This window comes from Lagopus leucura, unplaced genomic scaffold (assembly GCF_019238085.1).
Source record: "Lagopus leucura isolate 7727_CA_CO unplaced genomic scaffold, USGS_WTPT01 Super-Scaffold_100001, whole genome shotgun sequence".
Taxonomy (NCBI): Eukaryota; Metazoa; Chordata; class Aves; order Galliformes; family Phasianidae; genus Lagopus; species Lagopus leucura.
Window position 1 is genome coordinate 69,307,813 of NW_024962262.1, and position 60,948 is coordinate 69,368,760.

The 60,948-nt window shown below is 40.5% G+C and overlaps 2 protein-coding genes across 2 annotated transcripts; both read right to left on the reverse strand.

The window, feature by feature from the left end:
* Nucleotides 1-33,133: 33,133 nt before the first annotated feature.
* GATD3 (glutamine amidotransferase class 1 domain containing 3) lies at nt 33,134-39,926 on the reverse strand. The gene is made up of 7 exons (XM_042867899.1): nt 39,798-39,926; nt 37,396-37,448; nt 36,510-36,623; nt 36,081-36,200; nt 35,245-35,337; nt 34,760-34,916; nt 33,134-34,130 (listed from the first exon to the last, which is right to left on the reverse strand). The coding sequence occupies exons 1-7, from the start codon at nt 39,909-39,911 to the stop codon at nt 34,002-34,004; spliced, it is 780 nt and encodes a 259-aa protein (XP_042723833.1). The 5' UTR covers nt 39,912-39,926; the 3' UTR covers nt 33,134-34,001.
* Nucleotides 39,927-41,730: 1,804 nt separating this feature from the next.
* On the reverse strand, nt 41,731-60,549 carry PWP2 (PWP2 small subunit processome component). Its single transcript, XM_042868102.1, has 21 exons — nt 60,467-60,549; nt 60,278-60,390; nt 59,344-59,438; nt 58,933-59,032; nt 57,929-58,072; nt 57,318-57,453; nt 56,414-56,631; nt 55,148-55,291; nt 53,847-53,917; nt 52,886-53,022; nt 51,708-51,856; nt 50,916-51,063; nt 49,218-49,368; nt 48,690-48,870; nt 47,620-47,767; nt 46,410-46,518; nt 45,917-45,982; nt 45,363-45,581; nt 43,929-44,079; nt 42,907-42,981; nt 41,731-42,735 (listed from the first exon to the last, which is right to left on the reverse strand). The coding sequence occupies exons 1-21, from the start codon at nt 60,482-60,484 to the stop codon at nt 42,576-42,578; spliced, it is 2,733 nt and encodes a 910-aa protein (XP_042724036.1). The 5' UTR covers nt 60,485-60,549; the 3' UTR covers nt 41,731-42,575.
* Between the last annotated feature and the right edge of the window lie 399 nt (nt 60,550-60,948).

A 60,948-nucleotide genomic window follows, 5' to 3' on the forward strand; every position in this document is an offset into this window, starting at 1 on the left:
GTAAGTATAGACTCTTGCTTGACAAAAGACTGCTACATCCAGTTGAGAGGACTGGAATGAGAGCCCCTTGAGGTACCCATGTTATGCGCATCTCTTCTTTTCCCAGTGTCCTGCTGGGAGGGAGAAAAAGAATAATTTTGAAGGTAAAAGGATTCTCTGAAAGAGTCTCATCTGCAAGACTCTCATCTGTATTATAGCTGTGTCAAGCTAGTGAGCAGGAGGTCAACATTTCTTCAAATTATTAAAACCTCTTACCCATTTTACTACTATCTTTCCTATTTATTCCCTCCTCACTGGGGAAAAAAAAAAAAAGCACATTGATTTTCAGTGGAACATTGTCATCCACTCAGTAAGCATGCTGCAGGGAAACTTAATTCCATAAAAACTCTTTGGCCCACAATGCAGACATATTAAGACCAAGAAGTGCAACAATGCCTTGGTAAACAGTCAGTAAACCGACACCAGAATCTGGCTGAACCACACCCTGAATGAAAGCCCAATCTTCTCAAATTAAAACTACCTAATTAAAGAGCTAACAGTGTTTCGTGGCTCGTTGGCCTGGGGGATTCCAATTTCCTCAAAGAAAAAAAAAATATATTTTTGCCCCTCAAAAAAATCACCCTCCATACAATTCATTTCACCCTTTGGAGACTTCAGTACAGCTACATGTTTCATGGTAGTCATGGTATGACATCATCACATCAATTTAAATGCATCTTCTGGATGGTTTCACAGCTATAGCTGAACATTTTGATTCAGATTCAGAAGTGACATACAGTTCTACTGGCCCTACTTCATCCCAGCTACACATCTGTTTCACATGCCAGAAGGCAGAGAAGGATTCAAGTTAGGATAGCCTTGATCAAGTTTTAGTTTTATCATCATTTGCCCTCACCCTTGCTTCTTTTCCATGTCAAGAGGAATAAAGCAGATTCTACCCACAAATTCCTTCCGTCAAGAGTTATCTCTGATGGATGTTACCATACTACTTCAGTTCCAGCCCCCCTTGCATTTGCAGCCTGAAGTACAGGAGAGTTTAGGAGGAACAGCTTTAAGGGCTGAAGCAATACAAGCCATAGCCAAGCCCACCATCAGCTCACTTACCCCATTTAGACCAGGGCCAGATGGTGGTGTCTTAGACCAGGCTCTGGCATCAGAGAGGTTGCAAATGGTGTACTCAGACATTTTGCCTGCCCTGAACTACTGTTTACAAGCAAGGTTTCTTCAGTTCCTAGGAGCTCTGCCTTCCACTTTTAGAGTGGCTCTAAAGAGCCCACAGTCCTTGTCCAGCTGCCACTTCAATTTAATCTCCTAAATAACTGTTTACAGCTCGAATTAAGGGTTAATGAAAGACCAACACATAGCATTCTTAGTCCAGCCCCCTAAATAAACAGTCACAGATGCACCAAGATCAGCTCTGAGGACCTCATAAATCTGGAGACTGTAAGACATATGAGCAACAAATTGAGATTCTTCAAATCCTAACCAGTGGAAAGACAGGGACCCAAGAGCTTCGATACGGAAGCATGAGATCAGTATTAAACTTCTGAAGATTTTCATAAGTGCTCAGAGGAAGTCTTCAGAACTAAGCCATCTGAAATTTACATAGTTTTACTGCTTTCTATGAGTAATTTTTCTTATTTAAACTCATAAGCATGCACTCAGTTTAAACAGAGAGCACAGTACCAATCAGATCCAATCATTGCTAGCTTGCTTTCACTGGCATGTAGTAAAGACAGGGGAAAAGGAACTTGTTTCATAACAATCTCAGAGATAACAGACATTTGTGTCTACAAAAAGGGCAGCAATGATGTTTAATGATATTTAAAAAGGTGCTCAAGGATGAAATACTTCATTTGCATCTGTAGAGATGGCAGCTGCCAGTGAAGTCAGTACAATGCCATAACAATGTAAACTTTGTACTTTCGTGTCCAAGGCCATCACAACCTTTTTCCTGTGAGAGGTAGGAATGCAGTAGGCAACATCTGCCAGAGTTCTGTCAACAATTCTCACTTTCCCACCTGAAATTACAAGACACAGCTTGGTTAAGCAGTAGGCAATCTCCCTATCCTCATCATCACAAATTCATCAACTTAGGTTCATAGAATCATTAAGGTTGGAAAAGACCCCTAGGATCACCTAGACCACCCATTCACCTGCCATCAATGTCACCCACTGTACCATACCCCTAAGTACTACATCTATTCCCTTTCCTTAAAAACCTCCAAGAACAGCAACTCCACCATCTGCCAGGATGGAGCGGTGAGTCACTGGAACAGGCTGAGAAGAAATTTGTCCTGATATCCGACTTGAAGTTCTTACTGAATGCATTGTCTCTTTTTACTATGATGCAAATACAAATGGGAGGAATCCTGCCTTTCCAGATCAATTTCTGTGAAGTTCAGACTACAAGTTCAGACATTTCAGTGAGTCTTCAACTTGTGTCTTACATTACAACAAATACCCAGAACTTAAGTTTTGGCCACCTTCAGAAGATGGGTATTCACTAACCATCACTGGTTAGAGAGGACATGGATTCAAGTAGCACAGCTGTGGCAGGCAGTAGTCCAGGGGACATCCAGGGCACACATCTCTTGCCAGCAGCAGGAGGAAGCTCAGCACTAAACCAAGTGGTCTACTAAAATAACAAAAGCACACCTGGATACAGCTTTGTTAGTCATCACCATAGAAGTCCCTAAAATCTCCCTAAAATCTGATGGCAAAACAGAGAAGCAAGCATTTACTTTAGTTCTAACAGCTGTAGGTTGAATTCTGTTTTCAGAGGATTTGACTTTATCCATAAAACACTCAAAAGCACTTGGAGATGTTCGAGACAAGACAAGCTTTCAATCCTAACAAAGTAACTAGTGCACACTACAAAGTGTCAGAGACCCTCTCCAGATACAGGCTACCTTTATGCTCCGCGTTTTGTGCGTGGATAAACACAACTTAAAAGGTTTTGGCCAATGATTTTAAATGAATCTTTCACAAGGACTGAATTAAGGAAATTAATCTGTTTCAAAAGAGTACTGGGAGTTTTTTAGTTAGAGAAACCTGAATAAACCACAGAATTCTCTCTAAAGAACACAAAAATAACACAAGCACTTATCCCTTCAAATAGCATGCTACTTGTCTTGCACTCGCTTACAGAAAGCAGGGCTGTTTGCTGACGTTTGCAGTCCTCAGAATGCATATGATTAACAGAGACAAGGTGTTATAACATGCTCACTTGATTTGGGTAAAATACACTTTAGGAAATCACTGAAGTAGACACAGTCAGAAGATAGGATTGTGCACAGTTTAAGAAATACCACAGCTGGGATGCCCAACATCTTTTTAAGTCACGGCTTTAGGATATTTAGACAGAAACATTTGAGAAGGCTGGCCCTTAAACTACAAAATCAACCTGGATTTTGGGTGGCCTCCCGAATGATGTATATTTGCTGACAGTATCAGAGAAGATATTCAAGGATGCAGAGTTACACCATGACATAATCAGAGATGAGAGGGGCTCAGCCACTCTTGCTGCCATGAAGCAAAGAGGAAGAAGGGCTGGGAAGGGGTAGGAAGGGGTAAAGAAACTATGGAGAAGCTGCCTCCAGCTCCCAGAACAGCAGCTGCCAATCCTCACAACTTAGTGGCTCCTTCCTTAGACTCCAGCTGCTTCTCAAAGAGTGCTCTAGGTGCCTGCCTCCTGTGCAGGATGGAAGCTGCAGTTGGCAGAACTGTAGAAGCATACAAACTGTATCCCTTAAACATTTGAGGTGATTTTGCTTTAAAATCAACTCACTGATTACAAATGTATTTGACAGCACCTGAAATTCCCACCTGCTATGGATGATAATCTCATTTAACCACAGAATTTACCTAATGGAGAAAGGTGAGGCCTAGAGAGCAAACAATAGGTCATGTTACATACTGTCAAAACTGCAAGCCTTATTTAGGATGCAGTTTCCAGATCCTCAACTTTCAGTTTATGGCTGGTTGGAAATACAAAGTAAAGTTAAGTTTACCCAACTTTCACGGGGGATTTCCTATAATGAAAGTGAAGAACCACAGAGAGGTCAGGTTGGCCTTTCACAGCACGAAAACTGGTGACTTGGTGCAAACGGCTCCTCTTTCTTTTCAAGTCACTATTTACCTTCACATTTAAAACAGCAAAGTTTTAAAACTTAACACGAAAACTTAACATAAACTTAAAGTTTTTTTCAGCATCTCTGACATCAAGAAGGGCTAAGTTTGATGGATAAGAGAGAGACTGCAACAACTACCTATGCACTGCTCTACTGATATGTGTCAGATTTTAATACCTCACCAGCAAGCTGCATTTATAGCAGAATTGTACAGTGTTGATCCAGTGACTCATTACTAAGGCATTTTGGGCCCAGAGCCACATCTGAAGTAGTCTCTGCTAAAATGCTCAGGATGACCCCCTGGTCTGCTACTAGATCATCGGATGCCACTGCAACACGAGACATCTGGGTAGCATTCATACACTTGACAACACGCTTTCACCTATGGCCTACTTTCAGATGACAAATATCATGCTCTGTTGTGTTAAACATGGTAATTGGTGAAAGGATTTTGTCATCACAAATGAAGCAAGCCTCTCTTGAGGAAATGAAACAGTTTACTAACAGAGCTCCCTTATCACTGAGGTATATTATCATAGAAGAGCAAGCCAAAGACCACTTTAAGACTGCTCCCCGCCTTGTCAGCAACTTTCAGGACTTAAATCCCCCCCCACATAGTTCTTGGGACCCTCATTTTGCATATTGGGTTCCCAACTTCTATATAATACATTCAAAAAACTAGCTAATCTTTTCTCTCACAGCCCAGAGACATAAGTACCAACTAATAGTTCAAAGATGCAACTCGTGTTTTACAGCCCGTTTTAGGTTTTTTGTTTGTTTTGTTTGTTTGGGAAAAATGAAGGTTTTGTGATTAACTAGAGCACCATTCTAAACTCCACCTCCTCCTCCCCAGCATCTGTTGTAACCCTTAGAAGTGCATTTCAAAAAATTAGGAAAATAAAATAGAGGAGATAGTTTGCACCACTTTCAGGGTGATGGAAAACACAAAACCAGAACAATCCTATGAATTTAACTCATACAAGAGTCCAAAAAAATTTTACAAGAGAGAGTTCACTAAAGTCACAGTAGCAGAACAAAATAAAATAGCATACAACTTCCCCTTGTATGGTTACATGGCTATCCCGTGTAGTTTTGTGCAGTTTTCTCATAGAAGTTCCAGAGCAAAAATTTATCTTTGGAAATAGATGGCACTGGATGTTGTATTCCTAACTTGACTGCTCGTAACTGTTCCTTGGGCAACTTCTGTAACATAACCTGTACTGCTGTTGTAGTAACATCAGCTTTATTTCCTTAGCCTCTCTGTCCTAGTTATCTTTCCTTGTATATAATATGAATTGCATCCTGCAGCTCTTGCCAAGCAAGACAAGATTTGCTGGATCAGACAAGTCTAGCCTAGTACTTCAACTCAGCAAGAGGAAACATTACAGAGCAATAGCACAGATATCTCGCATATCAGTCAGGCTTATATTGTGCTTGTGCTCCACCACAAAATAAAGTCGACTTTTACTGCTTATGTGTGCTAATCAGTCGCAAAGCCAGAGCAAGAGCCACTACAAATGCCACCCAAAATGGGAAACAGCATTTGCTAACCTTTAGGATCAGTAGTGTGAAGAGTAGAATATAGTAGAAGAGTAGTAAATAAGCCTGTGTTTCAGAATCACTCCCCATCACTAGGTTTCAGATCTTTTCTAGCACTAGGTTGCCATTTCAGTCAAGCCCAGATCATCCTCAGAGACAACTTAGATGCTTCTTGAGTTCTTTGTCCTGCTGTATCTCTCCATCAACGCATCATATTGCTAAACCACACCATCATCTGTGTCTTTTCAGTCAACTCCATGCTACCAGGGAGAGAAGAAATTATACAGCTAAGTTCAACAGTTGAGCAATTCTTCTACAGAGCTTCATAGTCTCTTGGGGGTCATTCTTGCTAGCTTTTAATAACTCTAAGTTCATCTGAGGCATCACCATTGCCTCAAAGCACACCAGAAGTTATTACTTCAAAACAAAAAAATGGATCTGGCAGATATTTTTGGGACCTCCCCCCCCCCCCCCCCCAAAAAAAAAAAAAAAAAACACTAAGCTTGCTATCTCACTTCTTTGCTGTGGCAGAGTTAAGAATCACTGTTGATACATACATAAAAATCCAACCTGTTATCGATTGCTACACAACAACCAGATGACTCACGGAGCAGACAATTAAGTGAGAAGAAAAAAAAAAACAATAATAACAATAAAAACCATAACCAAGAAGCACAAGATGACCAATTGTGCCCTGTGAAGATCAGGGCATGAAAGGTTGCCAGGGCTGGTTTGTAATCTGAAAATGGAGTTGCAGAAAAGCATAGAAGTACTGCAGAAGGAGACAGGATAACATAATTGTAGTTTCAATCTCTCCCTGTTCCTCTCCTTTTCTCTGAATGAAGAGGCCCTTCTACTGCAAAGGATCCATTGGAGGGGGAAGAGGGAGGGCTGTTACTATTTGTTTTCCTGGTTTAGTACTTTTAGTACTGTTTTCTTTACCTCTAAAAAAATAAAATCTCTATCCAAGAAGCAGGTTACCTCCCAATTCTGGAAAAGCAGCACTCCAGGCAGCTAACAGTCCTCACCTAAAAGTAATTCCCAAGAAACACTGCTGAAGTACTACACAGTCCCCAACATGAATGTCAAGACACCAAATGACCACAGAAAAGGGAAAGCAAAGCCTTCATACATCAAGATGCACACTTGGAGTAGATTTCCCACATTACCTATGGAAGAGGCCAGGCAATATGTGAAAATTAATGGTACTCTAATAATGGAATAGGATTCCATTATTAGAAAAAGGCAAGGAGGATGAAAGAGGTAACATAGATCTGAATAGAATCTTCTACAGGAAATAAACCTAAGTAGTCTTTCACAGTACTTTGAGAGAAAGGAGCTTTTCTTTTCCCTTTCAAACCCCAATCTTGCTTCTTTGAAAAGAATCCAGCAACTTCTTGTATCATCATGACTAGATATAGGAAAAAAGTAATATTACTGATAACAGACACAGGCACTTCAGGGACAGAAAAGAGGCAGTATCTGATCATGTTCACAATACTCAAAAGATGGTTGTAAAATAATACAGTTGAACTGGATCTGAACTAACCATTAACAACTAAGTCTTAAAGCTTTAAGAAAACTGAGAATCAATCCAGAGTAGAGGGCCTACAGAAAGTGCTTATGACTAGGAAAAAAATAGGAAAAAAATGCTTCTGTTTTACATAACTGTTGAGTTGGAAGAGACCCTTAAAGATCATCTGGTCCAACTTCTCTGCAATGAACAGGGACACCCTACAGCTACACCAAGCTGCTCAGAGCTCCCTTCAGCCTGATCTGAGTTTCACCAGGGACAGGACATCCACCACTCCTCTGGACAACCTGTGCCAATGCATCAACATTCTAATTGTAAAAATAAATAAGAAGTCTTACATCCAAACTCCAAGTCTTCCCTCTCTTAGTTTGAAGTCATTTCCCTTTGTCTTATTACAACAGATCCTGCTAAAGCATCTGTCTCTTCCTCTTCTGTAGCCCCCCTTTAGATACCAATATTGTATGTTGAATTAATGGGATGTGCATAAGTTTCATCTCCACTTAGAATGATTATTTACAGCTTAGAAAAATGAGCACAAGTGTTCTCAAGCATTGCTAGACAGCCCTGTTTGAAATGGTTTGTGATTTTTTTTTTTTGTCCATCTCTGGTGGAATGGAGTTAAATCAGACATCAGAATTCTTATGTTTGTAACTGAGCCATACCCAAAGAGAAACATTCAGTTTCCATACCAAAGAAAGCATAGAAGGCTGTAGACTTCACCCTTGTAAATACTGTCTAGGCACTGGGTAGGCAACTGTTTTATTTTCTAGGACCATAGTATTTGGCAACTGCCAGCTTTATTTTTGTCACTAGTTCAAGAGCCCTTGAACCATTAGGTCTTCATGATTTTACTAGAATGAAGTTTACACTTCACAAGTACTCTGCACATTTTATTGGGTAACTAAGAAGAAGACCAGTAGTGATTCCTGCAAAAGAGAAAAAGTCCCCTCTTCGTTAGTTACTTGCATTCAGTGCACTCAATTGTCTTCTGGGGCAAGAAAGTTGCCTTTAGAGCCTGTAGGAATATCCTCTGTCAGGACAAAGGTGTACATGATGTGAATTACTCTTGGGGAATCTGTTCTGTAAACACCTTCTCCCTCCCCAGAAGAGTTCACATGTGAACTGCAGCAACAATTAAAAAAATAAACTGAAGAATCATCAAATGAAACCCATAGAACTTCAGTTTCTTTAGCAGACAAGACAACAACTCAGGCAGACACTAGGTCCTTTAGGATTTAGTGACAGACATGAATGAGTTAATACCTTCAGTTGATCTCCAGATTTGTTCTGGCACTATAAAAAAATTTACAATGAACAGTTGGTTTGAAATACGTTCAATGAGTTGCATTATATAGCTTAGGAAAATAAACCAGGATGTGATTCAGTGGTTCCTCTCACTTGGAAGAGCTATTACCACGGAGTTAATTCTCTGTATATTCAAGGCCTCCAAGAGATGCCCAGCACTGAGCTTGGCCAGTTCAGTCAAACCAATGCTATGTTCCTGGGAAGAGCCACAACATGCTATGCCAACCTAGGCTAACCTCAGTTTATTTCCTCTCATCCTGGTATTCTGAGCTTTCGTTTTCATAGTTGCTATTCTCAGCATCTACATGCTCAACATAGGAAACACAATGGCAACCAATTTGTCTCTTTTACCTCTAAAGCTCACAGCTTCGCTGTAAATATCTACTGAACTTCATCTGCCCTACAGCTTCCCTCCTGATCTCAGCTATTGGGAAGTATAGATCCAATAGACTGTAGGGTCACAGTTTGGGAAGGAAACACGTACTCTAGGAACAGGTCTGACATGAAAGAGAAAGCTAACTAGTATACCTACGTGAAATTGTGTGCATATCACTAATAACATCAGCATGTCTTGAAGAAAGGTAGTTTCTACAATATGTGAATTAAAGTCAGAGAGAAGAGTCATGCCCAGAAAAGCAATGGGCAGCCTCTACAATCCCATGAGCCTGTTGTTAGCAACAGTTGCCAGAAAAAAAAAAAAAAAAAAGTATCTAAAGGGCAGGATTTTCCAAAGCTATTTCAGTGCCAAAGCAGACAGCAGCTTTGGAGAATGGAAATTCTCTGGAGATACCGCATTGCACTTCCTCCTACCCAAGGCATCAAACAAAAACAAAGACAGTTTATTGACTAAACTATTCACTCAAAGCAACCTTCTGAGCCTGAAACAGTTTCCCTTCTGCTTCCTAAGAAAGTCCCACAGAATCTCCCTTTCTCCCTATCACTTGTGACTGGGCTTTACACTCCACTCTACAGATCTGAAAGTTCAAAAGGGAGGGATTTTTCCTCTTTCCTTCTTCAGACCGATGACATTTCTTAAGGGTTTTTTTCTATTTCTTATTTTTTATTTTTTTTAAATAATCCCACCTTAGTGTGAGAGAGAACTGCTGACTGAAGAGGAATAGAAACCCTTGTAAATAGATGATAAGTTGAACAAGACACAGCTAAGACTATCACCCCAAACTTGTAAAAAAAATTTGTTATTTCCTGCTTTGGTGCTTTACAGTATGAAAAGCTCAGTTTGGTCCTTCCTTCAGGTTCAGCAGATCAGTTCTTGTTATATCCCTTTAAGATCTGTGTCCATCCCGTTGTGCTCTGCCAAGACACCACACAGGTGAGATGGAGAACAAAGATAATGCTCATAAACACAGACTTTCTTGCCAGGCTTATCAGCTGTGAGCAGGTGATAAAACCAAGGCCTGGTAGGACAAACCTGAGGTCAGACCATATCCCTGCGTCAGCAGACAGCAGGCCCAGCTCAAGGTGTGAGCTTTGCTCACACCTGTAAAATAAATTATACCAACAGTGGGAGGGAAATGCCACACAAGAGTGATATCAAAGACCAAGGAAAAATACCCGAAAGCCACACCCATTAAGTTCAAGAACCTCCCCCACATTTCAATCCATCTCAGTTATTCTTGACCACATCCATTTAATGAGAAACTACATAGAAGAATTCATATCATTTGACATACTGCCTAAAGGGAAAAAAAAGTAATTTAAGTACCTGGGAGGAAAGGCAGTGAGAAAACCTCATTTCCCTCTTTTTTTCAACCCCCAACACAGCCTGCAGACCTTCCTCTTCTGCTTATGACCAGCAAAAACATGGAACTCATACACATTCTCAGGCAGTAAGAGAGTTGACTAAACTGTAAAATATAATAAGAAAAAAAGATAATGGCAATAACTAGGCACCCATGAAGAGTCACCTTTGTAGAAGTTGAGCTCTTTGCTCTTAACAGGTAGCAATAACGCAGCTCAGATCATCTCTCTTCAAAACCAAGTCTCATCTTCCTCAAAAAAGCTTCAGACCACCCAGCATAGTACTATTATTGTCTGTCAGCGTGAGTCCAACAGTTTTACTGACTTAAGTTAGTTTAATACCTTCAGGACTCCTCATGCAGATGTGCCTCAGCATTAGCTGAGCTGTTTGCCATTGAACAGAGTGCTCCAGAATCAAATAACGATTCCACCATCAGTTTAAGCAAATGTCAGAAGGAAAAAAAGAATTAAAAAAAAAAAAATCAAGTGAAGAATCAAAAATGGAGATCCTTGTTCCGTGTTAACACTTTACTTCAGAATACCTCTATCTTCAAAGTTTATACAGCAGTAAAACAAGATGTCAGGCAGAGAGCACTGGAACCATTTATTCAGACAGTAATTACCTTTGCAGACAAAAAAAAAAAGGAAGAAAAATACACAATGCTGAATCCTTTCACTTCTTTCTGCATCAATTCTTTAAAGCTTGCGTTTTCTAGAACAAAATGTAGAATCACATCTGCCTGTGTCATGTAACTGCAATCTCTTGGAAGAGCAGTTCTTTATTCTTCTTAAGAAGAATGTATTCATCAAAAGAGAAGCATTTTGTTGGGATGGCCAAAGAGCAGTGGAAACTCTCAGAAGAGGACAAAAAACTGGGAGAAAGAGGAACTTGCGGTGTCTCTCTCGCAGCTCTCTCACAAAAAGGAACAGCAACTTCTTGGTTTGTCTTCGTAAGTTTCATAAAAGGGCACGAGACCACCACCACATCACCAGTCACAGAATAAGCCTCACCCAGCAAATGCAAAGCAGACAAAAATCAGGACACACAAGGTACTGCTTGGGTTATGCTTTCTGAGCTTCCAACCAAAGAGATTCGAATCCACAACATTCAGAAACACAACAGAACATAGGATGTGCAAGATGGGGATCAGTGGGGCTGAGAAGATTTCTTCAGGATTAAGAGCATAGAAGTGGCTCCCTAAATCAAGCCTTCGCCCTCAGATGCAAAACAAATGACAGGCACTGCCCTGACATTCTGTAGGGCAGCTGTATTGTCTTGCAAACGTCATTGCTAAATCTAGCACAAAAGTCACAATACTTAAAGGACAAAATGTGCTTCAAGAGAATGGAATACATTCACACTATTAAACATTACTGGCAGTTGATTTGTCTGTCTGACAAACCCCACAGGCAGCAGCCTAAAATATCTCCAAGATCTCCAGACATCCTCCTAGTCCTTGTATTGGTCCTTGCAGTCCCTGCATTGGCCCTTCAGCTAAGGGAACCATTGAAATTTCTCTCAATTGAGGGCTAGAAACACGGATCACAGGGATCTCAGTTGCCTGAGAATTCACTCAGACACAACATAAAATGAAACTGCCCAATAACCACAAGATAAGAGCAATATTTGATCAGTGTTGAGATCTACTGACTTGCATATTGAGAACATGCTTCCTTCCTTCTGAAACTTGAAATGAAACGTGCCACATTTAGCATCAGTCCCACTAGGCCACCCAAACTGTTCCATTTTGCAAAGCCAAGAACAACTTCAGCCTGAGAGCTATTAGGTTATTCTGAAATCAAGATTTATGTCTAGAAACCAGAACACTCAGACAAAGTGTTAACTTGGATATGTTCCCTTTTTGGCCAGGCACATCCAGAGTTCAGCTGTTTTCCTCCAAGCCTTTGGGAAGGTGCATATGTGAGTTTGAATCCTGCATACTACGATTAGATATAAACCTTAATCCCTGTTTTATTTCCATGCATATGGACAAATTTCTTTTTACCAGCATTGCTTATACAAAGTCAAGAGAATGAATGCGGTTTTCTGCTGTAGGACTCTGCTTTGGATACAGCTTTCCTCTGGGAACAGATCACACACCACCACTTCTATTCTTTAACCTCAAGAAGGAATGACTTGGCAGAGTAGATAACACAGTCGATAACAGCCAGGCTCCAGAGCCTGACGTGCTTTGTACAGGCAGCAGGAAATTCCAGCAGAATAAGAAAACACGATCAAGCCCGAATCCAGCACTCCACCCACCACGTGCCGCCTCCATCACATAGGTGGTGTGACCAAAGCATGGAATGGATGAGGGCAAGTGCAAACAGTGAGAAAAGGACAAGGTACAGGAGTTTCAAACAGCTATAAATGACTAAACCAAACAATCCTTGAAACAAGACCAGCCTCCAGCTCTCCTCATAAATACTGGAAGTTCACTACAGTGCACCTGAAGAAGTCCTGCTCAGAACTCGGCTGTTAATCTCACACAATTTGCAGCCTGAGGACTGGGACAATCCCCAGGTGTCAAAGGGCACTTCCCTCCCCCTTCCCTCTCCTTCCTCCCTCCCAGCCTGCCTTGAACAGAGAGGATGAATTACCCAACAGTTCATCTACGTAAATACTAATTGTCATTGCTCGCAAATCCCCAGAAAATTACTTCTAAATTAGCTGTTGAAGTAAATAACTCTAACTCCTTAAAGGAGAAAGACATGGTCATATCTGGATATATGACAACCTAATCCCTCACTTGATGTCATTAAAACTCTTCTCTTAAAATAATGATGGGACAGCTGTCCAAGTGACACCTTACTTTGATTATAGCTGTCTTTCAGATTGGAGTTAATTACCCAGTTTTGATAGAGATTGTTGCACCATAAGAACACTCTCCAGGAAGGCAGTAATTTCCACCTGCAAACTCATAAGCCTTCTATTAGCAAAGGTAAAAGGACTGCACAGTTACACAGGCAGAGGGCACTTAAAGAAATGACAAAAGATTGCCAGGTTTTGGACAAGGAATAGTAAAGGTGACATTTCTCTGCTGAATACACTCTCAGAGTTTCTAAACTAAACTGGGGAGAAAGTTTTCCCTCCCCATCCCTCCTCCCACTAACAAGAGCCAGTTAGCACAAATTTGTTCATATAAGGTAAAGAAAGAAAGGCACATAGGATACACACTTGAAGAAGCAATCAGTGACTAAGCTGCAAAGATTTGCCAGGTGCATAACAAGTTGTTTCCTTCTTGACAGTGGCCTTCATTCATCTGCTAAATGCTTTGGGCCAGCTCTTTCTAAACCGCAGGTGCGTTCTCCAGCCTGTGCTACCATTCATTCCATTCCCATTACTTATTACTGAGCCAGCAGTGGAGGTTAGTGAGTCAAATGAGAAGGTAGTAGACCAACCAATTTTGAGAATCATAGAATAGTTTGTATTGGAAGGGACCTTAAAGACCGTCTAGTTCCAGCCCCACTACACAGGTAAGGATGCCTCTAACAGTAATATAACATTTTCCCCCTCCTGCTCTCCCATTTATCCTGGCCAGCATCCTTAATGCACCGCAACAACATTATCTCCAGGGTTAACAGATCATTCTTGGAAAATACCATTCTAACTCATTTTACAAGAAGCATATCAGTCCTGCAAGGGGGAAAAAGCCTTCAAAAGTAACAGTGCCACCCTCATTCCATGGAAAGAAAGAATGTGAATCTGTTTTCTCTGTGACAAAGCCTCCCCACTCTGCTTGGAACATTTGGTTGTTATCCTTCTTGGTTGATTGCATTATGTTGCACGCTGAATGAACATGTTCAGTAAGTAGCTTCACACCCGTCTGACGCCTGCATCATGAGAAAGATATTGCCAAGAAGTTCAAATTTTGCAATTTAATCATATGCTCTAATCACTGTGCATGCCTTAACTACTTCAAATAAGTTAGTGTGCTGAAAAGAAGTGGTACTTAGTGTTGTAATTCTTCTAGGAATGATTCTTCATCAAAAAGTCTTATTCAGTTTATCATTCTAGTATCTCAAAGCAAGGTCTAAATACTTACTTCATCAGATTAATGAATAGCGGATTAATTCTTAAGTTTGAAATGCAGTAATTTCCTCAGCTTCCATTTTATTTAAGCCAGCACTTTAAAAAAAGTTTAAAATAAAGATGTGAAAGACTGAACAAAGTAATAGCTTTGAATGCTTTTCTGTCTGGTGACTGAAACATCCGAGCTGCACTGCACAGACTGAAATGAATCTCCTTTCGTGTACCAAAAACAATCCTGGTCAATGCTCTGTGTAGACATTGACATTTCAAGCAGTGTCAGCTTAATTCAGAAAGAAATGTTACTCCAGCAGAATCTCATCCTGGTAAGATAAATTAAGGGCCAGCTAGAACAATCTTGTAGTTTGATATGAAGAATAAGACAAAAAACAACACCTTCCTTGCTAGTTTTTAGGCATAAGTTTAAACTTCAGTGGGGAAGTAGCAAAATCACGTGGGTGGCAAGAAACATTAAGGTTCTCATGCAATTCAGATGCAACTTGGTATTTCAGGTCTGATTTCAGAACTTCCCCCCCAGCCTTGGCTTTTGTACAGATATTTGTCAGATTCAGAAACCCCACAAGGACTCTGTGGGAGTAAACTCTTCTGTCTTCGCAGGAACAAACAACTTCAATTGGCTCTTGTGTCAGGAGCAAAACTGTTAGAAAATGAATGATTTAAAAAAAAAAAAAAACAAAAAAAACAACCAAAACACTTCTAGGAGATCTGACCTCAGGGTCACTTCTGTTTGCTGCTCTTGCACCTTTCTCAGACCCCATAAGCTAGTGACTCCCATTGGATTTTGAGTTCTTTCTGAACAAGGAGATACCACAAGGAACACCCTTGTACACTGCAGAGCACTAGCCAGCACACTGCCTTCCTTCAGCCCTGCAACAGACCTGCTGCTGCCTAGCAGCACAGATGCATGGAGCCCCAGTCGCTCCAGATTCATCCTGTCCTCCAGGCCAGGGCACAGGATAAGACTGCTGCTGGTACTTTTGCAGAGCGGTCTTCTGTAGAGTGGAACATTCACACAAAGCTGAGAGGAAGGATAGAGTCATTGTATCAGGGTTATTTAAAGGAAGGAAAATATGGAATAAGCTTGCTTTGCCTAAGTTGATTTTCCTGTTTGAAGTAATAATCATTACAAAGGAGATGGAGGCAACCACAGTGGAAGTCTGTCAGAGACATACAGACTACTCTGGTTAAGATCTATGAGAAAACTCAGACAGGCAAGTAATTCACAGTAGTTTCATTTCTGAACCAAATCCTTCCCTACATCAGTTACATCAACCAAAACACATCCCCTGCTTGCTCATCTCAAGCCACCACAGAACAGCCCACCAGCAGCCTTCCACCAGCTCTCAGTCACACACACTGAGTTTAACTCTTGCAGCTTATAGCTACCAGTCTGGGAGATGATTGAGCTTTCCAACACAGAAGACATTCATCATAATGTTATAGCTCAAATTCAACCTTCACAGCACCACAGCAGGAAGGAGGAGGATCTAGGAGCAAGACAGGAATCCCAGCTGGCATTCAGTTCTTGCTCTCAACAAAGACTTGCACTGATTATCAGGAAAGGGCTGGTAAATTAAGCAGGGCTTGACCACAATGGAAGAGTACAGAAATTCAGCTCTGTTATTAGATTTAGAGAACAAGCACACAAGCTTCAGCCCTTGTGGGACTAGTGGGCTCTCCACCATTTGAGGCCTCATTTACCCCAAGCAGCACCATTTCACCAAAAATAATAAGCAGCACTTTCTCCCTTCCCACACAGAACTGACTCCGAAAAAGATGACTACCTTGGCTAAACCACTACTTTCACCACTAGTATCATCTCTGAAGCACAACTGGGAAAAGCCACTACTCACTTGTTTGTATTCCCTAAGTTACAAGATGCTGAGAGGATGGCAAGAGGAAGCCCAAAAAACCCATTTGTTTACCTTTTTAGAGTAACCCTTACTCTATTTTTTTTTTTTTTTAAATCTCTCTGAGAAAGCATCTGATTTAACAGCCTCCTCAAAAAAGCTCTTTCAACCAGTATTTCTCTTACAGCTTATTATCTAGAGCTGTGTTTTGATGGTAGATATGCCAGTGGGAGTCATGTTTGGTAGAGTCTGAGATACTGTTTGTACCTCTTCATCAATACAACATCCTCTAGGTTTCACCACCTTCTCTGATCTCCACTGGCTACAGAGCAAGAATTCCCAACAGCAGAATGAAAGCTCAGGAACTGCAATGGCATGGCTAATTACTCACACCCATCCCACCCGTGAAAATAAGTTCCTGCTATTGTACACACAGAGTGTAAAAGTAGAGATTGAACCACCAAAAACTAAGCAATAAGAATACCTTATTCCCATCTATAGAAATGCTTACAGCAGCAAACATTAGAATATCTTTCACTCTTTTGCTTTTCTAGAGACCAAAGGAGCACCAAGTGAAGTCAGCAACGTGGAAGCCTAAGGACCAGCAAACTAAAAAATGAAATGGTAAGCTACGTTTTCTTGTGTTGCAAAACAGCTGAAGCTTGTAGGCAGAGGGAATTTCTTTTAATTGCCAAAAGAAAATAAACCCAGGAGCAAATTATGGCTACACATATGCCATTAACTTTGCCCACATGAGAATGCAAGAGGGAAGCATGGGTCTTGCACTTGTGACTGAAACTCATCCCATCACGACCACCAAGAAAGCTTAGGCGTACAGGGAGGACTTACACCCCACACCAAGACAAGATGACAAATCAAGCCAGGAACGATAAGCCATCCAATTTTGTATCCAAATTCTCTTCAAAGATGAGGAAGTTATTTCACCTAGCATAACTTGCGCCCCATTTCATGTCTCTGACCTCTGCTCTAGCGTTCTGATAAAGTACTCAGAATTTCTATTTCTCTCACTTTACTAGGGTGACTGTCTGGATGTTTGCTTGCTTGCTGATTACATCTCTACCCAGAGGTAAATATACAATAATATACATCCAAGAGTTGTGGAAATATTTACTCATGAATACATAAACACTTATGATAACGATTCACTAAGAATCTTCAAGCAAAACAAACAAGTGTGTGCTGTGTTTTGCTTTGAATTTATTTTATCACAGTCCAAGACTTACAAGTGCAGGCAATAACTTTGAGATAAATCATATTTGAAATAAGAGCTGTTGAGGTGTAGGTGTTTCCAGCCCACAAATCTCCACCTGTAAAGATGATCTTAGCCATATCCTTAAAATACTCTACCATTTCCATAAAATTAAGGATGGGTTGGAATCTTATTCTTTGCAATCCTGACCACCTTGCATCCCTTTTTAAGTTAGCTTAGAAATTCAGGAATGTAATGAATCTACAGGAGTAAGCAGGTAAGCAAATGGACCACAGCCCAAGATCCCTCTCTTTCCTTGAGCCTTTGCACATTTGCTGCAAAGTTCTAGCAGTTTGACTTTTGGAATTACATAGACTAGATATCACAATCTTCCCTATAAAAGAAGTTCATACTGATAAGAAATATTTCTACAAGCTACAGGTGTAACTTCCTGTAATTTCTCCTTCTGAAGATGAAACTTAACAATATTAAGAGCTCTACACGGAGTTAAGATTTCTCCATTTATCTGAAGGTGTCTCATTCTTACATGCAAAACACGCATTTCATGAAAAGCCTATGGCAACTAAAGATGAATACACCTGCAAGCATTTTGAGCTATGACTCATTTTTTGCCCCTGTAAATAAGGAAGTTCAAGTTCAGTAGTCCCAAATGAGCAACTGGGATTGCAAATAACATCCTGCCTAATCCAATTGCTTTGACACACATGTGAGACAAGATATATAGAAACCATGCAATGTTACCTTGCCAGGGTAATATTTCAGTTTGAACTCATAGACACTCAGAAACACAAAAGCTTTCCCATTACCACATGCCTAATATCAGAATGTTTCTCTACTTAACCCATTGCTTCTGAAGCTTCCTTCATTTAACATCAGAAACACAGTAGTATCATCAGTGACAGGAGGGAAGAGAGAGAGATGCCAGTAGGAGATCCACAGCTTGCGCCTTGTGGAAAAAGGGCCTGGTGGATGGAAAGCTCTTGCATTACATTTCCCTTCAGCACAACTAACTACCTCGTATCATCCCCAGAAGTGGGAGGAGAGAACAACAAGAAAGCCCAGTCCTTATGAGCACCTCTGTACCACACTGTTGTGGAAGTAACAGTGCTTATTTGTTATAGAAATCACATTAATTGGTTACATTATCACTCTACTTCACATTGATCGTCTCAGCATTTCAGTCATGGTTTTTTGTTTGTTTTTGGCAGCATTTTAAACAAGTTGTTTTTAAAAGAACAGAGGCACAAAACAAGCCCAAGCCACGCATTACATGTAAATCTTCTACCTACAGGTACAAGCTATGTACCAGAAAGCATTTTTGCCCAAAACCCCACACAGAGCTGCACAAGTAGATCAGATGAGCACTACTCACCATACTCCACACGCACCCAGCAGCAGGATTACAGCAGCCCTGAAGTTCACCTTGAAAGAGCTTCAGCCTCTAGACCAGTGAACATCCATGTCAAGTAAGGATCTTGACAAGAAGCTTAGCAAAATACCATCTAACCAGTAACATCTACCTCTTTCTCAAAGCTGGCTTTCACACTCAGTTTACATCTGGGTCTGCTTTTCCTACCTACCAAAGATCTCACACACCTGTAGGCTCTGTTAATCAGTTCATTAGAGCCAAATTTCAGCCACCTGTTCTTGCCCACAAACAACTTCAACAATGCCACTTTTACAGCTTCTTGCTGTCCTGATTTCACCACCTGGAAGAGTAGGGCAAGGTGGATTGGAGCCCTCATTTGTTCATACACTCTCTGTAAGTGTTATGAGGTGTGCACTCTGCATTACACATGAAAGGAAGAGTTATGCTAGGCTTATGTATGCTGACCACTGCTGTTCTCAGCATTCGAAAAGAGGCTGAAGAAACAAAAGGAAAGCTGATGTACTTATCAAATTTAGAAGTGATCACAGTCTGGAGATAGATAGGAGACGCTCTTCAGAGCTGAGGCTGCTCTCTTTCTCACTCTTTCCTTCCTTCAGCCCTTCCAGGTGTGCAGGATACAGCCAATATAGCACTGGGGGAAAGCAGCTAATCACAGGGTGGAGGCAACCCCCTTGGGGTATATAGGGTAAGGTTTGTTCTAAGAGAAAGTGTGCAGTAGGTGCTGGATTTTATTAAAAATAAAATATTATGGCCATTATTTGGATATTTGGGGGACCAACTTTTTACTCAGGTAGTGATAGGATGAGGGGGGATGTATTTAAACTGAAAGAAGGAAGATTTAGGTTAGTGTTAGGAGGAAATTCTTCATTCAGAAGGCGGTGAGGCGCTGGCACAGCTGCCCAGAGAAGCTGTGGTGCCCTATCCCTGGAGGTGTTCAAGGCCAGGTTGGATGTGGCCCTGGGCAGCTGAGCTGGTGGGGGGCAGCCCTGCCCGTGGCATAGGGTTGGAAATAGGTGATCTTTAAGGTCCCTTCAATGTGTGCCATTCTGTGACTATATTATATTGCTGTAATTTGGGTTCCAATTGAGAATGTCATCAGTGACTTGATGCAATAGGAAAACAACTGAGCTTTCTGCACAACAGGAGGAATCTCTTTGCAATTACAAATAGAAGTAGCTCTGGGGATATGTGTTTTTACCAGCTAGAGGTTTAAATTGTTGGGCAAAAGAGGACTGGGATTTTCAGCTGAAAAATCCGCAAACCTAAGAAAAGCATATGTTGAGTAAAAAGGTTTAATGGAAGACACTTATCTCTGCCATTTAGCAACCTGAATAATAGTTTTCCTTCTGCTTTTATATCTGTTTCAATGTACATACTCTAAAAACAAGCAGGCCTTAAAACAGATACAGATAAATATAAAAACAGAGGCCTGAGTGTGTAACCAGCAAAGCCCCGGTTGGTATCAGTGACTTGAAGAGAGAACTGGGACTCATTTTAATCTTTAGCTCAATATATGTACCAATCTGGTGTGTTTACAGGCCTACACAGGAATAGTAACAATGCCACCAAGAACATTTATTTCTGTATTTAGTCTGATGAATTACCCCTTAGGCTTCACAGTATTTTAGCCATGAAAGCAGATTGAGTTCTTTCACAGTGAGATTTAACTTTTATTCCTGCCGCAATCCCAAACTCCTGCTGATTTTGTTTTAGCTCCCTGCTGGGGATGGAAGTTTCCCATTCAAATTAATTCATCTGTACTTCAATTCATAACATTGTTTTATGAAATAGGTTTGGTCAAAGCATTAATTTCGCTCTATGCTGTAAATACCTTGCTGTCCATGCCTTGAAAATCTCGGTTTTATTTAAAAAAGAAAAACAAAACCAAACCATCAACAACAACAAAAGCTAAGTACCATGTCAGTACAATTCAGGGAGTGCAATGTCACTCCCTGAAAATGTAACGTTAAAATCTAGTCAGGTTTTGTAAGTCTAATAAGTTGTTCAACGTTATAGGCCTGAGAAGTGGGCCTATGAAGTGAACTTCATGAGGTTCAACAAGGCCAAGTGCAAGGTGCTGCAGCTGGGTCAGGGCAATCAAACATATGTATACACACTGGGAGAACTTACTGAGAGCAGCCCTAAGGCTGCATCTCCCTGAGTTCTTGCAAAATTAATATAGCTATTGGGGGAATCTCTTAGTGATGCTGGGAGAATAAACACATCAAAGAGTAGGAGAAGCCTGGACAGAAGTGTTAATAGCAGCCTTGAGTGCTTGCGCATTGACTCATAGAAAGCAGCTTTGTTCTGTCAGGCTGTCTTCTTTATGTCAGGTCCTTCAAGCCAGAGCCTGTACCTTACCTATGAATCCAGAGCCACGATCAGTTGCAGCGAGGATAGCAGGGAGGACCAGGCTCTTCCAGGACCTTCCTATTGACAATGCAACATCCTTTTCACACTTCTCCTTTTTTGTTCAGCCAGGCTTCCTCCCTACCCAAAAGTTGTTTAATCACTTTATCCTGTCTCCACTTCCCTGCATCACTTTCTGCCCTTTTGAGCTGATTGATTTAAACTGTCCTACACTTAAAGGTTACTGTTCCCAGGAGCCAAGAGAAAAATTGCCAGCTAAGCAGGCAGACTCAAGCAGCACCCACATTGACAGATGCAACTTGTGTGCAGCAGCATCTGCACCTCTGCACCTCTCTCCAGCTGGGCACTGAGCACACGGGGCTCTTAGTCCTGATGCAGCCCGTGTTCCCCCCCTGTCTGGCTGGGAGCAGCACACTGTCAGAAAGGGGAAAGAGAGGCTGTAACGATGCGAGCAAGCTAAGTTATAGGAAACTCAGTGTCCCTAGTGCTGCTCTGTGATGAGAAAGTTGTCTGTTTGTATTCCAGGTCAATCAGACATGACATGCCATGCATTTGTGGGAGAAACTGTTGTGTTGCCTTGCACCAGCACCTCTCCTGAAGAGCTGAACATTTCCCACTCAAAGCTCTACTGGCAGAAAGAGGATGACTTAGTGCATTTCCTTCTTGAAGGGCACGATGATCTGATGTCTCAGGATGAGCAATACCATGGCAGAACCAGTCTTTTTTTAAATGAGGTGAAGCATGGCAACTTTTCCTTAAAGCTCTCCAATGTCCAGCCACAGGATGAAGCTGTGTATAGTTGCATCTACAGCCAGTCTGGGCATCAAACACAGAAATCTAAAATTAAGCTCAAAGTATCAGGTAAGAATTTTTTCTTAGTTCAGAGGGAAGGAGCTGAGGGCAGCATTTCTTGCTGACAAGCCACATACAGCAATCGATTTGGCTAAGCACAACTTTTAAAGCAAATCTTCACTCAGTTTCTCTCTATTCCTTGCTTTTCTTGGAAAAAAAAATGTAAAGGGAATTGAATAAAGTATCTTTGATATGCATCAGCATATCAGAATGTCTGCAGTAGCAGGACTCCCAAGGTCATGCTGCCTGGCTCCTCCTCCTCCCTAGATTCTTTAATGATTAATAGCTCTCCCAGACTTGTAAGCATTTGGTTACTGAAGGCTCTGTTCTGCCCAGGATCCATCTTGTTCCCAGAGAAATGCAGAGTTCATTTCATTATTTGTTCTTGCATCTGTGAAGCAGATTGCTGGTAATCCAAACTCCAGGTTCCAGATGACAAGATGGTTGCTAATTATCTTTTCCCTGGTCTGGAAGACCTGGATCTGATTGCAAGGCTGGACTCATACCATGAGAATATTATTTTTCTTTCCTAGGAAAGCAACTAAGACCACAACACGTGCTTAAACAATGCCAGCAACTCAAGCAACTTGCTTGCATTGCCTATATGTGTGGCCAGTGAATGGTGGGGTATTTGGTTTGACCAGCTGACTGACTAAAAAAAGCAAAGTAAGAAGAGGGATAAAAATCAAAACATATCCTTGTTTGTTGAAGTTGCTTGAAGAGATCAGCTGGAAACTTTCATTGCGGTCAACCACACATTTCATTCAGCTTGAAACAAACATTTGGTTTCAAGCAATATGAACCCTTCAATATCCTTGTTTTAAAGCATGTAATTCTCAAGAGACAAATGTTTTAGAAATGTAAAGTGAAATACTTATATTCAGCAAAATTAATGTGCTGCAGCTTTCAAAATTCATAACTTATTTTGCTTTATTTTATTTTATTTATTTGAAAATGCAGAACCAAACTGTTTTCATCAACTCATTTTTGGGATCTGTAAAGCATCTTTTCCTCTGATTTAATTTTGTGACCAAATTTAAGGTTTTGTTTGACAAACGTTCTTTCTCAGAAGAAATACTAACCCTTACATTGATTGTTGGTACCTATTTCCTAAGCTAAAACAAGTAACTTTGATTATCATGGGTTGTTTTTCCCAGACTCACCTAGCACTGAGGAGAAACATGAGTATTCCGGTAAGGCAATAATCCTTTACCTGCTAAGTGCCTAAGTGATTAGCTTTAATCAAATTAATTGAATTAAATTATTTTAATTTGAATTTGATAGATAGATAAGCTGTGCTGAATAGAGAAAGTCCAAGATGCATCAAACAAAATACAAACTTAGGTACAGCTGCTTGAACAGGGAAAAACATCTTCACCACTAACACAGAGAGAGACCACAGAAAGAAACATATTGAAGTGCCAGTGGTCTCCACAAAGTCATAACATTGAGTTGGAAGGGGTCCTTAAAGGTCATTTAACCCAACTTCCTTGCAATGAACAGGGACACCTACAGCTACATCACGTTGCTCCAGCCTGACCTTGAATGTCCCCATGGACAGGGCATCCACCACTGCTCTGGGCAACCTGTGCCAGTGCCTCACCACCTATACTGTAAAAAAAATTTTTCCTTATATAAATTCCCCACATTTAGTTTGAAATTATTTCCCGTTGTCCTATCACCATTGACCCTGCTAAAGATTCTGTGTATTCAATTGTGTAAATGCAATAGAGAAAGACTGTCCAGCATGCGGACACCTTCAGATTTATATTTCCTAGGCAACAAAAAAACTTTAAAAATTGAAGGTAGCATTCTTTTTATCATAGAGTCATAGAATGGCTGGGTTGAAAAGGACCACAATGATCATCTAGTTTCAACCCCCCTGCTATGTGCAGGGTCGCCAACCACCAGACCAGGCTGCCCGGAGCCACATCCTGAATGCCTCCAGGGACAGGGCATCCACAATCTCTCTGGGCAGAGATTTTAGACCTAAGATAACTCATCTTGTAGGCTTAGAGGTCTTTAAAGCATATGAAGTTACATTTAAGATGGCATCATACACCATCAGTGGCATAGCACTACAGAAGAACATTGTAAAGGCAGATAGAACAGGAGCTTGAATATCTCTGGCTGTCACCTTCCACAGGAAACATGGTATAAGCAAGGGTCAAGCTGTTTAATGTTGCAGCAAGGGAACTTTCTGAAAACAAAAGGTAAATAGTGGGGGTATAAAAATGGCTGCATTTAAATGAGATAATTGTGTATTTTTTTGGCTTGGTTGAAAACTCTGGCAACTTTTCCTCAACAGAAACAGTAATTAACATGAAAAGGTTTTCAACTGAGGAAGAAAAAAAAAACAAAAATAGAGAAGGGAGAGTGTTTCAGCTTTGCAGTGGGGCAAACTGAATCACACACTTTAAGCAGCTAAAGAGTTCTATACTGATTGATAGATTGGAGGGGTTTGGGGAAAGGGCAAAAGCCTAACTTTTGAAACATAACATTTTGAAAATGAAAAAGATATTTCCTTTAGGCAACAATTTTTTAGAGAATAATGTTAGGCACACTTCTCACTTTTTTGTTATTATTGTTATCAGTTATTTCTTAAGAAAGGTGGGAAATGTTTTGTTTTGTACCAGTTGCCATTTTGGAAGGGATTTAGCAATGTTAAATGAGCTGCTGAGAGCAAAGAGACTATACGCAGAAATAGCTTTCACATTATGCAGTCATTACAACCAGGTGAGCAGAGTTTTTTATTTTTTCCTTTTTCTTTTTTAACAAAGCAGAAATATTGCTGATCTGTTTCACCACTTAGCTTCTGTTCATCTGTTTGCTTGGTTGATTTTTTTTTTCCTTATTATTTTAAAGAGCCTGATTTCACTGTCAATTCAATGCCATCATTTCTTGGGAGAGTCCTTCTGGCTCAATAAAAAACTTATTTAGAGTTTGTTTCAGAAATGAAAATGCATGAGCCTGGCAGAGGTCACTTGCTATAACCTTACATCTACATCAAGGTGTTACTGACAGCTCCCAACATCAACTTCTTTTATATACAACATACTCCTACAGAATGGAGGGAAGAAAATCACATCCAAGCTAACAGCTGTGACACACTGGAAGCCTGGAGGAGCTGAGATACCACAGCAAAAGGAGCAGCCTAAAAATTGGTGTAGAAAACAACATACAGCTTCACCTTTTGCAGAGAAGGGCTTCAACCTAAACAGTGACGGGGAAAAAATTCTGTACTATTTTAGTCAAAATTGTTCTCTTTGCTTGTGGACTACATTCAGCATGGGCTGCAGGTACAGCTGTGGGAGGGCCGCTCTGGGTCATGTGCCAAACCACATGATTGCTCATGCACCCATTGCATGACCCAGTGCTACTGCTGTCTGTGCATCCATGGCCTGAGCTTTTTAATATTCATTGCCTTTTTTCATGGACTCTCAATCAAAATGCCTATCTCAGGCTCTCACTTTGAAGAATTATAATTTATTTAATAGTCTTTTTGTTGCTGCTCTATCAGGATTCTAAACAAGTATTCCCAGCCATCTAGAAATGGAAGCTATATTGATTGATGCTGAGTGTCTGTAGCACTTTTAGGAAAGAAAAAAACCATTATTTGTCAGAGTACCTTGAAGCAGGTTTTTCTGGGTGGTACAAACACTCACACACGTGGCCTCAAGTTGTGACAGGGGAGATTCAGGTTGGATGTTAGGAAAAATTTCTTCTCAGAAAGAGCAATGGGGCAGCAGCACAGACTGCCCAGGGAGGTGGTGGAGTCACCATCCCTGGAGGTGTTCAAGAAACACTCAGATGTTGTACTGAGGGACATGGGCAGTGGGGAAATAATAGTGGTAGGTGGATGGTTGAACTGGATGATCATGGAGGTCTTTTCCAACCTTGGTGATTCTATGAAAAATTAAAATTTTGAAAACAAGCCAAAATCCACAGGATTTTATTTATTGTCAGTTTTCCTGGAGGGCATTTATATAAACTATATTACACAAAATCCAAAAGAGCTCCTTGTCAAGTCACTGGTTACCTGCAGATCTTCTCTTCTTTAACTTTCCAGGACACGCTCAGATTTCCTTGAGAAGTGCTGGTGATGCACCACATCTGGATGTGTTTCCACTCTCTTTTCATCTCTTGGTGGCACTAGGGGTTTGTCACCTGTACCTGGGGAAGCTGACCTTCTTTCCCTTGGAAGCTGTCCAGAAAACAGAGCCTTACTAGGGAGAACAGCTCTGTCAGATCAGCATGACATCTGCTCCAGAGCCACATGAAATAAACACCATCATCTGAACATGGACCCAGCACTAAGGTGCTTATGTCTTCTATTTGGTGTTCCAGAAAACCAAATGCAGCTGAGCTCATAGCTTGCTTTTCATTTGTTCCTGGAGCCCAGCGTTAGTGCTGCTAGTACAAAGTTTTTATTCTGAATGTTGTGACTCTGATTTAATGACAAGATAAAAGGCTCACGAAGCTACAAGGTCACACACTGTCAGACCTTGTGAGATTTTTCACCTAAGAACTTATCTGCTGTCCTTCAGGAGAATTGAAAGCAGGAGAAGAGACAACTACTCTCTGTCAGATCAAACGTGGAAGTAGGAAGAGGCTCACGTCATGAAACATAAGGATGGAAATCTTGCGAAACTTGAGTTTCTGTTTTATTGCCAAGCGTCATGGTCTGTCATCAGAAGTATTTTTTTCCAAAAGAAATGGACTATTTCTTCATCAGAAGGGTGAAGCTGACAGAGATGATGGTGAAAGTTCAGAGAATATCAGTGCAGAAGAAGGAAGTGATGCAGTATAACAAATCACTTCCTTATAAACCAGAGGCTTTAGAAGGCCAAATTCAGCATTTTCTTTTTGCCATGAAGCACAGAAAAGTAAAAGTGGTCGTCGTATAAAAGCTCTATTTGTAAGCTGGAACCGCGCAAGAAGAAATTCTTACTGTGATAATGTTCCTAGCTTAAAAATGGTACCTTTTGGAAGAAATTTCAGAATCTGGTCAAAAATGATTGTAGCACTTACCCATGTGTAGTAGGCAACACCCATGCAAATGAAATGAGTTCTTAAAATGTCCAATCCAGGTAGCATAAGATGTCCTGCGTAAACTAAGATTGAAAGGATTCTGAATAGGAATATTATCAGGAAAGGGCTAAGCTTTGTTTCAAGCCAGAACTGCAGCAACAGCACTATTGCAGAAGTGAGATTCTGTTGAACTACTCACCCTGTCCCGCAGGGAGAGCGATGCAGTCATTGTGGCAGACAGAAGAGAGTGACTGAGAAGAATGCACATCAAGTCATCCGGATTTGGAACAACTCACCCTCTTTCCAAAGGAAAGATAGGATTGTTTTTGCAAGAAAAGAAACAGTATAAAATAGGGCTTTAAATGGTATCCATTAAGGTAAAAGAGACTGTTAGCTTTAACCTTCTTCAGCAAAGGGCTATCTATGGTGGGGAAGTGAGACAACATTCCACTTGCAGCTGCAGGAAAGCTCAGTTGGTTTTTAACTGCTGTGGGTACAGAGCAGCTTTGTCTATCACCTCTGGTCCCACTTCAGGAAAAGATCTGAATATGAGAATTGTACATACTGTGATCTTCCCTTTGTCGTCTTACCCTCCAGAGGTTTGTCTCAGATTCTGTGTATTTTTCAGAATGAAAACTGATTAAAAATAAAAAGTGACCAAAAACAAACAAACAAAAAAAAAACCCAACAACTGCTAAAAGCAATGACTTGGTATCACATCAAAGTTCTGTATTTGTATTCCAGTTGTACTAACAGTTTGCTAATCTCCCTGTTCTATCAGTAGGTCGGAAATCTGAGATCTGTACAGGTCCATAGGTCCCAGAACTCTGAGTTCCTTGCTCCCATCTCAAGGGCTGAGACTTCTGTGTGATTTCTGAAATCCAGCAGACCCTTTAAGCAGCCATCTACTTTTCAAAAGGTGCTGAGGCCTGTGAACAATATGAGCCCCTCCAATCACTTGTGGACACTGTGTGACCATACAGGTGCAAAAAAGTTTATTGGACAAATAATTACTTACATAAGCGTAGGCCATGCAGGGCTACAACAGTGCCTCACTGCTGTGAAGGCAGACAGCCCAGAGGTATGCTCAAAAGCTGCCAATGGGCTGGCAGATGCTTATGAGGAAGCTCCAAATTCCTCAAGCCCTTCTTCAACCCTAGAAGTGATTCTTCCTGGCCCTTGCAAGCTGGCATGAATCACAGTAAGCACAGGGGCAGATGATGGCTGGAGGAATGCAGAGTGGGGGGAAGAAGCCTGGATGAGCTCTTGATATCCTCTGCAACCATACTTTTTTATTACTCAGATTTGCAATGGCACTTGGGATGCTTAAACATCCCTGTTTATTGTATTTTCCCATAGCTGTAGTTAATGCCATTCTCAATAGTAACGCATTACTAGCATTCAGCTTTCCTATAGGACTGCAAGGGAACATGTGAATTACTGCCAAACCTTGATGTGTCCTTCTTCACCCACGTGATGATGTGGTGAGCAAATGTCTTACAGCATGAGCAGCACATACTGCTTCCGTTTTCCAGAGTTTCACTATGAACTAGAGGGCTAGCTTTGAAAACAAAGGAGCAGAACAATTCATACATTAAGAAGGCAGAATCTCAATTTTGATAGGACCCGGGAACAGTTTTAAACTAAAAAAGGGAAGATTTAGATGAGATGTCGGGGAAATCTTTCACCGAGAGGGCGGTGAGGCGCTGGCACAGCTGCCCAGAGAAGCTGTGGTGCCCCAGCCCTGGAGGTGCTCAAGGCCAGGATGGATGGAGCCCTGGGCAGCCTGAACTGGTGGGGGGCAGCCCTGCTCATGGCAGGGGTTGGAAATAGTTGATCTTCGAGGCCCCTTCCATTTCCCTCTGTTGCAGTACCTTTGGAGGCCACAAAAGCACAGAACACAGAATGGCTGTCTATACCTTAAAGAAATTCTTCAGTAATCTTTGTGAATTATTCTTGCAAAAGAATGACTGTTGAAGCAAGTTTTTCATGTGTGACAGTGACAGAAGTGACAGAAACAAAAAGGAGTTTGTTTGCTTATCTTGTAGACTATCTAATTTTACAGTGAGGTTACTCTAATACTTGTCACTGACCTCCTTTCAGTTCTGTATGACACAAGAGAAATGGCCCATACAGATCTCATCAGCAAGGCATGAACGTGATATGTTTGGTGTAGAATTTTCACTGTTATTTCAGCTAAGTCTAAGAGCACTCATTCACATAGCACGCTACTCAGCAGTTGAACAAAATAATACTGAGAATAGGCATTTTCTAAATATAGAGGAAATTACATCGCTACGGATAATGCAATCCTTGTTGCAACTTCTGTTTCAGTTTCTGAGATCGCCCAAGCTTAGTCCCTTCTCTTCCCCTCTCACACTGCCTCTTTTCCCAGAAGCTCTGAAATCATCTTGTAAAACATATCCAACTATCAGCTCTCTAACTCTTCTGAGGGCTGAGGCTGACCCATACAATAAAACAAAGGCTTTCCCTCAGCCACTGCAAACCATGGCAAGGAGAAAAAAAGACAGCTTGAACCAACAACTGCAGGCTTGGAATGCAGATAACTTCCAATTATCTGCAGGTGGATGATTATCTAAGCAGACAAACTTTTTTTTTTTTTTTTTTTTTTCAATGTATACACACAGTTAATAGAATTATACAGGTTGGAAAAGACCTACAGGATTATTTAGTCCAACCATCCACCTATCTGTGATATTTCCCCATCCTCCATGTCCCTCAGTACATCCACACGGCTCTTGAACACCTCCAGGGATGCTGACTCCACCACCTCCCTGGGCAGCCTGTGCCACTGCCTCACCAATCTTTCAGAGAAGAAATTTTTCCTAATGTCCAGCCTGAATCTCCCCTGGTGCAACTTGTGGCCACTTCCTCCAGTCCTATTGCTAGTTATGCAGGAGAAGCACTGACCCCCACCTTGCCACAACCTCCTATAAGACAGTGCTGGCTTGCAAACCCACAAACCCTTGAAGAAACAGTTTGTTTCCTCCCAAGAGTATTACTTGGCATGACAAAAGTCCCTCCCTACAAATCTCATTTTTATGTCATCTTTTCTATAAAAGTATCATTATTTAAAAAACCTAAACTACAGCATCATGTACTTTTAAGACACTACAAAATTCATCTCATTTTTCAATGCTAATCATATCGTGGGAAAGTTCCACAGCTTAATGCAAGCATATTTGATAGTATCCTTTCATGGGGATAAATAAGTAGTCACAGTGGAAAAGAAGTGGGTCTTAAGAAGAGAGCTGGACAAATGCATTCACTACAACAGAATGGGACTTCTATTTCTTTTCGTTAAACAAGTAGGGACCAGTACTTGTTTGACTCTCTCCACGTGTCCAAAATATTAACATAAAAATGCCATTAGAAACCACAGCTGGAATATTATGCCCGACAGCTGGGTGAAAACCTGCACCGACTATTGTTCCCAAAGTGTTCTCTGCTGGGCATTTGCTTGACAAATGTTCTCTTGTCACCACAAACCACAGGGGAAAAACTGAGAGACTCTCAAACCCTGCCACTCTGTTTCAGTAAGAACACTTTTTGCAGATCAAAAATCAAAAGGTCCATAAGCCAGATACTGCATGCCTCCTTGTGGAGGCTTGGAGAACGCACACTTTTTCACTTTCATTTCTGATAGCACTTAACAAAACGTATCAGTCACAAATTTCTGTCCACTCAGTTGAAATTAGCGACCCCCTAAGCAGCTCCAAACATCCCCAGAGAATGAAAGGAAAAACCCAACTTGGCAAATGCTGCATTAATTTCTAAGTGTACGTGGAATTCCCCTCTAAATCTACGCTTGCTGAAGGCCAAAAGGACAATCTTATATTTCCCACCAAAGTCAAACAACATTCTAAAAACACAAAACCTTAAAAAAAACGTGTGTTGGAAGTTAGTATTCCGTGCAGCACTGTGGAATTACAGCCTCTCCAAATGAAGTAAAGGCAGCCAATTATTTCATTCTTAAAAATCTTCTCTCTAGTAAGAGAAAGGTAGAAAGATATTCTGAAATGGATTATTTCTGAAAATAGTATTTTGTCTTTTATGGGTGCTTCCAGCACTGACAATACTATATGGGGAGTTCTTTTTTTGTTTTTTTTTTGTAATTGCCTAGAAAAAGGTTACAGGCAGAGAGTAGAAACTGCTTTCTTAGGGGCTCTCATTAGAGCTTAGAACTGTAGCACTCAAACAGGCAGCAATACTGAAATCACCACATTAGAGTACTGTCTGCTCTTGCATTACTGCTATTCAGCAGGTGAGATAACACGTCAAATCAGGTGCCTTTCAAATTTGCAACCTTGATTCTAAGCATAAGTTTTTGTGATATTCTGACCTGGAAATCAGTAACTCAGCAACTAACATGATCAACACTGCATCTGCCTAGAATGGCATACAGTGGATTATTAGTAGCTTTTGTTATTTGAGTAACTATTCAAGAAAGAATCTCAGAGGCCAGAAGAGTTCTTGCCAATCTCTGCTCCCCGGCGACAGTAACAGGACCCAAAGGAAAGGCATGGAGCTGTGGCAGGAGATGGTCAGGTTTGGGTTTAGGAAAAGGTTCTTCACCAGAGGTTGAAAGCTCCCCAAGGCAGCAGTCAATAAGCATCTGTACAACACTCTTGGATATAGGGTTTGATCTGAGTGGTGCTGTGTGGAGCCAGGGGTTGGACTGCATGATCTTTGTGAGTCCCCTCCAGTTTGGGGTATTCAATGATTCTGCAACTGTAAGAGGCAAAAAGAGGCACCACCTGGATGATCCTCGAACTAACTTACAACAACTACATATGATAGGAGCAATCTCTTCAAAATATCTTCTCTTTCTCAGCACATCTGAATCTAAGCAAGAGAAAAACAAAGGTTTATGCCACTAAAGGTGCACTTACTAGGTACTGCTGATAGGAGAAATCCCATCTTCATACACGCAGCCCTGCTATGGCAAGTGTTGCTCATACAAAGACTTAACTTATAGTTCCCAACAGGAAAAGTTGAGCTCAATTTACATCACTCATACAGATGACAGTGCACAGGCAGCTGCTCTGGAGATTTGAATACTACCTCTGATTTGTGGTAATTTCTGATGTTACCGCATTTCTTATAAAATTCCTGGAGATGTGGGAAAGGTAGCAACATTTTAAAAATATTTTTACATTTTATTTGGAAAATTCCTAAGTTTCTTCAATTCAAATGAAACCTGCAGATTTTCTATGATATTTAGGCCTTCTCTCATTTTCTCCTAAGCCTCTCTGTATAAAACTGACAGTATAGGTTTCCACTTGTGTACAAAGCTTATGGAAGAAAGTTTTGATTTGCACTGAATTACACATGGACAGTGTTTTATACTCTGTTACCTACTAACTACTGAAATTTCCCACAGAATGTGATGCACAAGCTGAACACCAATCACTGTTTCAGAATATGTCCAAAATCCATTTTGTGAACCATGTCTGCTGCCATGACGACAGTGCACGATTTCTTAGTAACCACACTGGAGTCTGTGATCTGTACAAAGGATGTCTATGCAGTCCTTGAAGAAAACAAAGCCTTTGGAGGGCAACTTCAGACCTTCTAAATCTAACGTGATTTTTAATGACAAAGAATGGATCGTGTGCTAAAATGGTCGAGAAGCAAAAACACATTCTTCATGAACACTCACCAAGCACACTGATAATGTCCATTCTCGGTTTCATTCCTCCTTTCTTCCCAACAGTAAAAACTATCATTCCATATCCTTAGTGACTCTTCAGCCATAGACAGTATTTCCAATCCACTCTAAGTCTTGTAGGTCTAATTTATGAAACACACAACTATCCCTGAAAGATAGGGGTTTCCTTCAGCATGTCTTTACATAAAAGGAAGGGTGTCTTTCTGTTTGTGTTGACCTGAGAAATGTTGTTTCATGATGAATAGAAAGGTGGCAAGTAGCTTGGAAGGTGAGGAAGGAGATTTTGGATTCTGTATATTAAAAATACCTCAAATATGTAAAAGGAACTGAAAAGCAGAAGAACAGCTAGCATGTATAAACAAATAATCAGAGGCAGTTATGAAACAAAGATGAAGGATGAGATAAAGACAGATTAATTTATTTATACATCATTATTTTAGACATTCAGCGTTCCTTTGGAGAAAGTTTTACTACTCTGAAGCAGGGAAAGTGAGTGTATTTTCAGATTTTTTTCTTCTATCCATTTGCTAGTTGTGCAACTACTTCAATAAGGACATTATCCTTAAAAATTGTGCGTCGCATCAGCAGATTTTCTCTCCTCCCTTTCAAGACCTTTTCAGCTAAGATGGGCCAATGGATGAATTTTTCAAAGTGCTAGTACTGTGACAGCTAAGAAGCTGATATTCAGAATGACTCCTTGGTGAAAACATGGAAGAGGAAAACTTAAATCTTGTAATTAAGCCAACAGTAGGATGTGGAAAATACGGAGTCAGCTGGCCCTGGCTTATAGTTCACAGATACAGATCTGAGCACATCAACAATGAATTACACACTAATTCCACTCTACTACCATTCTTCATCCACTGGATGGATACAGTGGCACTGCATCTGCTGTGTCTCTACAACATATCCTCCTCCCATTTCTGAAAGAAACTTCAGTTGCTTTTTGTTCTCAAGGAAATGACTTGATACTGGTGCACTGTGACGACTGCTGCCAAACACATCTGCACAGCTCCCTCCAGCTGAAAAAGCTCAAGAGAATGCTCAATGTCCCAGGCCAGACTATTTGCATAGTGTAAGCCCTCCCACAGGCAGCTCCTTCACAAAAACCCTGCAGCACAGCTGGGAGTCGATCAGCGTCATAAAAGCAATTATCAGACTGTGAACAGGAAAAGCAGATGAAAATACTTCCATTGGTCCATAAAGCTGTTAATACTATACCTTCAACTTAAACATTTTTGCTTTTCATGTCAGAAATAGATGTTTTATTTGCCAGTTAATTTCAGCACATTCTTTACCATGGCCCCAATGCCATCAAAGATTTTATGTAATTCTGTTTCACACATAAATGCTGGGGTAGTCACCACTTTGTTTTTGGTATCCACGTGAGCTTCGTAAAAAGAAGTTAAGGAAAACACAGCCTGTGACTCACTTGCAAATGCTACCTGCAAAGTAAACCATCACTGACATAACCTTACAACTCTATTATCCCATAAACGGACACCTCCAAGTTCAGCTATAAAGACAGCTGCAACCTGTAGCCTGAGATAGTAGAAGCTACATTGCCCGAAACACAACCACTGCCAGAGCAATCTGTAGGAATGACATCATCAAGAAACATAGGAAAACTTATAGAACCTACTGACTGCAATAAAACGCCTCTCTCTGAGTACAGTTTGAACACAGCTTCAGCCTTCTGGAAAAGAAAAAATATATATCTTAAAGGTAACTGATGAACTGTATCTCATGCCAGTTTTATGCACAAATTCACTTGGCAATTCTGGTCTGTGTTAGCAGGTGTCCAAAGGAGATCTCTGGCAATAACTGAGAACTTCAGATTACACAGCTAGGTACAGAAGACAATGTTTTCTAATCACATATTATTTTACACGTGCTATCTGCTACAAACCATATATTCCCTCTAAACTACAGTGTTGTTAGAAAAGCACAGATCCTGCATGTATTCATTACCACAATGACACGTTACTAAACTCTTCATGTGGAAATTAACAGGAAAGGATATAGTTACTTCCTTCACACAATGCTTTCCTCCCAGTTCTTTAATGGCTCCTGCAGTTCCAGCATAAGGCCACTTGCCACCTTCCTCCTCTTCATGGCCCACAGTTACTTCAGCACCAGAAAGAACTTTTGCTGCCAACACCGGGGAAATGCAGCAAAGACTACAACAAAGGGAATCACAAAAACAATGTTGTGATGGCACTCTTTCAAAACTTGGTCATGATTGGAAAGACCCAAATGGATGCGGTCTTACAAATGTGAAAGGCATACCAAAGCAACATCATTCAACGTTTTCTTAGTGTCTTCTCTCACAAACACCTACACACACACACACCTTGAAAAAAAAGCATTTTAAAAATAAGCTACAACTGATAAAACAAAAAAGCTGGTTTTTTTTCTAGCTCCAGCATAAGAGCCACACATGTCAACTGCAAAACACGCTTGGTCTCCACGTGCAAACAAATACCCCTATCTGACCAAAATACATACCCAATAGGTTTGCCCGCTTTGTGGAAGTCTTTCAAGACACGTTCAACTTCTGTGTTCACCTTGCAATCTTTCCCATCAACAGCAAATGTAGATCTGCCACAATAAGAAACTTTATTCCTCACCATAAATCTACAAATAGGGCTATCTATCTGCCCTGGCTCTTGGCTCTTGAGGACAGTACAAACACAAAACTTTCTGAAAAAGTTGAACAATGCTGCAGTTGACCAGCAATGCATTAGTCAAAATGATTCACTTCTAAGGTTTTAGTATGTCATACAGCTGCTTATTTAAAATAAACATCCAGATAAAAGAAGTATTAAATTAGCTTTCTAGGATTACTGAGAAGAACAACAATGCTGACGCAGAAAAATTCATAAAGTAAGTCAAATTTCCCAAAGCCAACAAAATAACAAAACAATTAGAATTCCTTGTGGCTAATACTTTTTTTTTTTTCCTGAACTAGTTATTATTTTATAGTTACTAATGCAAGAGAATACTTTTAGTCATGAAGGAAAAGAACGATAATACTAGCAGCATCTGAAACTAATGGAGTTTTACCTTTGCTTGTCTCAGTCAACCTCAAAAAGGATCACCACAAAGGCAGGGGGAAAAGTACTTGTTGTGCATTATCTAAATTCTCCAATTCTCACCAATACTGCTAGTGCCATCAAGAATTATAACTGGAAACCATCACAAACAGCACTTACTTTAACAATTTGAATGGAGTTTTCCTTATTAAATAGTAGTTGCGTGGGTGTTAAATAAAGCCATTTGTTACTCCTTGATTTTACTGTGCGAATTACAAAGAAGGAATATAATATTTAATCGACACTTACAAATTTTTAGCAGCTCCAAATCCACCAGGGAATATCACAGCATCATGGTCCACTGTCGTAAGCTTAGCCAGGTTAGTGATTTTGCCACGAGCAATCCTTGCAGATTCCACTAAAACATTCCTTCAAGAACCAGAAATAAAACAATGACACGAATTAAGCATTTGCACACAAAACAGAATAAGGAAAGTTTTGGCAGAGGAAGGGAGGAAGTGAGAAACGTGGCACTCAATAGCTGAAGCTATAGATGCTTTTGATATATCAGCACCCACCAGAACTATTACTTTTTAATCTCCAGCAAAGCACCAGCTAGCATCAAGCTATTAAAGCCAGCCAGCAAAGGGCTCTCAGTTCAGTTACAGGCTGCTACCTCTGAAAAACACCAAAGGTGAAGACCCAGGAGTCACAGGAATCACAGTAACATGGCTTTACCTTGACTCAGCTTCAGTTGGTTGCCCCTTACTGTGGTCAATGACATGCATCTGAGGAACATCTGGAGCATACATCTGAACCTCAGCTCCCCCACGACTAAGGTGTACCAGTACACTACAGAAACAGAAACAAAATATGATGAAAACCTTAGGAGAGAGGATTTATCTGTCCTGTATGTCTCGCTAGAAACATTCCACCTGATTTTGAAAAAAGAGGAAGAACACATCCTATTAAAGTAGGAGCAAAAGAGGGAGCAAGAAACACCCCTCTTTGGTGTAACACCAAAGTTCAGAGTAGAACTGAAAGTCAGTCTGGAGGATGGTCAGGAAAGCTACAGACAAGTTTCTTTGCTCAGTGTTCCCCTTCAGGAACCATACAAACTTCTTTTCTCATTGCAAATTCCTGGGTGTTATAGAAGAGTCCCACCATTAACACTAGGAGCACACAATCTAGGTGAAAGATCTCTTATTAACAAATAATAAGAGTTAACAATTCAACTTGAGAATTAATATCTACAGTTTTGAATTTAGCTCCAGGATGAAAATTCCAGACAATTATGAACCTAACTCTCTACTTATCTCTGCTGAAATTGATTCTGGAAGCCTGAATTTCTGTCTCTGAAGGAAAAACAGTCTCTAACTCATTGCTCTGGCACCACCTGCAGTGCTCTGCATCTTTGGACAGGGATCATACAGCAAGAATGCAGTGCAAGCTCCCAGTTATGTTTTGACAAAAGCCTCACAAACCCACAACAGGACTCTGAAGGAAAACTATACCACATCTTTCAGGGAAAGTTCAACACCAGAGATTGCAGAAATGAATTCAATGGGTCTCTCTAACATAAAGCAAACTTCTTTTGAGCCCACAATTTCGCAAGGTAACTTACGCAGAAGCCTCGTGGATTTCTGTGCCATCGTAGACACCACAGCCAGACAAGACCTGCAATAGGAAAATCAAGTACTTCAAGTGATACAAAAGTCTGTACAGTCTTTCTTAAATTTTAAAAACACAAATGAAATAAATAGGAGAATAGAAATAACTTCAGGACAAGCTCTTTGCCAAGCCAGTCAGCATCACACCATTAGTCCCAGCACTGCCATTTGACATACAGCAGAACTGGCATTCCCTATTTTTAGCTACCCACCCCAGACAGCCAGGACTCAAAGAGAACTACAATTTATTTGCTCTTGTACTTGTTCCTCAGAGTTTATAAACTGGCAAAGTATCATGAATGCAGTGGGTTATTTTGAGTGCCATACATTCGATGTATCAAGTGTCATTAAGGTGTGAAACACGCTCTTACCTAAACGCAAATCAAACCCAAGTGGGTTAGAAGCACAATTATGGCACTTACAACTGCTGCAGCGTTTTGTCTGAGGATCCAAATCACCGATTAATAGTTAAATCACTTTCAACCCAATTAGAAAACATTAACTACACTTTACTACCATGGTAATATTATTTTCAGTTTGCTCATAACACAAAGGAGATGAAAAAGCACAAAGCAATAAGCTGTTCTTGTATGGCTGGAGGGAATCTTTCACAAAGTAGAAAAAAAAGAAGGATTAAAAAAGGAAAAAAAAAAAGTTGTAAGAACAAACAAACAAACAATCCGAAGTGCTCTCTGGTTCTTGAAACTGTATACACAAACACTTCTGAGTTTCGGTTCCGTTTTCTCCAAGGAAAAAATCCAGTTGAAGAGTGTCCATTTCCCCTCTTCCCTCCTGGCTTTACCCTTGTATTTCTGAAATCTGAAAGTTTTTTTTTAATCACAGATACACGAACAGAAACTGTCTTAGTTAGAAACTTGGGATTTGGAGGGGCTTTCAGCTTTTCACATCCAGTTCTCTGCTATCAGTCTTGATGTCCCACCACCTCTTCGCTAGGTCAGACAACATTTTGTTGTCCACATTAACTACAGTTAACTACAGTTTCATTGCTCAGATATTTACAAGTGATCTTTACTTTTTACATTTTTATTACATCTTTTGGTGAGCACAGAATGAATAAACACAAAAGCAACTGTCCTGTGCTTATCTTCTTTACACAACACTTGCTAAATGTTCTTGAAACTCCTTAAAATCCTGGGTTGTATCAAAAATAGTGTTGCCAGTAGGATTAGGGAGGTGATCATCCCTCTGTATTCGGCACTGATGAGGCTGTGCTTCCAGTGCTGTGTTCAGTTCTGGGCTCCTCACTACAAGAAAGACAATGAGGCCCTGGAGTGAATCCAGAGAAGGGCAAAAGAGGTGTGAGAGGTCTGGAGAACTTACGGGGAGTGGGTGAAGGAGCTGGATTGTTCAATCTGGAGAAGATGAGGCTTAGGAGAGACGTTATTGCTCTCTACAACCACCTGAATGGAGGGTGTGATGAGATGACGGTTGACCTCTACTCCCTGGTAACAGCGATGAAAGGGAATGGAGTGCCAGGTCGGATATTAGGAAACACTTCTCAAGACCAGTGAGGCAGTGGCACAGGCTGCCCACAGAGGTGGTGGAGTTACCATCCGTGAAGGTGTTCAAGAGCCATATGGATGTGGCACTGAGGGACGTGGGCAGTGGGCACGGTGTGATGGGCTGCTGGTTGGACTGGGTGATCTTAGTGGTCTTTCCAACCTTAACAATTCTATGATTCTATACTAAAGCACTGTTCTCTTCTGCTGTGCCAGTACCTTTCTAGTTACAAAAACTACCTTGTACTATGGTCAGAAGTTTACATGGCTAATGTCAACAATAAAGTCTGTTTTCCAGTCTCTATTTGAAGGGTGATGGTTTGCTAAAACGTCAGCATTCACATTGAGCTCTCTGTAACACACAGAATTACAGAGAAGCAGGGGGTTGGAAGGAACCTCAGGAGCTAATCAAGTCCAAGCTAAAGCAGGTACCCTACAGTAGGTCACACAGATAGACGTCGAGACAGGTCTTGAGTATATCTACAGAAGGCGACTTCACAACCTCTGTACAGCCTGTTCCAGTGCTCTGTCATCCTAACTGCAACGAAGTTCTATGTAAAGAACTCAACTCCAGGCTCCACAGAAGCCCAATTTTACATAAATTCCTACCATGACCTGGCTCTCTCGGAGGTGCGCTATTCCAAGAGCAGCTTTACCACTCAACTGCCGCTCGCCTCAGCCAGGCCTCACGGTACGCCGAGCCCTCCCCACCGCCACCCCAGCACCGAGCCCCGCTGCCCTTTCACCAGCACGGGAACGGGGCCGGATGGACGCTACCAGCGCGCAAACCAATTTCCTCCCCCTGCTGTGCTGCACCGTTCTCCCGCCTCACTCACCACAGCGACGCGGGCGCCGCGGGGGCGGCGGGCGGAGCAGTGGAAGGAGGCGAAGCCGCAGGGCGCTGCCCGCCGCAGCGCGGAGCACAGGGCCGGCCCGCGGACGAGCAGCATAGTCGCGAGAGCACGGAGCGAGGCCGGAGGGCTGGCGGAGCGCGGAACTGCAGCGGGGCAGGCCGCGGGAGGCGGGCCAGGCCGGGAGGCCGCTGAGCCCTCGGCTGGGGTGTTGGAAGCGCCCTCTAGGGGCGGGGAGGCCCACGGCTAAGTATTCACCGGGGAAGGTGAACAGCGGGCATGCCAAGTTCCATCGCAGAGATTGGGCGTATACGTATATACATATATATATAGGACTGACTGGTGTGTATCTATCACCTATTTGCTACAACGAAAGCAGTGCTTGCGGCCAAGATCAGCTGAGAATCATCACACCTTTCAGCAGGGCCTGGAACTGGTGCAGAAGAGCAATGGGCTGCCCAGGGAGGTGGTGCGGTCACCATCCTTGGAGGTGTTCAAGAGCTGTGTGGATGTGGCACTGAGGGACGTGGGCAGTGGGCGTGGTGTGATGGGCTGGTGGCTGGACTGGGTGATCTCAGAGGTCTTTCCAACTGTAATGATTCAATGAGCAGTGCTGTATCCTTTTCCCCAGTTCCCCCGTGATGCACCACAATCAGTTTTGATAACGCTACTAAGTGTTTCTCACAACATTCCTGTTGAAGTAAACATCTATACAGGATCAGATCAAATTAAACTGCACCTGCAATCTTGCATCTTGGTTTCAAGTGGCAACAGAAGGTAAGGAAATGACACTGCTTCAAGGCCTAGCCTACTCCACAGCTTGTGGAGTGCTTGTGTCCAATTTGCACATTTTGCTAACAGGCACAAGGATTAGGCCAAACTTGGACCTACCAGACTTAACATTCAGTTTCTAGTATTTTCCAATGTGTCTTTCCTTATCTAGGGAGAATTTTTATCTATCACACGCATCATGGAATTTATCTTGATAACCTAACAGCATGTTGCAGCTCAAGCAAAGTGACAAACGTGAATGGAACACATCCCTTTGTGTAAGAACAGATGCTATCCCACCTCTCCCACTTCCTCTCAAGGCTCTTGAATGCTTTTGTAAAATTTTTATCTTTAACATTCTGAACATGAAGAATATACCCCAAGCCACATCTCTAAGTTGTTCTGAAAGGCCAGATTTTCTCCAGGTTTGTGTTTCTTAATATTGCAAACCCAAAAGATTATTAAAAATGTAGGGATAAAGTTAGTCTGCTTAACGAGCAGCAAACTCCTACATAACACAAAGCTACTGTCGTGACAGACCCAATTAGAGCTACAGGTTGTACAGTTTACAATAACATGGTCCTTAAAAAACAAAACAAAACAATGCAAGTTTGACAATAAGAAACACGTATGAAAACCAGTAAATTGAGTTAAGTAGTAATAATCACAATCATGTTATCTGACACATAATATGTTCTCTGGGTTAGCTAAACAATGCAGGGATTTACACAGATCCCAAGATGAATTTTTCCCTTCTTTCTGTACTACTCCCTCCCTACATATATCTATGCCTCTATTCTGTGCAACTTGCTTTCTGCCATGGTGGGGAAAGGAAGCAGAGGGGTGGAAGAGAATGAGAAGCAATTCCAAATCCCAACACAAAAACACAAAGCAGCTTCTACAAGTGTCTCTCCAGTCCAGCAACATCCTTCACTGCCTCGAGACCCTGAAACATTGTTATGATCATGAAAAAAAACATGAGGCAAGAGAGCACCAGCAACTGAAAAAAAATCTCAAAGATTCTATGAAGAAAGAAAAAATAATTTAAAAAAAAAAAAAAAAAATCAAAACATTTGGTATGCTTATTTAAGTAGCAAGTGCATATTAACTTCACATATTGAAATGCAACATGAACTGACTGCACATGTCTGGTGTATACTTTGGATTTATTTTTCTCTGCAGCACTTCTCTATATTCACACCTCTTTTCCAAGAGTAGAAAGAGACCAGAAAAGTAATCAAGAAGAACAGAATACACTGAAAACAAAATCAATCCTGGCTCACTGTTATTATTTGCTGCACCTTAAATCAAAGCCCTTTCAACATATGGCTTGAAAACAACACAAATATGGATATAGTTCTTTGCATTCAGAACCTCAGTGTCATTATTAGCCAAGTCCCATTCCAATTCCTAAAAGCAAGGAAAACAGAAGTTTCTAATTTTCATGTTAATAAACAATGATTGGGAGTTACATAACCAAGAAAACCAGGTCCACTTATTCCTAACAGTGCTCCAATAATATGCATGTATTATAACAAAAAAAAAAATCAAACAAATTGAGAGCAATAAGCAGCCCTCCCACTAAGAATGACATAAAAACAGAAGTAAAAAAGAGTCCATCACAAAGTATGACAAGGCCACATTAAAATTAATTCTCAATATTTAATCTATACACAATGTGTTTTTAATAAAGAATGCATTTCTTCCAGTCATACTTCTAACTTCACAGATAAAAACATGTTTTTTACCTTACCTGAAATTGAGAACAATTTAAAAACCTAAGAAATCAGCGCTGTCAAGCAACCAGTCACTTGCATTATGGACAAAGGCTGGCACTGCCTATCCTAAATCTCTCCCACTTTGTAACCCAGATGCAAGCCCACCCCACACTGTTAAAAAGATCTAAATTATGCCACTATGAGGGCCACTCAGTCCCAGTGAATACCACTGCATAAATTTACGTTGTCTTAGGTTTTCTCCCATGAAGAATAACTAGGAAGTGAAATTATCAACATGAACTTCTTGCATGAGATAATCACTGTCTGAAGACTCCAAGTCGTCTTCATCTACTGATGTTTCTGCCACACGCTTCATGCCCCGCTGTTGTGAAATGGCCAATGCATATTTGATATTGTAGATATTCCATTCACAGCTGTAAAAATAAGAACATGTTAGAAACAAGATGATGTTTTTTCTCCTAAAGCATAAGCACCTCTAAAAGAAGAGGGTCGTGAAACTTCTAATGCTACATTATCGTCCTTCTAATTACTCTACAGTGCAGTGAAGGGTTTTGATTTAGACTTTAAAATATAACAATACATACAGCTTGGATACATCTTCAAAGTGACGCTGGATGCTTTTCTGAAGAAACTGAATCATGGGGAGCAGCTTCTGCGACCTTAAATGGAGAAAACGTACAACTTGCATTGTAATTTATATTTATGTGTAAAAACAGTACTTTTCTATATACTCAAAACTTTAACATAAGTGTCATTGTCTAATTTAACATTAGACAAACAAAAGCATCTTGCTTTTGATTGTGCCAAAAATGATTATATTTAAATACAAATAATCTACTTCCAAACAGTTTTTAACGTCAAGCTGTAGCATGAAAAACTAAATTCTGCTTGCTGCAATGACAACAATTTCTTCCAAGTAATAACTTACTTTCCAAACAACAAACAGCTTGTTTTAAACTCCCTACTTCTACTTCAATAGAAACAAAAAGAAGAAAATTTGATCTGGCCATTTCAGCCACTCAACCATTAATACTAATATTGAGGTAAGCCACGAGTTACACAGCGCATTATTACTTTAACCTGCATCTATTTCAGATGGCTGTAGCTCTCTATCATACCTCCAGTTTACCTGGCTTTATTCCAAGGAGTCTACAAGCTGTATAGTAAGAGAAGGTTGAATACAATTCACAGAGCAAGCCCATATAGTTTTGAAGAAAAACTTGGTAAAAAAAAATCAAAGCACTTACTAAAAATGCATGCTATAATCACAAGCTAACTCTATGAAGGTGCAGCCAATACAAGCTTGTTATCCTTCAGTTGTATTTAATGTACATAATTGTTTAAAAAAAAAAAATCCCCAAATCCTAATAGTGCTTTTGAAATCTTCATGCATTTATAGACTAAGCAAACTATGGAAAGTTTTACCTACAGTATTTAAAAAATGCTTTTACCCCCACAAATGCAATCCAGTTCTCATACACACTCGTTAGTAGAGAAGTTGTAAAAATCAAGTTGTTTCAATTCCTATGTATGCATCCACCATTTCAGTCCTGAACTGAAAGGAGTGTTAAAATCCTTATCAGCTTTTTTCATTTTCACAGCTCACCTTGTTTTTAATTTCTGTCCATGCAGCATGAGCAACTTATGAGCCCAAATAAGATAGAACTCTAAATGACAAGATATCTCAAAGGCAGAGGCCAGGAACTCCAACACCTTTTCCACATACAGATCTGGGAGCGATGAGCAGACAACATCAACTGCATGAAGAGGAAACAAACAAAACAAAAATACACAGACATTGGTGTTGAATTATTATTTGGAACAACAAGAAAGAGACCACAGGAAGGGATGTGGAGAAGCAGAAGAGAGAACATGGTCTTAGCATCTATTCAGTGTTCAATATTCTACTTTAGGGCACAGTACCACAACCTCTCAGCAAGCCTGTTTTGAGCCTTACAAGGCCTCTTTTGAGCCTTCCAATCATTACTGGATTTAAAAACATGAATTTAACTCTCCTCCTATCCAAGACATGCAATCTTCTCCAGAACTTGTACCTGTCTCCTTCTAATCCATAAGTGATCTTAACCACAGTTTTGTTGCTCCTGACTTTATAGTTCTTGTAGAGTTAAGTGGAACTCGGAAGGTGTAATATCAAGAGGCAATAAAGGATGATTGAAAAGATCCAGAGCTGCCTGCTCACAGAGGAAGTACCTGAATGCTGTTAACAATTGGTCACGATGAAGCAGCACAATTTATAGTTGTTCAGAACAATGATAACCTCATTATATACAATTATTTCTCAAATTAACAAACTCTCACTCTCTGCAGATACTCCAACAGTTTCACATAATATTCAAGCCAATCTATCTTTCTCTATTAAACAAACAGTCCCACATTCCTTCTGTTAACAGTGGATTTCAACAACCTAAATTTCCACGCTTCACTCTCACTCAGCATCTCCTCAGCTGTTGTGTATTCTGGCCCTCTAATAGTTTTCCAATTCCTCCTCCTGAACGCTCCAGAACAACAATATCAGTTTTGCATGAGATAGTAAGAACCAGACACCATGCTCCTAACACAGTCTCACAAGTGCTGAACAGAGGAGACTCATTGCTTCCCTCAAGCCGCTGACTACATTCTTGACAGTACAGCTCTGACATCAGCTGATTCTCTTCATCACACAGGCACACTGCTAAATCATGTTTGGTAAGTCCTTCTAACAACAGTTGTTTTATCTACATGGATGCAAAAGTTGGCATAAATCTGGACCTGATCAAAGTCCACGTCCTAAAGTCACTAGATGACCACACAGCAGACTGGTAAAATTGTAACAAGTTAATACCAGGAATTTTTTTTTTTTTTTCCTACACAGAAGATTATTCTTTCTCTCCTAATCTTTAGCAACTGTAAAAAGACTGAAGTCCTTGAAAGTTCACTTTTTTTTTTCCCCTTTCTGGGAAACTTTACCCTTTATGCTTCACTATTTGGCTTAAACATCTCTGCTCACAATTAGCTCAAATTTCACAGAAGATCCACTTACCTTCATTACCAGGTATGGCTTCTATAACCTCCTGAATTAACTTCTTTTCATTTAGCTTCAGGGCCATGACAATAGCCATCATGTATTCTTTCTGATGCAGTTTTTTGCGAATGTTGCTGGGTGTAACATCAATGTCCAGCTCAAAAGGATCAAAAATTAACCCAGCATCCAGTGAATAGATAAGAAGACCCTCAGTGGTGGTAGCTGCCCAGCTTCGTCCTAGAAAAGGAAGTAAGACTTTTTAAGAACAAAGCTAGGTTTTCTAGGACACGAGCACAACAGAAATAACAAACAAATGATGCTCTGCTGCTTACAGCATGTATGACAGAAAATAGTGCATCACTGATGGATCCGTCAGCAATGGCAGTGCTTGTGAAGAATACCAGCTGAATGCAATATATACGTAAGCTTCCTAATTATCTACTGAGTAAGAGATGGGACTGTTAAACTAGCAAGACCATCTCCAAAGGCATTTGCACTCCTTTGCTCTTCTACTCATCTGTTTGCTTCATACAGAAGGAAAAGAAATAAATCATACACTCATCAATACTTGCCTGTAGGAGAGAATCGCAGGCAAGTTACTCTTATTTCTGGTTTGAAGTGTCGAGAACTCATGTCACCTAAAAGAGAAGTTGCAAATTGATTTAATACAGCCTCCAAAAGTTCCTGGTCTGCCTATCAATGATAACAGCATAGTTAGAATTAGGCTGAACAGTGTGGAACATGTCAAAACTTGGCAGTTCAAAGATATGGTCTCTGCACAAGAGATCATAAAATAAGCTAAACAAAGTGGCAGGACTGAATCTTGCCGTGTCATTTGAAAGATCAGAGACATAGCAAGGAACTGGAAAATAAAAATGGGTCTCAAAAGTTTTTCCAGATAGCGCTGAATATGGTACATGTGTAATAGATCTCTGAAGCCACAGACAGTTCAAGCATACTACAAAAACTGAGCTGGACAGTTCAAAGTCTTCATATCTGGCATTTACTTTAGGAATAAAGATTTTGATCCTCACAAAGACAAGACAGCAAGGTCAAAAGCCATACCTGTTTTTACTCCAGGAAGAGGAATAGCAACACCGTCTTCATCTCCAGTGCCTTCATCTATCAGAGCCATGCTGCCAAATTCAGTCATTTTTCTCCGATCCAAGTATTCCTATAAAAACACAGAAGTTCCATTCACTGCACAATCTCCTCTCCAACACCTGCATTAACTGAAAACATCCCATAACATTCAAGAATTTAGTGATTATTTCTTTGTACCTTTGGAATAAAGTTCTTCCAAAATCATCAAGAAAACTGCTAGTTCATAATAGTGGGCAACCATATGCAACCATGTATCAGAGTCAAGATGCCTCATTCTTATGGCCATAGAGTAAGAAACCTCAGACTGTGGTTTGATATTATTACAATGTTATTCTACCTAAAGGTGCACAATTTCCTCAAAGAAAGTCCTGTTTTTCCTCCCCTTCCACAATCTCACTGTTCTAAAATTAACAGCTGTACAGTCAGTTACTGAAGTTCTGCTTCAGGATGCAACTCCCCCTCAATTTTTGCATGCCTCCTCCTTGATTCTTTTCTAGTTGGCTCACTCCTGGTATTCCTTCGCACTATGTGCAAAGCCATGCTGGCACAATAAGGGACAGATAACAGAAATGAAAACCGCTTTACAAACCATTGTTGTCAGAAACACATTTGGAACCACAGCCAAATACAGCTTGACGTAAACACTTGAGCAATCATTATTCCTCCAGGTAAAGAGATATTAAGAAGTCTTACTGGAATTTTTTTCTTTCAATAGTTTTCATCAATTTACTTTACTTTCAAAGGAACTTAACTTTACATTTGGCACTATTTAGAAACAGCGTGTGTAAAATTCAGTGATGCTTTCCTGCATCCACCCTAAATTCCTTCATTTCTTTGCTAACACAAGAAACTGACACAAGAAAATCAGCTTAGTACAAAATATCAATCATTAATATTTTTATTAATTCTAAGTTCACTGGCTAACTATGCTTACAAGAATTTTGCTTAACACAAGCATATAGTAATCCAGAAAGATTTTAATGAGATAAATTTCAGGAAACAATTTTATTTTTTAAGAAATAACTTCTCCTTACATCTCCTGCACAAAGCAAAGAAAACAAACCCATGTTTATCAAAATATTCAGGCATCCCATTTAAATTAGAGGTTACACCCAAAAAAATCAAAGCTTTGGCTTTGTAAGGGGTGAAACTGACCACTACAACCACATACCTCCATTGCATCTAAAGAAAGGTTGCACGAGATCTCAAATTTTTTCATAAGAATCTGTTCTTTGACATTATAAATACAGACAAATTTTGACAGTCCACCTGCCAAAATGGATTGTCCATCTGCTGAGTAACACAGAGTGGTAAAAGATCTGGTAAAAAAAAATTAAAAATAAATTGTTAATTTCATTGCCACTTTGAGCCAGAAGACAAAAGTGCAGTGTGAAGATACAGAAAAAAATCATTCAATTGTAAAAGTAGTAGAGCTCTTCATTCACATGTTAACACGTTTTATCACAATCAAATACTTTCAGTGCTTTACTGTGTATGAAACCACAAGCAAATTAAAACTTCAAGCTTTTTCAAGTACGTCAATACGCCTGTGCCCTGCTGCAACTCTGCAAATGAGCTTTCAATTATACTCTGTGAGACACTAAGAATGGTGAGAAGAGAGAAAAAAACACCGAGGTATGTAGAGAAAGAAGGTGGTTGAGCTCACCACCAAAAAATACATTTTTAAAAAATATTATTTAGATTTGAGGGGAAGCAACAGGAAGGAAAAAGGAGGTTTGAGCAGCAATGGAAAAAGAGAGGAATGAAACACAAGACATCTGTATTACAGTATTTGAAAGCAAATAAATTTGAGTTGCCTTTAAAAATTATTTCACATACATAGTAACTTGCAATAATCCCACAGCATATTTACATTTACTTAAAATAAATTTCCTACATAGTCATAGATAGATAATGTTTACATAACAACATATCCAATTTAAAGACCCATCACATTTGTTAACTGAGAAACTTATGACAATCTTAACATTATACTGGAAACACAAACTTGTGGAAGAGAACAGATGATCAGAGTGATGCTGATCAGATGGTCAACACAGTAAAAAAACATACATCCAGATGTCAACACCAGAAATCTTTTAAAATCCAGTCAGAATCAAAATAGCTGAACAGCAGATGCACTATGAAATCTTCATGTAAAAAATAAGTGCAAGAACAACCCAACTCTAAAGCAAATACCAGCACGGCACCCTCTTTTCAACTGCTATCTCGTTTACTTACTTCCCTTTGGCTGATTGTTTGGCAGTGATTTTATCGAGCTCCTTCCTTCCCATTTGAAGGTCATGTCTTCCCTCAATTGAACCAACTTGGACTGCATTCTCATGATCCCAAAATGTTATCTGTCCATTCAGAGAAGCAACTGCAAGCTCCTTGCCATCAGGTCGGAAAGCAACAACAAGTACTGCAAAGAATCCAATTAATGGTTAAAGTACAGCCTGAACTTTTTCTAGGAAAAGATCCTATGTTTATCTAAGAAAAAAAAATCCATATTTTTCAAGCATGTCATCTCAACTACCACAAGCAGCTAATGATTAACAAGTATCACAGTATTTCTCCTCTGGACAACATACGTATGTTTAGCTAACCATATAGCTAGAGCTGGTAACATATAAAAAGGATTTCTTGCACTGCAGAGAACTACTCAACCTTTTGCTTCCATTATTAAGAAAAAAAAATCTGCATTTGACAGACAGTTGCATCATTTCTGATAGTGTTTTTATACTTAATAGAATATGAAATAGAGATTACCATCAGAGTTCAACATTAATGTCTCCTTAGTTCTCCAGCTGTCCAACATATCCCATAACTTGACAGTTTTATCCCAAGAGCCACTAGCGAGAACACACTTCATTGGGTTAAAAGACAAACTGCTGATGGGGCCCTCGTGACCTGATAAGACCTAATAAAAGAAAAGACAACGTGGAAGTAGGTAAGAGAAACTGAAGTTCATATAGTGTGCATTCAATAAACTATCAGTACAGCAATAAAAATACACCTAACTTGTCCAAAAGTTACTTCGACTGTGTCTGGACATGAGGGATGATACATACCACTGATTCTCCGCTTTTTATTTAAATAAGTTGAAAAGAGAATTGCGGAAGTGCTACCACTGCACAGGTATCTGTAACCACGCTCATGCATGCACACAGTCTTTATAGCGGTTAAGACTTAGGAATAGTCTTCTTGCCCTGTCTTATTATCAGGAGAGCAACACTAAAGAACTGTGAGCAAGAGTAATAAGTATTTTTCAAGCATGGAGCTCCCACTCCTCTCAATAGAAATAATATCCTGACAGATGAAAAACTTCACATGAGCCAGCAGTGTGTTTTTGCAGTTTGGAAAGCAAATGGTATCCTGGGCTCCATTAGAAGAGGGGTGGCCAGCAGGGACAGGGAGGTGACTCTCTGCTCTGCTCTTGTGAGGCCCCATCTGGAGTTCTGTGCCCAGGTCTGGAGTCCCCGGTACAAGAAAGACAGGGAGCTGTTGGAGGGGATCCAGAGGAGAGCCACAAAGATGATCAGGGGACTGGAGCACCTCCCCTATGAAGACAGGCTGACGGAGCTGGGCTTGTTCAGCCCGGAGAAAAGAAGGCTGTGGGGTGACCTCATTGCAACCTTTCAGTACCTAAAGGGAACCTACAAACAGGAGGGGAGTCAACTCTGAAAGAGTAGGTAACAGCAGGACAAGGGGAAATGGTCTTAAGTTGAGATAGGGAAGATTTAGGTTGGATGTCAGGGGGCAGTTCTTTACTATGAGAGTGGTGAGGTGCTGGCACAGAGAGGTTGTAGATGCCCCATCTCTGGAGGTGTTCAAGGCCAGGTTGGATGGGGCCTTGGGCAGCCTGGTCTAGTATTAAATGGGGAGGTTGGTGGCCCTGCCTGTGGCAGGGAGGTTGGAGATTCATGATCCTTGAGGTCCCTTCCAACCCAGGCCATTCTGTGATTCACCATCTACACCAAATTAAATATATGAATTGTTGAATTCATCTGATTTGCCATCATATGTACAATGCTTAAGAACTGAAAATAGCAAATGACAGTGTCTCTCCTTAATTAACTGTACCCTGCAGAGAGTAATTTCAAACTAACAGCAAGACACTGGAGATCGAAATTGATAAGTTTTCCAGCCCTCCAAATTAAACAACCGTACAAAAATAATAAATAAATAATAATAATATTAATTAATAAATAAATAACCGTACAAAAAAAAGTCATGCCCCTACTTTGCACCAACGAAATCTTTCCTGGAATCTGTATTGATCTTATAATAGCACCTACACTTTCTTAATTTCCTTGAGAAAATACGTAAAAAAGAACAATTCTGAACAACCAGTTGAGTGAAAACTCTTTTTCCCAATGCGGTAGCATAGTAATACTTCAGCAATATTTGTGTTACTTCAGTAACTAGGAAGAGCTCATTGCTCAAATGTTCATTGTGGGTCCTTACATCCAACAGCCTCCCACTCTGCATCGACCAGATGAATATTTCAAAGGAATCCTGGGAACCAGCTGACACAATCTCACCACTGGAGTCCACAGCCAAACAAGAGAACTGACTTGGTCGTGGAGAAGTAAAGGTACGGAAATTGCGGTACCTGTTATAAATGTGAAAACAAATTGGAAAAAACATTTCAAGTAGATCTAAAGATACATTTTACGCACTAATTTTTTTTTTTTTTTTTCCAAGTCAAATGAACTCCTTTTCAGGTCTCTTAAACTATCTACAGAGAAAAGTACTCTTCGCATAAAAAGAGATGCCTTGGTATGATTCCAAGACTCAAAAAAATATTACTAATTTTGTAGAAAAAATAGCCCAAAACACTCAGAAGATTTTTCTTCTGTAATACAGCATATGTCCATTCTCTAGACAACACGTTTGCTTACACATCCAGTTTTATACAGCGGCACTGTAATGACTCAATCACTGTAACTATGGCAAACATTGTTACATAGGTGAATACTACTTACTGTAGAAACAGAGAATGGCCTTACTGAATTTTCAGCTTCTCTGAGCAAAGTTCCTCCAGAATTTTGTTCACAGAAATTGGATAGAGTGACAGGATTTCTAATTACTATCTAAGTTTGAATCAAAGGCTGAACTAATAAAAGCACTAAAACCAATAAAGTGGTACTCATAGTTTTGCAACTTGTTCCTGAAACCATTAATCATCAGTCTGTTGCATTTTGGGTGGGGAAAAAAGACAACTAAATAATACACAAAAGCTTTAGGAAAAGTTACCTGTGCAAATCAAAGGCCCGCACTGTTCCATCCAGGGAAGCACTCAAAATAACATAACCACTGGAAGTAAAAGTTACAGCAGTTACGCCACTGCTATGGTCTGTAAAAGTGACAAAACAAAAACTGCTTGAAGTGTTCCACACTTTGACCTGCAAGAGAGATCAGAAAAGCCTTCCTGGAATCTCCACCATCAGTTCAGAAGGAATATATAATGAAACAGTAGAGTAAAGAAAAGCTAGCTCTAAAACTCTTGAACAGCATAAGGAATGTGCGCAAATGAGGCAGAGCTACAACTTGTCATTAGACCTCTAAAGGCAAATAAACACAGAAATTAAGTGGAGACAAAAAGTTTTTGAAATAAAGTTAAAATTTCAAGGAAAACTCAATCAACATCTCAGTCTCTTAAACTTCGACCTGCCAACTTTCAAACTTTGTTTGAAAGGTTATTTCAAACAAAAAACTTAGAAGTTCAGCTATCTGCAGTCTGAAATTTATCGGGCTTGGTTGATTTTAAATATGAATGGTAGAAACTATGAAGTGGCAGGTCTTCTCTTTTTCCCCATCAAAACTTGTGATGGACAGAAGATGCCATCACCACCACGTTTAAGAACCAAGAGACTTTAGGATTACTCTACAAAACATTCTTTCTCCACTAAAATACTTTTAACTCTTCTTTAAAATTATCTGTCCACCTAGGCTTCCATCTCAATACAAGCTATTTATGAGATTTTTTCTTTTAAATAGCAAACTTCTGCAATGGTACACTGCAGGATAAAATCAGCTTAGGAATTATATTTCTATAAGTTATTTGAAATAAAGTCTGCATTGAAACTAATTATCTGGTTGATTGAAATTCATTCATCTCAATATATGAAGGAACCAGCACAGATAAATATAAACTAACATCTGATGAATTAGATCTTTTTGTGCTTATGGTGACTGCAGAGCTACAACAAAAAAAGAGCTGCTAAAAAGCTTACGTGATACTATTTGCAGAGGACACCAACCACAAATCAAAACATATATTGTGCAGAGAAAGATCAAAGCTTCTAAGAAAATCAAGGACAGAAAAATATAGGGATTACAGTAACACAGCTTTCTACACACAATGGAAATTCAATGCGTTTACTACCTTTTTACAATTTAAGTTCATACTACAGTAATCTTGTATCACTCACTTTCCCATCCTCTCCTCCAGTTACTATGTATTGCCCATCTGGAGAATAAGCCAATGAAACCATGCTGTTGAAATGGCCCTGCTGCTTCAACACATAGGATTCGCTCTGCCATTCCCACACCAGGAGCTGACCCAAACCTGTGAACACATAAGGACTGACTGGAATTATGAATCCAACGATGGAACCTGCTAATGCACACCAAAAAACACATACTTGCATCTACCAATCAAAGAATAAAAAAAGTTGATGCAAACAGGTTGTATTATGTCTCTATATTGATTTTAATACAAGTCATTTTCATTCCAGAAGTTCAAGATCAATTTCCTAAACAACCAGAATCTGGCTTAATATCCTCAGTACTACAACAGTGCTATCAACAATTTTTGTAACAAATGGATGTACAAAATCAGAAATATGCTAGGAAAGAACTCTGTTTTCCTGTTTATGTCAATTAATTTGTTCATTTTGCAATTTCATCTTTAAGATACTGTAGTCACCTTATGGGCAATTGACCTTATTAACTGGTCACTGCAATGAATAACCAAGGTAGCTTGGAGCTTTCCAATCCCCTGCTTCTTAACATCAAGGGCTGTGAAGGAGATGACAACATCCTATCTTTTAATTTTTTCACTAGGTGAACTGGTAAGAAAAGCAGGGCTGCATGAAGATATAAACTCAGTTACCATGCTAACCTTTATGGACTTTATGGGGGGGGGGGAGGTGGAAACAGATGTATGAACATTCAGCTCACTTTGTAAAACACCATGTGTCAGAAGTGGCTGTGCATGAGACTGAAGCCGAAAAAAGAGTGTACTATGTCTATTCAGACACTATGGAGATGAGTCTGTACATTATTAGCAACATTTCAACATTTGGAATCAGTAAGGGAAGGAGGAATTTGGATTTGTTTGCCACAGCATTCCTCATTTTTCCATGAATACTTATCAAACACTTTACAAACCTGAACATCCAAAAGCAATCCAGTCACCAGTAGAGTTGATAGAAATAGAAGCTATCCTTTGGTCTGAAATACTAAAGAAAGAAAATTATCCAATAAACAAACCTGTATTTTCAAGCCTTATGAGATAAAACTTGAAACTCCTGAGAAACTAGAGTTTATTTCAAGACCTTTATATACTTTACTGATTTTTATGTATTACTGTAACATCAAAAGCAGCATTCAAACCTTCCTTTACTATACTCAGGAACATCAGATACTGCCTTTTTCACACTGAAGACAAGAGTATCCGTATCCCAAAGACACACTTATCAATAACAGAGCAGTCCTTCCCAAATTCAAAAAACAGTGGATTCTTTTAAGTTATACAAGGAAATTATGCATTCTATTGCTAGGCTCATAAAGCAATAGAAAAAAAAATACACGTGTTTCTCCAATCTAAGTACAATTTATAGATTATTTTCAATATGCTGATTTTTTTTTTTTTAATTTTCTTTTTGTTTTCTTTCTCTATAAGCTTTATTTGCTACGAAGAAACTAACAACAGAAAATCCAAAGCATTGTAGGAATCTATGGCCAACAACTACTATTCAGGAGTTTCTCATTCAGAGCTGACTTTTCTGTAACGAATTATATAATAGAGCTGCTTAGTATTTATTATCATAGTATCATTTAGACTGGAAATGAACTTTAATAGACACCAGCACTACCAATCCCATCACTACAGCACCCCCCTAAGCGCAACCTCCACACATCTGGTTACTTCCCGGGATGGGAACTCCACCACATGCCTGGGCAGCTCATTCCAATGCCTAACCACCTTTGCTGTTAAGAAATTCCTCATGATATCCAATCTAAATCTCCCGTGGAACAATTTGAGGCCATTTCCTCACATCCTATTACTTGTGACCTAAGAGACCAACTTCTTCCTCACTGCAGCCACCTTTCACTAGTAAGGTTCCTCTCAGTCTCTATTTCTCCAGACTGAACAGTCCCGGTTCCTCCAGCCACTCCTCATACACCATCTTCTAGCCCCTTTATCAGCTTTGCTACTTTTCTCTGAACACTCTTCAGCAATTCAGTATCCTTCTTCTAGTGAGGGGCCCAAAACTGAACACAAGTTTACCTATGATTCTGCCTTTCCAGAAATTACAACACTAAATCGATGCTCCTGTGTAAGATTTTTGTGCTCCAATATTAATCCATTACTACTAAATACAGTGTAGTCTTAAGCAAAGAAAGCAAAACGAAAAACCAACAGCCCTCACTCCCAAATCAACCAACCATTAACCCCTATATCTCACCTCAAGGAATGTATCAGATTGAAATCTGGAAGCTCATGAAGGTGAAAGATTCCAGAAGCAAAACCAGTGACCAACAGGTGTGTTTTCTTGTGATAAGCTGCGGATGTCAGGTTATTAAAATCTCCTTCTTTATTGAAAAAATACCTGGGCATCAAAGAAATGAGAGAAGCAAACAATGTAAAAGAAAAGAACTCTCATAACTCCATTTCAATACAGGTTGAGTATTTCAACAGTATCCTATGACAAACCTCAAAAGCACTAGGTTCTGGAAACTTATTATATGTATACTTTCTATAGTTCATGAAAAGCTAATTCTCTTTCCTTTTCTCTTCCTGAATGTTTACAGCTGCTACTGTAGTCTTACTATCAGAAGTGACAGCTGACCACACACAACAAAAGGGACAAAAGTTAAGCTCAGAGGAATTGCACTGTGCATTTTCTTCTGATCATCACAGGTGGTTTTCACAAATTCACTGATACGTGTGAGCCTCCTATGGAGACAACAGTCATGAATACCATATGTCTAGTGAAGGTTTTCTCCATTTCTTTGCAGGTGTAACTCCTACTGGAATTAAAAATATAAGCACCCCATGATGGTGCTCAACATCACTCAAATGTTCAAATTCCTTTGTTGCCTGCAAATAGTGCTCCACAGAGGCCAAGTTAACAGTCAGGGGTAGGGCACTTTCCATACGTTTCCTTTACAGACAGAGAAACTGGGAAGAGAAGCTTGATGTCCAGAACTCTTAGTTACCCCTTCTGGAATCCTATCTCTCTCCCACTTACTGACTAGTTTCCTTATAAACACTGTGCTCCTTTCAGCAAAACTAAACGCACCACCTATCTTAAGACCAGATTACTGTTTGTAAAATGTATCTCATTTGATGTGGACAGACAGGGAGATAATTCAGAAAGGCATCTCTGAGTAGCTTACCAAAGAGGCTGACGAGCTATTTTACCTAACACTGCCATTGCATCACCTCTTCAGTCAGGCAATCTTGCAATCCCTCACAGCCTCTGGACTTAACTAAAGGACACTGCATTGACAATCTTATGCTTATTATTCTGAATGTGAAGGTACCACCTTTCATACAGTCAAGGTAAGACAAACAATTGTTGTACTGAAAACTATTTATTATGGGATTTATGATAAATTTCTAAACCTTGGGCAGTTTTTACATTATTCTGAGTAATAAATGGTGAAAAAAGCCCAACATAGTAAACTTCCACAAAAACTCTGCCTTGGGATAAATAAAAATCACTTACTTTGCCACACGTGTATATTTAACCTTCTCTCTTATGTCCTGTTCATTTGGATTGACTTTTCCATGAATTTCTTCACCCTTGGGTTCTTCAAGAAATCCATCATCATCTTTTACTCTGTTCTTTTGTCTAGCTTCTTTAGGGGGCATGGGCTTCAGACCATCAAGCTCTGTGTCACATTGCCACACACAGAGAGCTCCATCCCGGCTAACTGTGTATAGCTAGAACACAAACAAAAACATATGATTATCACATAGCAGACTTCTTTGAAAGCTCTTGCCCTGTTTTAATGATTACACGATTGCAAAAGGGATAGGGAGCCTACACTCTAACACTGGGATTATATTTTACTTAGGCAATTTTATTACCATTTGAAATTACAGCTAATTAATCCTTTCATAATTAAAACTGTCTTTTTTTTTTCCTTATGAAAGGGCTGAGGGGGGGGGTAGCGGCAGGGGGGCTTTGAATCACTTTCATTTTAATCATGTTACTTCTTGTAACACTCAAGGAATTTTAAACTCATGATCACTGCAAATGAGTTGAGATGGTTTTAAATCGAGGGAGGGAAGACTGAGGCTGGATGTCAGGGGGAAGTTCTTTACTATGAGAGTGGTGAGGTGCTGGCACAGGCTGCCCAGAGAGGTTGTGGATGCCCCGTCTCTGGAGGTGTTCAAGGCCAGGTTGGATGGGGCCCTGGGCAGCCTGGTCTGGTATTAAATGGGGAGGTTGGTGGCCCTGCATGTGGCAGGGGGGTTGGAACTTGATGATCCTGGAGGTCCCTTCCGACCTGGTCCATTCTGTGACTCTGTGAAAACAGTATAGCCAGATCTTTTCCTAAAGATAAGACTGTAGTTCAGCTACTTTAGCACTAAAATTCAGGAATATAGTATCATTATATACATACATCAAGACTGTCCTCTTCAAAAAAGCAGGCTACTATTATATCCTTATGCCCACCAAGTGAGTAATATATCAAGTTTGCCCATCGCTCTGCTCCAAACACCCATGTAGACATATCCTTGCTTCCAATTGCAAAACACCTTAAAAAAAAGAAAAAGGCAATTTGAGTTAGAACACTGGTTTTTAAGACCATCACTGGCTGCAGAACATTCTGCACAGGAAGACAAGTCAGCACTTAAACATTAACTTTACATGTGAGGTTTGTAAACTGAAATGAGTACTCTTGCAATGATACATAGGATTAAATACACTCAAAGGGTCAACCATGTTTACACTTGAAACATGTGTCTTTTATGAATGACTGGACATTTTCAAGCAAGAATGCACCACTGGTCCCTAACACATGCCTATTTCACACCTTCTAGTCTGCCTAGCTACAATATTTACATACTATATACACTATGTATATTGTACGTGAGATATATAATACAGTATTTCATTACAGTATAATCCAAATTTTAAAGCTAGAATCACTTTACAGCAAAGAAAATATATGCATACATGCAAATAACATTAACAAAGTGAGCAAGTACACAGCATTTCAGTTTAACTCACTTGGAATCATCAGTCCAGTCAATACAAGTTGTTTCATCATATGGACCATAGTAAGTTTTGTCCAGAACAAATGCGTTGAATTCTCGTCTCTTCCCAGGAGCGTGGTACAGAAGAGCAACATTGTCCTTTGTAATCACAAACCTCCTGCCATAAAGGAAAAAAAGCAGAATTGCAGGCAAAACTATTAAAAGTAAGCTATTTTTCACTACTGACTGCAAGAAAACAGAACAACATAACATTAAAAAGGTTTCTGTGTTACAGAAGCGATAAACACAAAATACTCCAAAATTAAAGCCAAAAACTCATTTGCAGATGGCTACTATTCCTCAACTTCAAGAATGCAGGTACTAAGTAACAGAAAACATTTGGAAAAATCAATTAAGTTGAATAACGAAACATTTATTCACTAATTCTTATAAAGGAAGGTAAATTACAAACATTCAAAATCAGATATTCTATTTCAATCGCTCTTCTTCTCCATATATTAGCAACTTGCACAAAGCATGTGCATTTCTGTTACACACATCCTTTATAGTTGCCCCACAGCCGGTGTAATTCCCTAACACAGAACTGCAATTCCAACTTCCAAGCAAGAAATTCATTTACCATCATCTCAAGTCAATTTAGCTGAGAAATACTGCCAAAATGGAAGTCTCCACCTTTTCCTCTTACTCTTTGATGCTTCCCACAATCTCACGTCACTACACTTTGGCTCAGTGACCATGGACTTAAAGTTTAAGGGACAAGGAAAGAACCGCTCAATTCAGAGAACTGTTCCTTTTAGGTAACACAGTTGTTTAAACTACAGCCACCTTCCCAGACTGTTGCCAAGCTTTACTTTTCCTTTCTTTTTTCTCCTCTCAATTTTACTGATGAAGTAGCCCTGGTCATGCCCAAAATTAGCAAATAAAATTCCCTGGTTGGTCAGAATGTTTTTAATAATTACAACCAGCTTATGAGGCAATTTCTGTTCTTTTGCTCTAAAGTACACACATTTCACTTACTTGCCATCAGGGGAAAAGGAGACACTGTGCACTGGCTTGTGGAAATGAAACTGATGTATCACAGATTTACCAATCAAACTGACGAGCAAGGCAGCTCCCTCTGTGAGGGAGAACAAGGAGATTATTTAGTGCTCAAAGAAAACATAATCCTAGCAAGCTTAGCTTTTCCCTGTGAAAATAACAACAATAATCATGAAGTACCTCCTTAGAAACTTCTTAAGATAGCATGCTTAACGATGTAAGTCAAAAAAAGCAATCAAAGTTACCAGTTGTTTTTTTAAAAAACCTTCCCCAGAAAATCTAAATTAATTGTTAAAGTAGAGCACTTCTGATCTAAGGTTGAACACCTACTTTCATGCAGTACTTATATTTCATTCCTTTATAAAGCAAATAGGTTATTTGTGCAAGTACCTTCATCAACAAGGATGGCAAGGCTTCCATCTGGAGAGAGCCCCACACACACAACGTTGTGCCGTGTGGCCAGTGGGAATGTTTCGCATTTATTACTGCAAGGAGATGACAAAACAGTAAATTGAGTACAAGAACACAGAAATGACTGCTATCTCTAGCATCAGTGAAATATGGCCTGATGCCTAGAATTATGGAACGGTTTGGATAGGAAGGGACCTTAAAGATTATCTCCCAAAAAGATTATCCCAATCCCTGCCATGGGCAGGGCTGTCCCCCATCAGCTCAGCTGCCCAGGGCCCCATTCAACCTGGCCTTGAGCACTTCCAGGCATGGGGCACCACAGCTTCTCTGGGCAGCTCGGGCCAATGCCTCAGTGCCACCTGAAGAATAAATTTCTTCCTAATGTCTAACATAAACATCCTCTCTTTTGATTTAAAATCATTCCCCCTCATTCCATCGCTATCAATTTGTGTATTATGTTGATTTCCTCCTGCTTGTAAGTTCCCTCCAAGTACTGGAACACTGCAATGAAGCCTCCCTAGAACCCTCTCTCCTCCAGGCAGCTCAAGCCCAGCTCCATCAGCCAGACTCCACAGGAAAAGTGCTCCAGCTCTCTGAGCATCTTTGTGCCCTCCTCTGGACCCCCTCCAACAGTTCTCCTCTTCTTGTGCTTAGTACCCCAGATCTCGACGCAGTACTCCAAGTGGGGCCTCGCAGAAGCAGAGCAGAGCGGGACAATCCCCTCCCTTTCCCTGCAGGCCACCTCTCTTGGGATGCAGCCCAGGCCGCCGTTGGCCTTCCGGGCTGCAAGCGCACGCAGGCTCACGCCTGTTTCATGCATACGCTGCACCGGAGGGCCGGGCCTCAACCCCGCACGTTGTCCCCGGGGAGAAAGAGGTGAGGAGAAGAGGGGCGGCCGCCAGGTCTCGCTCACTTCTTCAGATCGAAGAGAGAGATCCTATTCCCGACGGGGCTAATGAGACAGCTGCCATCGCGGGTGAAGTTGAGGTTCCCGCGGCGGTAAACGGTACCCAGTAGGCCGGAAAACTGCGAGGAGAGGAGGGGGACGGTTAGAGGGGAAGGGGAGATGCAGAGGCCGCCGAGTGGCACTCACTCCACTCACCCGGTAGGCGAACTTCATGGCGGCATGCAGAGCGCGTGGACCGTACGCCGCCGGCGCGCCCAGCTACGCAGCGAGGGAGCACCGCGCATGCGCAAGGGAGGGGACAGCTCCGCGCTGAGGGCGGGAACCGGTGACTGACAGAGGGACCTCCGCTCCGCCCCGCCCCGCCCCTACGCCTTCGTATATACGGCTTCAGCTGCGCTGCTTGTATCGGGGTTCGCGCCAAGAGCGCCTTAGAGCGCACCGGACCGAATCCCAGCCGGGCTCAGGGGATCCATGATAACCGTGCGGTTCGGGAGCCCGGCCTGTCACAGGGGACCTGCAGCAGGACACGAAGCCGCTGCCCCTCCTAGAGCCTCACACGTTACCTTCACCTAATCAACGGGCTGCCTTTCTAAAGGAAAGCAGCTTGGGCTAGAGATGGAAGTAATCTCTTCTTAAAATAAAAAGTCACAGCAGTAGAGAACTTGGATTTCTTTTTA

Excerpts from the sequence above, each read along its gene's own strand:
- GATD3 (XM_042867899.1), bottom strand. The coding sequence starts at position 39,911 with ATGCTGCTCGTCCGCGGGCCGGCCCTGTGCTCCGCGCTGCGGCGGGCA. Across the intron at positions 37,449-39,797 it reads GCGGCGCCCGCGTCGCTGTG|GTCTTGTCTGGCTGTGGTGT; the intron begins GTGAGTGAGGCG and ends TTCCTATTGCAG. Across the intron at positions 34,131-34,759 it reads ATTGTGTGAAGGAAGTAACT|GAAGCTCACGTGGATACCAA; the intron begins ATATCCTTTCCT and ends ACTTCTTTTTAC.
- PWP2 (XM_042868102.1), bottom strand. Across the intron at positions 55,292-56,413 it reads AAATATACACGTGTGGCAAA|GTATTTTTTCAATAAAGAAG; the intron begins GTAAGTGATTTT and ends TTTGATGCCCAG. Across the intron at positions 51,857-52,885 it reads CTGGAGGAGAGGATGGGAAA|GTCAAAGTGTGGAACACTTC; the intron begins GTGAGTGATACA and ends TCTCTCTTGCAG.